Source organism: Protopterus annectens, chromosome 9.part0, assembly GCF_019279795.1.
Source record: "Protopterus annectens isolate FY-2018-M chromosome 9.part0, PAN1.0, whole genome shotgun sequence".
Taxonomy (NCBI): domain Eukaryota; kingdom Metazoa; phylum Chordata; order Ceratodontiformes; family Protopteridae; genus Protopterus; species Protopterus annectens.
The window spans coordinates 660,642,056-660,714,144 of NC_056743.1; the positions used below are offsets into that span (position 1 = coordinate 660,642,056).

Below are 72,089 nucleotides of genomic sequence, written 5' to 3' on the forward strand. Positions count from 1 at the left end.
ATGTGATTATTCATATAAGGGAGCACAGACAACTGAGTGATCCAGTGATATTGAAAGATAGATGGATACTTAATTCCTCCAACCATGCATTATCCTAAATCACATACATTTGTTGTTCTTGATAGAGATATATGGCACCAGAGTTTACAGCCTGTTTTGAACAGATTCAGTTACATTTTTGATAAATGTCATTTTCTGCCAGGAGTGATGGAACAAACGTAGGCGGCCATGGTAGTGCAGCGGTTAACGTTGCCACCTCACAGCAAGAGGCTCTCCGGTTCGATCCTTGGCTGGGGTGCCTTCTGTGCGGAGTTTGCATGTCCTCCCAGTGGTGGCTGGGTTTCCTCCAGGTGCTCCGGTTTCCTCCCACATCCCAAAGACATATTGTAGGTGGATTGGATACACTAAATTAGCCCTAGGTGTGAGTGTGTGTGTGTGTGTGTGTGTGTGTGTGTGTGTGTGTGTGTGTGTGTGTGTGTGTGTGTGTGTGTGCCTTCCATGGAAGGTTGGGTGCCGGGCTGACAACTTGACACTGTAAAACTCCACTGTCAGTCATGAGCGGACAGGTGATCCACTCTGGTGACCCCTAACCGGGAAAAAAGCTGAAAGAAGTAGTAGTAGCAGTGATGGAACAAACGTATCCATGTGTCAAGCAGCGTAGCACCATTGCCACACTCAGAGTAAACCGACATAACTGGACGGGCAGTCTGTAATTCTTCCCGAGGCTATCTTGAGCTGCCCGGCTCATGAAGGTAACTTCTGACTATGGTTTACTGGCTAGAGTTATATAATGGTCTTTAGACTGATTGCATCCAATCCTCCCAACCACATTTGGCCTCCCGAAGTTGCATAAGAGTATACAACAACCTCCGATGTGCCCCATTGTAGATGCCAGGGGGGTCTATCACATACCCCTCGGCTAACTATATTGATGTGAAATTGAATAAAATTGCGTCCAACAAACCACCAATTTGTAAGGATTCATGGGATTTTTAATAAATTTAAATGATATTGAATTCAGTGTGGAATATGTCTTTATTACAATAGACGTAAAGGATTTATATTCTGTAATTCCGCGCAATATAGGGGTGCAATGGTTATTTGATTTTTTGATTGAGAAGAGTTTTTCACAAGAAGCGGGTAATTTACTTGACCATCTTTTAGAAATTGTTTTAAACAATAATTGTATTGTGTTTGAGAAGGAGCATTATCTACAAAAAGAAGGGTGGCCCATGGGGTCAGCTTGTGGTGGTGTTTATGCTAATACTGTCAAGCTGCAGTGGGAGAAGACATATCTTATTAATTCAGAATTTTATCAATACTGCCAGTTTTATAAAAGATTTTTAGATGATTTGTTTGTTTTATGGAGAGGCCCTAAAATGTTAATTGCAAACTTTTTTAGAGTATTTAAACTAAGGAGTTTTTTAAATTTTCTTCTTGTGCGAATGAGCATGACATTTCTTTTTTAGACATCCAACTAATTAAGGATTTTGTAAAGGGCAGTTTTGTAACCAATTTTTTTGAAAGGACACTTATTCAAACAGCTTTTTGCATTTTTTCAGCACTTACCCACTACACCAGAAGAAAGCTGTCATAAAAGGTCAATTTGTGAGAGCAGCTAGGATGGTCTCTACATCTGATTTATTTTTAGAGCAGTGTGACACCTCAAAAAAGCATGTTCCAGAAGCGAGGTTATCCACACAACTTCATATATGACATTATGTTTGGAAGTTGTAAATAAAAGGGAGAGAGGTTGTTTTAAACCTCTGTTTAGAGGAGAGATTGAATTTGAAAATAGGGTAAACAGAACAATTGATGCAAATGGTAGAGTGGATACAGATATACTGCCTACCGCCTAAGAACATAGTATGCAGGCAAGTAATGAATTTACATGTTCATTTATAACTACTTTTGGTATAAACACTAAATAAGTAAAATATATCTAGCAAAAAAAAAATGGCAGATACCGCAGCAAGACAAAGAAATAAGAGATGTAGTGGATCAAGGATTGGTCATTGTATATAGGAGGGGTATGAATTTGAAGGACATACTAGAAAGGGCACCACACTTTCAATCCACAGGATTTATGAAAAAGTGTGGGTGTTATTATTGTTCTTTCATTCTTGAAATTAAGGTTTTGATTAATGGTTTTACATTCAAACCAAAAGATACATTTTATTGCACCTCTGAAAAAGTAGTGTATTGTGCCCAGTGTAGAGCATGTGTATGTTTCTACATAGGTAAGATGGAGAAGAAGTTAAAAAAATGTATTTATGAACATTTGGGAGTTATAAGATTAAATGAAACTACTGCTTTAACAAAGCACTGTCTGGAGTATACAGAACATTCCTTTAAGTTTTTTTTTTGTACTGGCTGTAGTAAAGATAGGGGAAGGGGTAGACCATGGACTATCATTTTGAGGAGAATGGAATTAGCCTGGAAGTTGCGCCTAAGGGCTAACTATTGGCCAGATCGGAATAACTAACTTTCTGTAACTAGTATTTCATGGCTAAAAGAACAAAAAAGCTAGTTTTAACATTTTAAAAATGTGTTGTGTAGAATGAGTTCAATAGAATGGCAAGCTGTTCAAAAAATTCCCCTAGCTATCTATGCAGTACATGTATAAGTGTTTGCAATACTCTTCCATTTACCACTGTTTACAGTCTTTTACCTGTTGCTTGAATGATACGCTTTTAGGATCCCCACAAAAATGAATGGGATACAGTGGGTATAAGACAAGGAAATGATTGTAATTGTAATGAAAACCGCGCCATGTATTTTGTTGCATATTAGAGATTTTGAATTCTGAGATACAACAAACTCTGTCGGATAGTTCCACTCCAATCCACCAACATTAAATCTTTCAGAGCTTTAACTAAACAACAAAAATGGTCAAAGCTTCAAACAGAAAATAAAAACAAAAAAAGAAAGCTGTTTTGGGAGATTTAGACATCTATAACCCCCTCCCACCACCACCACCATTCACTTATTTAGCTGTGTTAACTCAACAGTCACACAACCACAAAGAAAAAGAAAAAAGAAAAAAAGAAAAGCCCAAAACCTTTGAGCTGCTGCCATTGCAGAGACCGACACTGCAGCACCAGTGATGTCTGTGAACAATGAGAGACAGACACTGCAGCACCAGTGATGTCTGTGAACAATGAGAGACAGACACTGCGGCACCAGTGATGTCTGTGAACAATGAGAGACAGACACTGCAGCACCAGTGATGTCTGTGAACAATGAGAGACAGACACTGCAGCACCAGTGATGTCTGTGAACAATGAGAGACAGACACTGCAGCACCAGTGATGTCTGTGAACAATGAGAGACAGACAATGCAGCACCAGTGATGTCTGTGAACAATGAGAGACAGACACTGCAGCACCAGTGATATCTGTGAACAATGAGAGGCAGACACTGCAGCACCAGTGATGTCTGTGAACAATGAGAGACAGACACTGCGGCACCAGTGATGTCTGTGAACAATGAGAGACAGACACTGTGGCACCAGTGATTTCTGTGAACAATGACAGACAGACACTGCAGCACCAGTGATGTCTGTGAACAATGAGAGACAGACACTGTGGCACCAATGATTTCTGTGAACAATGAGAGACAGACACTGTGGCACCAGTGATTTCTGTGGACAATAAGAGACAGACATTGTGGCACCAGTGATTTCTGTGGACAATAAGAGACAGACACTGTGGCACCAGTGATTTCTGTGGACAATAAGAGACAGACACTGTGGCATCAGTGATTTCTGTGGACAATGGAGATTGTAATTCTGGATATCAGTCAAACCTTATAGTTGACCAACAGACAGGGAGCCTGTCAGGCTATATTACTAAAAGCTACTTTTTTATTGCAGTTGAAATAACAATTTCATAAGGACAAATTGCTGACATATGAAATAAGTAAGATTTATTTAACACGATATTCCTTTGACAACATTTTGTAGTCATATGTTTAAAGGCATGACATGACCTCCAGTGGCATTTTGATGTGCATCTGCTCTGTGTACGTATGGCTTATAAAAAGTAAAGTTGCACCTTTTCTATCTACTTTGTAGTTCAGAAAGATGTTTGGGGTCACTGCCAGCTTAACTGTCACCCATTCTAAGGTGCTTGACTCAGTCACACCATAACCAGACAGAACTAGTGGAGCTTACCACACAAGAAGACAAAGATATAAGCAAAGACTAACCCATCTGAAGTTTGCTGATCAAGAAATCTTGGACAGGAACATATTAAAGGCATTGGTAACTTTGCATGGCACACAGATAGGGGCCCGGTGTCTTCTGCCTTGGGGATAGTTCAGCAGTTCCTCAACGTACTCTTGGCACCTGAGGATCAGTACATGTATTTTCCAGTGTCATGTCATGGAAAAGTCATTACCATGTGTACCTTGTATGGAAGGACACACTTTTCTGAGGTGCCTGGTGCAAGAGATTATACCCATGTTGCACAACACAGGGGGACTGGTAATGAAACAGGAAGGATTGCCAGTTCATCAACTGCCAACCAGTGTGTGATGCATGGGGGTATATCACCAAGGTATCAGTCTAGCATCCTGGCAGCACCCATAATTTCCATATTTGACGCACAAGCTCACTGTATCACCTCTTCTAGCATTGTAGAATTCCTCATGGTTACTCAGTTGATAAGTGGAAAGTAATATAATAAGGTAATATAATGTTACTTACTATAATTATTTAAATTGTCAAGACCAAACGTTCGAAATTTCAAGTGTTCAAAGATTGACTTTCAATGGTGCCATACGATGCAGATAGGGAGAATTTCCCTTTTCTGCACTCAAGTGCAGTCTCAGAGTTGGTATATTTAAGTAGGGGGGTGTGGGGGTGCAGGGGGGCACACTGTTAAGGTGTGTTTTTCTTGTTTCATTTTTTTTTAATTTAATATTCAAACATCCAAATGTCGAACATTTGGTCTCGACCATGTAACGTTCAACATTTTGGATGTTCGAATATTTAACATAGACCCATTATTTCTGTATCTCTAGAGTAGAATTGCTAGTATTGAGTAATAATTCTCTCGTTTTATCTTATTTATCCCTTCCCTGTTTTAATTCTAGATGATACAGACTATGCACTCAATGTAGGTTAATGACACCAGTCCGTAGCTCTCAGAGAGCTTTTGAGGATCACTTTAACACTACATTTTCCCAGATACTTATAGTCAATGAGCAAGTGGTAGGTTTGTGGAAAGCCTATTTCCATTACCTGGACAAGTCATGTCCATCGGTGAGGGAGAATGATTGGGGTGGTGGCTAAATCTGACATTTCCTCATCCTCCTTTTTGTGCATATCTGTTATCAATTTGTCTGCCCCCTCCAAGCTCAGCCCACCACAGTTTTCCTGTCTGTCTTTTCTTTTTTTTATATCATGAAAAAATACTTAACTTTTCAGCCTCCTCTTCTACACTCTCTTTCTCCAAATATCACTGCTAAAAAAAAATTAAAAATTGGGGTTTATCCCCACAGAAACTTAGTGTCTCTCTTTTTTCAACTTCCTCCAGCAAAATCCTCTTAACGTGTTCCTTTTCTTTTTCCCTTATTTTCTCTCTACCCCATTTCTGGCTTTCCTATCTTCCCCTTTCCAACCTTATATAAAAGCCATGATAGGTTGCTCAAGTAAGGACACCCTTTTCAGTGAATAGAAGAAACATTAAAGCAGTTTGAGTGAGTTGCAGGCCAGCGATACCCAGTTCAGTTCAGCAGGGGTTCTCATGAAAATTAGAGAATTTTGTGCAGGTTCACACCTGCAGCCACACGCACCAGATAATTTGTGGCTGCACACACACATGCGTGGACCCTACATATATGTATATTAATAATGACATGTACAGCTACGTACACTGGCTTATATTCATTTAATGCCACTTTAGAATGTACAAAACCTCTGTGGCCATACAAAATGTTTGGATATGACTGATCTTTCCATGTAAGAGGCTGGATCCTCCCCTGTGAGGCTGGCTTCATTATTTGAGAAATGCTGATGCAGGATTAAACTATAATTAGAGAAGTAAAAAGAATCTGCCTTTATACACAAAGTATACAAAAAATGAGAGCATAGTCTAGGGAAAGAAGAGAGATACTACATGCAACTAGTTGGATGAGGAAGGAAAGGAAACAAAAGGATGTCAGCATTTTTGAGCTGACCAGAGTACAAAAGAAACAATACTGATAGAGACAGAGAAACAGATACTGAGGAAGGAGAAGTCAAATGAAAGAAGAGGGGAAGGAAGTTGGCAGAATATTGGCGGAGCAGCAAAATATATCAATCATCTTTACTTACTATGCAAATGAAGCATTTTGGGTTTCCATGGGGCATGAACCTCTGCTATAGTAGCGGTAGTATCTGTACAATGAAAAGTGTATAACAGTTAGTTTAGACTAATAGCTAAAGAAGTCAATATAACACTATAAATAATGATGTACAGTTAATTACTCTACCACATGTTAATGTATACTGTAATACTACAAGGTACCATTTGAATGAAACAATAATTTAATAATAATAATAAGCCAAACTTAATTCAGGTTAAATATTTCTGGATTAACAACTCTTTTTTGTCACCTTTTCTTTTTACAGACTTTGGTGAGTCTTACTTTTATAAAGGAAAAACATAATCCTCAATATAATAATATAAAATTCTGACATTTTATAGTGCTGTATTTATTACTGTACTACTGCTAATGATTTGACTTCTTTTGCACTTAAATATACTACACTATAGTACATTAATTAAAACTAACAGTAATGTGTGACTTAATTCTGCTAAACAATGTTGTGAGCTTGTCAGGCATGGAGCTGCAAACAATACCATCAGAGAACATAACATTATATATATATATATATGTACATATACACACACACACACACACACACACATGCACACATAAATATAATTTTTGTCAACAAGGCAAAATGTTATCTGCAAGAAATTTAACTACTAAAGGTTGATAAGACAAATGTCAATAGTCAAGTGCATATGTGCTCCCCTCATCCCCTGCTAATTATACATGATATCTGAAATTGAACAATCACTGGGGAAACGGAATATTTCCCCACTGAGGGACTGTTCCTCTATAACACCTGTCTGCCATCTGCCTATATTGACAAACTGTGGTCAATTTTGCTGTGTCAACCATATTCAAGAGTCCTATATATACATCTATCTACTTATACAAACACACATACAAACCTGAGACCTAAATGTCTGTAGGTGTGCTGATGATTTATTTCCTGACAACTCAGCTGGGCCAATATATTGTCTAAACCTTCCTGCAGACATATGCCCGCTTCTCTCACTTACACACATACAGTATTTACAAATTTATCCATCACAGGCATTTGTTTCATGTTTGGTGGTGGGCATGGAGCTTATAGCACCAGAATAGCTTGCATATTTTCCTATTTCATGCAGACATTTTTATGATAAGACTCTTTTTACATGTCAAGAATGTCTGTGTTATAAACTGTATTCATGATTTGCACAAGTTATTTCATTGAGGTGTACTGTAATACTCTTAAGGCTAGTGCTACCTCTTTTGGCAACTGTCTTCACCTATTTATCTTGCTTCTCACTTTCTTGACATATCTCTTCTCTCCTCCTCTGTCATTTCTGCTGCCTGGTATGTCTACTTTGCTCTTCCTGGCTGATCTTTTGAATGGTTTTGTTCTTTTTAGATGTTTATTATATAGTTTTCATCCTGCTTTTCTGTTTTTACCAACTATATTATTCCAAGCGTGCTTCCCACAGCTAGGGAATACAGCTGGCAACAATGTGAATGTAGTGAACTGCCATCTACCCATGGCATGAAGGTCTCCAGAATACAATGGTCTCTGAAGTGTAGGGCACAGGCACTTTGGGGAGTATAAGATTCCCTTTACCCTTACACTATGGTTTGCCATTTTTCAGTAAGCTATTGCTGTTATTGTGAGGATTCCTGTTTTTCATTTTTTTTTCTAGCACAACATTTCACATACCTAAGGCATGCTTGGCATCTGTTGACATTTTGCTGATGTTTTATCAGAACTGACTTTACAGTTTTCCTTTCCTGTAAAAAGACTGTTTTCAAACTTAGCACCTGTAGGGATTTTTTTTTAGATGTCTGGATGTAGGTGTTGATTATTATGGCACTTGTAAAGCTGATAAAATGTGATTATTCATGTAGATATTAGGTCTTTTTTGTCTACACAGCCACTAAACAGATTTACTTCATTTCGATAACTCATCTTCCGATCACCATGCTAATCATTAACATCAGAACTGGGAAGCACAATCTGATCAGCTGCCACATATTTTACTGAATGGCTGATTTGCTCGTTCTTCTTCTGACTCTACCAACACTGACAACTTTTACAGTGGAAGCACATATGTCCTAATTGCTGGTTCTTCCCAAAGACCACTACATCTCCTAACCCTGCCACCACTACCACTTGCCATATCACATTTGTATGGGAGAACTTGCCTCGGACCAGAATTTTTCAACTATTACAGGCACTGACATGCACTATTTCAGCATTAAATCATGATTTCTCAGATGAGGACTGCACAGTTATTTATATTCTGTAATGCATTCAGAATGCTCTCATCAAGGTCCGAATGGAGAGATGAAAAGTCAGCAAGCAAAAGAGAGCAGTACTGCTGAAACTGAATTCATCCTCAAGTCTTGGTGAGTATCCTCACAAGGTGGACCCTGATTTCACAAAATTTCACCAAGGCAACACTGATATATAGACTGGATTTTCATAGCATGTATCACGGACAGAAAAAATACGTAAACATTACTACAATGGGGCCAGGCCAGGCCTAGGGGAAGAATGGTCCCCTGTTGTAGAAAGAAGTAGCAGTCCACAAAAATCACAAAAACTGATATGCCAATGAAGAGCCATAAAGACGATAAAGTGGACTTTTGAGGATAAGAAAAAAAATATATATTGTCACTATTTTGCAAAAATACTAGAATTTCCAGACAAAGATATACAAAATGATTAAGAGAGAAATTAGAGGAAATAAAAATACTTCTTCAAGAAAAGCTGTCAGAAGCTTTAAATGAAAATTTGTGTTCATTAATACAATAGATTTGTGAATAACAGTATATAGATCGAAAATATCACAATGATGGAATTTAGAAACGAAGATTAGTAAAGTAGAAGCTAAACAATAGAAGTTGAAGTTGAGGAGTGCCTGCAAAGTGAAAAATTTGGTGTAGAAGGTCTAACACAGATTACATTACAGCAGGATGGAGTGAGTGCCAAAGTAGGGAGAAACAGGAAGCTCAGGAAACATCTGAAGAAGAAATATGGACATGGGAAAGAAAAAGAGATGTAATATGGTGTAATATTTATGCAAAGGAGAAAGCAAAACTAACCAACACAAAAAGAGCAGCACCAAAGATATTTGAAGAGAAATACAGTCGAAGGAATCTGAATATGGAAAACTTTGCAATACAAAAAAAAATAAGAAGGCAAAGAGGAAAAGTAGAAAAGGAGATTAGTAATGGAGAAGTTAAAGAAATAGAAACTGAGGTTATTGAGTACCTGCAAAGAAGGATTTAGTGTAGAAAATCCAATTCAGAAAGCACCACAACAGAGTAGAGTAATGGATATTCAAATTAAGGGGAAACCAGTGGAACAGGAAGCCAATTGATCAGCTACCATATGAAAATAATTTTGAGCCTTCCACAGGAAACCAGTACAGACATTCACTTCAAACTAGACAATAAGGGAAGGAACAGGAAACCGAGTTCCCATATGACAGAGCAACAGACGGCACAGGATGAAATTGAAGAGAAGGTGCCACAGGAAGATGGTATAGAATCTTCTATAGAATGCCCACAGGAAATGGAAAACAAGGGATGTGCCCTCGGTTTGCAAGAAAATGAGCTAAGAGAAGAGTTGCTTGATTTACTAGAGACAGACAGATATATTAAGATCAATGAAAGAAAAAGACTGCAGAAGGTTAATAAAACCCAAATGTCAGAAGTCTGATAAAATGAATGCAGTAATTAGGACTGTTCATAGAGATCCATGCGATATAACAGAAGTAAACAGGATATATTACTGTGCAGCTAAATTAATAACCGATAAAGTTCTACCACAAGGACACAGGGTAGTGAGGGAAAGGAAGGGGAGAAATCGAATACGATCATGCAAGTATCGAACAGACAAAACTATAAAGCAACTAAGATGAGAAGTGTCACTATTAGAAGAGTATAGAAGATGGAACAGCTCAACAAAAATACTCAAAGATAGATGTGATAAAAACAAAGCACATTATTAGAAAAGACCATGCACTATTGCAAGTAACAAACTAAAAATTTCAGCACAGGCAGAAAAACTTAGAAGATACGAAGATAAATATAAAGGAAAACTATAAAAATAGAAGTTATGTCCTTACCATAACGTTCCATGTGGAGTGTTCATCTCGCCTTTGTTCTTACACATGGGTTCGGAGCCGATCCTCGGCTCCGTGCCGGCCTCTTGCAAGCTCTGCATCGAGAAGAAGCTCGAGACAATCTAATACCCACAATCCCCCTCTGCCTTTACCTCAGATCTAGTTTGCAAGCAAACCAATCTACATAAAAGCACATTCATGCTTACACACATAAACATATCTAAACAGACACATATAAACATATATGTGTATACCAACTATGTACACAGAATAATAACAGTAGCAAAAAATGCTTCTGGCCAGGCATCAAAGAACGTTCTTCCCAAGGGTGGGAGGGTGGGACTGTAAGAACAAAGGCGAGATGAACACTCCACATGGAACGTTATGGTAAGGACATAACTTCTATATGTGATAGTGTTCAATCTCGCCGTTTGTTCTTACACATGGGTAGCGTCCCTAGCTCCTTGATCCTGAGGAACTCACGGAGGGCGTTCTTGAGCACAGTGGAACCAAAGGTTGCCCTGTCCCTAGAAACCTTGTCTACTTTATAATGAGAAATAAATGTATGTGGCTTAGACCAGGTAGCAGCCGCTGAAATAGCATCCAGAGGTAGGCGAGCTGCATGAGCCAAAGACGTAGATATCGACCTTGTGGAATGTCCTTTGGGTTTGTGTAAAAGGGGTTGATTTGCAGAATCGTAGACATAGATTATACAATCCGTTAACCATTTAGAAAGAGTTCTTTTGGTAACTGCAAGTCCTTTCCTGCTATCAGCAAAAGCCACAAAGAGTTGATCTGTTTTCCTGTGATCTTTTGTTCTATCCAAATAAAACCTTAGCTGTCTGTGAACATCCAATTTGTGTAACATATACTCCAATTTGTTGGAGTGGTTTTTGAAGAAAGTGGGTAATTCAATGGACTGATTAATATTGTTAATGGAACACACTTTAGGGAGGAAGGATGAATTGGTTCGAAGAGAAACTCTGTCAGAGTGAAAGATCAAATAAGGGTGCTTGATGGAGAGAGCCTGAAGTTCAGACACTCGTCTAGCAGAAGTAATGGCTACCAGAAAGAGAGTTTTCCAGGACAAAAATTTTAATGGGCAAGAAGAGGCAGGTTCAAAAGGGGGCAACATTAATTTAGATAGCAACAAGTTTAGACTCCAAGGTGGCGTAGGAGATCTGACCGGTGGTCTAATATGAAAAACTCCTTTTAAAAAGGCTTTACAAAGTCTGTGAGCCATAATAGGAGCTCCACATTCTTCCACATGGAAATTCGAAATGGCAGCCAATTGAACTCTTAGAGTAGCAGGAGAAGCACCCTGATGAAATAAGTCTGTTAAGAACTCTAATATCTTATTCAAAGGAGCTATAAAGGGATCCACATGGTGTGTATTCGCCCAGAATACAAACCGTTTCCATTTGCTAGTATATGTCTTTGTAGTGGAAGCTTTATGCGAAGCCACTAATATATCCTGGACTGCTGGTGACAAAAGATCAGACCTGGCTAAGTTGGGAATTGGAGCAGCCAAGCTGCTAGATGGAGTGACAGGAGCGCGGGATGGGGAACCCCTGACGAGTGAGTCAATAGATCTGGCTCTGGGTCCAGAATCCAGGGTCCCCGACTGCAGTGTATTTTTAGAAAGGGAAACCAAATTTGACGAGGCCAGAATGGAGCAATGAGGATTATCGTCCTTTGTAGGTTCCTGGCTTTCTGGAGAAACTTCGATATCAGAGGAAATGGGGGAAATGCATATAGGAGTCCCGGGGGCCAATCGTAAACCAGTGCATCCCTGGGGACTTCCCTGGAGGGTAATAGGGCAAAGTAGCTCCTGCATTTGGCATTCATTGGAGACGCAAACAGGTCGCAGGAAGGCTGGCCCCACGTGCGAAAAATCCTTTTCGCCACTGACTGTTTTAGAGACCACTCGTGCGGTAACAAAATTGCTCTGCTCAGCCTGTCGGCTATGACGTTGGATGACCCGGGATGTGCGTTGCTATTAGAAAGCGACCCGTGGACTCCGCCCACTGCCAAATTCTCATGGCCTCTCTGCATAGTTGATAGGACTTGGTTCCCCTTGTTTGTTTATGTACCAGACTACCGACATGTTGTCCGTCTGAACTGCAATAGTCCCTAGAGGAAGAAGGGGAGCAAAGTGTTGCAACGCTAGAAACACTGCCCTCAACTCTAGTACATTGATGTGCAGATTGTACTCCAAATTGGTCCATTCGCCTTGGACTGTCTGTCCCTGAAAGATGCCCCCCCACCCTATCAGGGAAGCGTCCGTGGTCACCGTAACTGTGGGCGTGGGTAACACAAATGGCCTCCCCTGGGAAAGGTTGCACGTTTGAAGCCACCAGTTTAGATCTGTTTTGCAAGTCTTTGTTATAAGAATCTCGTGTGTTAGAGGTAGTTGTTGAAATGACCATTGAGCAAACAGTAGCCATTGTAGGACTCTCATGTGCAGCCTTCCCAGGGGAATTGCAATAAGGGAGGCTGACATGAGGCCCAACACCTTCAGTACCAGTTTTGCAGGAGATTTCCTTGACAAGAGTAGAAGACGTATGTGAGTCTGCAGTGATAATATCCTTTCTGGGGGAAGCCTCAGAATTAATTGACGTGTGTTTAACTCTGCTCCTATGAACAAGATATTTTGTGATGGCTGAAGTAAGGATTTTCCGAAATTTACGGAGATCCCTAGGTGAACACACAGTTGAAGAACATAGTCTCTGGCCTGCAGTAGTTGGCCGGGTGGTGGCGAAAGGAGCCAGTCGTCCAGATCTGGAAACACCTGGAATCCCTGGCGTCTCAAGTGAGACGCTACCACTGCCATACATTTGGTGAAGACCCTGGGGCTGAGGTCAGACCAAAGGGCAGGGCTCGAAATTGAAAGTGACTGGCTCCCAGCCGGGCATAAATGATCTCTGGATGCCCTGGCCATTTTGATGTGGTAGTATGCATCCTCTAGATCTATTGAGCACATCCACTCGTCCTTCTGTAAGAATGGAAGGATCGATTGAAGCGTGACCATTGAACTTTTCTTTCTTGATGAAAGTATTGAGGTAGCTTAGGTCTAGAATGGGCCTCCAGTCCCCTGTTTTCTTTGGAACTAAAAAGAACCTTGAGTAAGTCCCGAATCCTTGCTGGTCCGCTGGGACTGGCTGGATGACTCTTTTCTAGCAGCTTTGAAATTTCTAAAGCTGCTGGCTCGCAGATGGGGCGGTACATCTGGGAGTCTTTTCTTTGGAATGGGATAGGATAGGAAGGGTATGGAGTAACCTCTGGTAACTCGCTTTTACCCACTTGTCTGTAGTTATATCTTGCCAGGCCTGAGGGTATAAAGCTAGCGACCCCGACTGCCTCCAGAGCAGGACAGTCGGGCCTCCTCTCAGGAGTGCTGGAAAGGTTTACCAGGAGTGTTTCCCTGTCACCTTGATGTTGCGGACCCCTCTGCCGCCAGAGCAGCGTCTTCCACCTCTGCCCCTCCTCTGCCTCTAGAGGGGCATCACCCTGTGTGCCTGAGAAAGACCCTTGGGGTTTTGAAACCACATTTTCCCACCAGCGTTGCCCTTTGGGGTACGGTCTGGTTGGGGTGGAAAAACGGACTCCGACAGCAGACAGAGTCTTTCCCTCTTGTTCACACCGGGTAAGGGTCTCCTTTACCTTGGGGCCAAAAAGAGTGGCACCGTCAAATGGGGCGTTTGTAAAGGAAGACTTGAAGGCTTCCAAAGGAGCATAGCGCATCCAGGATTGTCTACGAAGAGCAATCGCTGAAGCTGCTGCCCTACTCGAACCTTCGGCTGCGTAAGAAATCAGCCTCATGGACGAGTTAACAATCGATGTTAGGGTATTAAGTTGCGCTGTCACTTTCTCTGAGACAGCTGCATCTGTAGTACCCTGGAGGGTATCTCCCAACTCTTTGACTAGATCCCTCTGCAGACGTGTAAAATGGGTCAAATAGTTCAGGGACCGCATGGAAAAAGCCGCTGAACTAAAAATGCGCTTCCCATATCTATCCATCGTCCTAGAGTCTTTATTAGGCGGATGGACAGACGAAGAAGACTCTGACATCTCCTTTTTCGTGGCTGCAGCCACCACCATAGCGTCTACTGGAACTCCTTTTGTAAAGTAGGACTTATCTTGAGGTGCTGTGATGTACTTGTTCGGTTTTCTTGGAACAGGTTCCACTGTGTCAGGAGTCTCCCACGCCCTTCGAGCAATAAGTTCCATCAGTTCGTCGAAGGGCGGAGTGACCCAGGAGGAGGAAGGGCGAGCACCAAATGCCTTCAGCAGAACTGACTCATCCTCAGAAGGGGGAAGGGACTGCCAGTCACCTCTCTGTTTCAGGATCTCCAAAATGTCTGAAAAGAGACATCTTCTGAAGGTGACTTAGGGGACCCCTCTGACTCATCTAAGTCAGTATCAGATGTCAAGGATTCCTGTGGAGAATCCAAGTGTCTCCTCTTACACAGTCTCTTCCTAGGGACTTCCTCGTGGGGAGCATCCGAAGAAGCCTCGGAGGAAGAGGGGACACCCTCCAGGGGTGGCTGAGACACTGGTGCCCGACGCTTGGATGTGGCCGTGGGTGCAGATGAAGACAAAGGCCCTTTATGGGGAGGAGAAGCTGCTTCCACTGATGTGGTTGTCTGGGTAGACAACACCTTCCTCATCAGGTCGAACGCTCCCGGGTCCCGCATCGAAGAGTCCCCGGCTCCGAAGAAATGGGAAGAATCCCCGACACGGGCACCGAAGGCATCGACCCCGAGGATGGAGCCAAATCGATCCGTGCCGAGGCCCCGAGGGGGAGAGTCGGAACCGACACGTCGGTTCGACTCTCGGCCCCGGAACCAAGAACAGACCGTCGGCTCCGGGACTCCGGTACCGGGTCCGGAGTCGAGGTGAGGAACAGACCGAGAAAAAGACGGTTCTGGACCCGAGGGCTCCACAATCAGCAGATCAGCCTCTTCCGGCTCCAAAGACTGAATCGGTCTCGGAGGAGGAATGGATGGAGATACAGGAAGGCCTTCAAGTTTCGACACCAACTGGGTGGAAACCGAAATAAGTTTAGAGAGGGCCGAATGCTCCAACAACTTCTGCACCACGCGATCCACATCGATATCCGAAAGTTTGGAGGAAGAACGGGTCGAAGGAACCGAAGACGGAGCCGACCTCAATATGGCCGAAGGAGGGAGCTCCATCACGGTTCCAAGACTCGAGGCTCAGGAACCGACACCAGTTGAACACTCAGCCCCGAAGTCTGTGGAACCGGTGATCTAACCTTTGAAGAAGAGCTCGAAGCCGATGACTTAGGCTCCGACGTCTTCGATTCCTTAGAGGACTTCGATGCCTGGTCAGAAGCATCCAAAGCCTCTTGGAAAGCTGGTTTCAGTAGACCTCTGTCCATCAGTTTCCTGCGCCTATCTGTCATGACCCTCCCACTAAAAGAGTGACAGATGGAGCAATCCTCTTGTAAGTGGAGAGGGCCAAGGCAGTAGACACAGGAACTGTGGTTGTCAGTGACCGACATTTTTTGGCCACACTGACAACGTTTGAAACCAGACTTTGCTTTCTCCGACATAGTAGAACAATATATAACTACAGAAAAACACAGTCAATCCGAGTAAATTGTCTCAATATGGTAGATGTGAAGGGAGTAGGCCCCGATACAAAAATACCGAAAATCAGGTTAACGGTACCAAGGAATTACGGAACCACAACACAATCACACTTGTTAATACAGATAATATCAACTAGAATATAAATCTTAATAAAATACAACCAAAAAAGTTATATCTTATCTTAGAAACTCTCGAGCTAGCTCCCAACGATGCGTATGCAGCAGCGGCAAACTAGATCTGAGGTAAAGGCAGAGGGGGATTGTGGGTATTAGATTGTCTCGAGCTTCTTCTCGATGCAGAGCTTGCAAGAGGCCGGCACGGAGCCGAGGATCGGCTCCGAACCCATGTGTAAGAACAAACGGCGAGATTGAACACTATCACATTAAGCAATTTATTGATGGCCCAAAAAGGTTTTATAGATAAATGGTAAATAAGGTAAAAGGAATTGAAAGACTACCATAAAAAGAAGAAATAGATACATTTTGTAGAAGTTATCTATGAAGATCCTGTGGAATATAACAAAAATGCTAAATGGATAGAAGTTAAAGAAAGAATGAGAGGTTTAAAGGTAGAGGATATGAAATGGGATGAAGTAACAGAGATTGAAACAAAGTTTACAAAAGCTTCTAATTGGAAAATCCCAGACCCAGATTCAGTACCTAACTTTTGGCTGAAAGTATTAACATCTTTTCACAAAGATTTAGCCATGAGTAAGAATTATTTATATGTGCACCCCGAACAGACACCAACCAAGTTAACAACAGGAAAAACAATGCTCCTATTTAAGAGTGAACCTGCAAGCTATGCTAAAAATTATAGACTAATAACTCGCCTTCCAATGACATATAAAGTATACATGGGAATTGATACCAACCGAGTTTATAGTCATTTAGAAGAAAATGCAATTATGGCAGTAGAACAAAAAGGCAATAAAAGAAAGTCATATGGAACAAAGAATAATTTGTTGTTAAATAAAGTCATAGTGGAAGAATCTAGGTAAGGCATGAACTGACTACAAAAAAGCATTTGATAGCATCCCACATCCATGGATAAAAGCGTGCTTAAAATGTATAAGGTACATCCTACACTAATTGACTACATTACAGACCATGAAACAGTGGCAGACCACTTTGCAATTAAGCTATGATTAAGGACTAATCCAGGGATAAACATTCAAAGAGGGATATTCCACGGTGACTCTTTGTCACCACTGCTATGCTGCCTTGCCCTTAACCCACTAAGCTGTTGACTTAACACTTAGACCATGGCTTTAATCTAGCTCCTAGAAAACAACAAAGTGTAAAGACTTATCTTCCCAAAAAACTAAAATGCTGTTATTTTCACCAACACGTAGGTTCATGGTTCATGGTTCATAGTTTAAGCTAACTGCCCTTGCGAGCCATTTTAAGCCTAGCCAATTATCCCTTGTGAGACTCAAACCCTGCACCTTGTGTTTGTAAGGCAAACACCTTAGCCATTAAGCCACCCTCCCAACCCAAAGGTCTACCGCTTTCACCTTTACCATAAAATCAAATGATGGCACAATAATCTCCCCTGACCCATCTACAAAACTATTAGGTGTCATCATAGACAATAATCTAAAATTTGACCTACATGTTAACCAAACTATCAAAACCATCAATAAAAAACTAGGGTCACTTTACAGAATAAAAGCCTTCCTAACCCCTCCAGCTAAAATTGCCATAGCTCGCTCTCACCTTCTTTCAACCCTTCTGTATGCATCCCCTCTACTCTCGAATTTAAACAAGACTGTCCTTAACAAACTCTCAATTTGTTACAACCACATTGCCAGGTTTGCCACTGGGCTGCCTTTTAGGACACATCATTGCATCAATCTAAATCAGCTTGGGTGGCTTGAACTACCCAGCCTAATCCAGTATAACCAACTGATTATGGCCTATAAAATCCTCTATAATCCGGACAATACTCCTGCACTTAAAAATATTATCACCCCCTATAACAATCCTAGACCGCTTCGATCCTCTGACAAACTACTAATTCAAACTAGCAAAATTAATAACACAGCCAGTGATTCTCTCTTTGCAAACTCTGTAAGTAGATCCTGGAACTCTCTTCCAGCTGATATTACCTTACTTTCCACCTTAGGTCAATTTAAAACTAGACTCAAACAACATTTGTCACTTAACTGGCTATGTCAATTTATCAAGCCTGGCTAACTCTCTCTAGAATGTGTAAAAATCTGTTAACCAGTTTACTGTGTAATTTAATGTAATCCCGACTTGTGCTCAAGATTAACTGTAACCTGTGGAACTAACTTGCTTACTTATGTAATCTCTGTAAATAGTCTGTTTGTAATATGTAATGCTGGTATTACGTAATGCTGTATCTGCTTACCCTTGGAGCTTTTCTCCCCGGGCCTCCACTGAAAATGGACATGCATCCAGTCGGACTATCCCGGTCAACAAATGTAAAATGAATAAATAAAATAAATTTTCTTTGTTGATGATTTAAACCGGTATAGCTAATCAGATGAGGAACTGAAAGCACAACTGCAAGTTGTCAGAACTTTTTCAGATGATATAAGAATGTCATTTGGTCTTGATAAATGTGCAAAAACCACATTTACAGAAGGGAAACTACAACACCAGGAAAACATCAGTTTGGGGCAAGAATGTGATATAAAAGTACTTGAGCAAGGAGGAGTATTTAAATATTTGGGAACTGATGAAGGATCAACAATATAACATGAACAAATGCAAATAAAACTTAGTAAGGAATACTTCAGAAGACTTAAATTAATCCTGAAAACAGCATTGACATCTAGGAACAAAATCCAAGCTATAAACCAATTTGCTCTTCCTGTCCTAGCTTACAGTTTTGGAGTTATTGACTGGCCACAAAATGTATCAGATTGATTAGATAGAAAAACAAGAAGGATGCTTCATGCTCACCAAATGATTTATAAAAATCAGTGCATAGCAAGATTATATATTCACCATTCTGAAGGAGGGATGGGCCTCTACGAAATTGATTGCATGTATAGATCTGCAATCATGGGACTCCACACATAGCTGCTGACCTCACAAGACCCAAACATAGTGAAAGTTTTGAAACATAAGGAGAATAAATCTAAGATGACTTCTCTGCTTAATCTAGCAGAAGCATATCAACATCAAGCAGGAATGGAAATCAAACCAGAAGTAGATTAAAATCAGGCAGCAACTGAATGTGCCAAAAAACAAAAGAAAGAATATAAGGTGAAGGATCAGATGAGAAGGCAAGAAATGTGTAAAATGCATAAATATAGTTGCAAGTATAGAAAACTTCTGGAAGCACCTCATGTTGATCAGGAATGAACACAAGAATGGTTAAGGAGAGGCAAATTCAAACCAAGAGATGAAAGGCTAATATTGGTGGCCCAAGATAGTGGGCTGTGTACACATTGGTTTACAAAGTACATTGAACATGCAGGCAAAACAGACAAATGTAGGTTTTGTAAGCCGAATTGGAAACAGCTGCACACCTCGTTGCAGGTTGCAACATACTAATGGCAGAAGGACTGTATACTGCAAGGCATAATAATGTGGCAATACTGTTGCACTGGGGATTGTGCAAACATTATGGTACTGAAGTCGCTGGAAAACACTGGAAACACGAGCCACAAAGCATCATAGAAAATGATGGTCTACATCACATGGGATCATTCATTACCAAAAGTTCAAAAGATAGCTGCTAGAAAACCAGATATAGTGGTCTAGGAAAAGATGGCAAAAGTAGCATTGATCATTGAAATTGACACACCCGGTGACTACAGTGTCCTGTGTACAGAGAGACACAATGTCATAAAATATCAGGATTTGCAGGCAGAAACGAGAACAATGTGGAAGAAAGCTAGCCAGACAGTTCCAATAGTAGTAGGAGCAACAGGTCTTGTAAAAAAGAGTCTACAATCATATTTACATGTTACAAATACATGTAACTCCGTACGAAGTGCAGAAGGAGTCATTACTGGGCACATTGCGGGTGCTGCGAAGAACACTACTGGCTGACATCAAAGAGTGAAACAATATTAATTTCATGAACTTTAATTGTACTTTGACTTAGGAATGGGGTCCATTGCCATCATGGTATTAGAAACCCAAAAGACTTGGAGAAATTAAAACAGTGATGACTGCACAGTTATTTGTATTCTGTGATGTGTTCGGACTGGTCTCATAGGTATTTATTAGATATCCAGTGGTTGACATTTATCTTATTTATCTACCATGACTAATATCATTCTTATTTCAAGTAGTCATTCTTAAGCCTATTCCCATTTTTTTGCCTATATATCTCCATATAGCTGTACTTAGTTGAGAAATTCACCTTGTGATCTCTGGGCTGTCTGTTAACATCATCAATGCACATTTGCATGCAAGATGATAACTACCACTCTTTAAAGGCTGGCCTTCTTTGTTCTCCTCTCTACCTGAATTCCCATCTACTACACAAATGCTGCAATATGCACAGCCATATCCCCAACCTGTTACATATCCAAACAGTACATATGATCACTGCATTACAACTAATCAAAACCATTAAGCCCACTTTTGACATGCCAGTTTCAACATCAATAAAGCTTTTTCCCTAAAGTATAAGTGTTTTACTATACCTTTAAACATTACCTCACACGTCATTTCTTAATAAAGTGGCAGAAACTCTTAAACATTTGCTTTAGAATACAAAAACAAATAGCTGTATCTTTAGTCAAAAGTACCTACCATGTGTGATGACTGTCCTCTCTGCTATTTTCAGATCCTTTACACAAAAGTTCTCTTTCCTCTTAGAGTATACTACCTTATTTTTCCCCTCTTTAATTTCACTCAACAGCAATAATATCTTAAAGACAATGTTGTGTCTTTCGGCTTTTATGTATCAAAAATATTTCAAAATAACAACACTTTCTAACTTCCTGCTTTGGCTGCCTAGCTTCCAGAACTTATTTAATTTTTCCAGTTTCTATATAGACCATTTAGTCAATAATCTTCCCTTTACTACACGATTTTTAATTAATCCTTCTAGACTGTAAATTAAACTATCTTTATTTATTACGTCTACATCTCTAGCACACTGATTCCAATCAACTGTGTCAACTGCATGCATCTACTTATATACACAAACTGATTATCCTAATTTCAACACTGCAAATCTCACCAAAGCCAGTTTTATTTGCATTAACAATGATTTTGATCTTATTTTTCATATCTCCTGAAAACACTCCAATTATTCACAACATTTAACCTTCTAGCTTCTTAATACCTCAATATTAAAAAAAAACATTAATATAGACTTCAGTTCTATCTTTCCTGCTAAAATGCAACCACAATAGACCAAATGGCCGACATTTTTATTCAGACCCACATTTCTTAACCTCTCCAGATAATATTAAAGCCATCCTTGGACCCCTACAAGCTTTAGCAGAAAAAACTACTCCAACATTTAAATAATGCAGACATCCTTAAAAATAAATGAATAATTTCTAAAAAATGTTTGTCTAGTTGAAAGGTAGTAATAAACCAAAATCATCTCCTGAAAAACGTGGAATTTAAGGAAAGCAAGGATTTTTTTAACAAGTGGCATTGAATCTTTTTTGCCATTTGATTCCTTATATACCAAGAGTTTTTCAGTCACCTCCTTTCAAGTTCAGTGTAACAAAATCAGTAAGAAAAATACTTTAAAATCCTTACAAATAAGGAATGTAAGTAAAGGGTATTTGTTTACACTTCATTATGGCATTAATGTGCTCAGAAATATTCTGGTTTTAATGTCTGTCTGTCTTTCCAGGTATTTCTGTTAAGAACTTCCTGAAATTGGATTCGGTTAAATTAAGGGATGACTGTTTGTATATGGATTGTTGGGTACATCATGTGACTGCTTTTTTTACTTTTAATATTTTCAACTTTTGTTCTGAAGAAATCAGTGACTTATCATGAAAATGTGATACTTTTTTGATTTAAACTATAAACAAGACCCACTGGAACAATTCCTGCATATGCATTACATAGATGTTGTTGCAATAGCTTTTTTTCTGGTATAAACATAATAAACATCCTTCTATTCCAACTTCACAGGCACAATTATATTCTCACAGCAGTCCAACACAAAGAATAGATGGAGAAACATTCATCCTATCCAGGCATTCCTGGAACTTATAAATTATTACCTAAGCCAAATTTCTGTCCATGACCTAACAAATGGCTAGCAGACTGCAATCATCTTCAGATGATACCCGAACTTACACAAGATCAAATCTAAAAACTGTCAACCCTTTCCAAGTCAATTTTCTAGGCAAATTCCTTGACATTTCAGTCATGCTACCATGTCTGATTACTTTTTCATCACATTCCAAATTAAAAATCTTTAAACTATCCAAAAGCAATAAAAAATTCCTTCAGAAAAAATCTATACTAAACTTCCAAAAGTCCTACCATGTTCTCTCAAAATCCCTGTAGAGCTGCTTATACTATTAAATTCATGCCACTCACACAGTAGAGCAAAGTATTCTAGTCCAACTACACAAAGCAAAGCAAACCAAAACAGGTGGCTGACTAATGTACTAAATCAACTATTAAAATGCAGGGATGAAGCCTGGGCCATATGGGAAATAAACAGCTCTATAGATTACAGAAATAGATTTATATTACTACCTAGTCTGGTTAAGGATTTCATTGGAAGACATGAAGCCAGTTTCCTCCACAAAAACAGCAGTCATCCTAAAAATCCCTCCAAAACGAACTAATCAATTCAGAAGCTGATTATTTAAAAAAAAAAAAACATCCACATCTAAATCTTAAGGTCTCATTTCATGCAAACACCTTCTCATTGAATTTAATTAATTATATCTAGTTCTCACACCTCCCCCCAGTCCTGTGGAATTCATTGCATCATTTTATTTCAAGAAAATCAAATCTAAGGCTAGTAAAATTTGCCTAACAAAACACAATTGGCCTCCCCAATGGATGCAGACAATTTATGTGCCTGGCTTATTAAGGCCTGTTCTGAGTATATCATTACCAGCTAAAACATGTTTAAAAATTGCCCATATGTCAAAGCTCATTCCCTAACATTCTGGGAAAATACAGTTATTAGTTCCATTCAGATACCAACCCCATTAGTCTTCTGGAAATAATACATTTAAAATCATACAGGTTATTACCAGATATTGGAATATCCATCAAACTGCAAGTTTGATTACAGAAAAGGAAAAACAATTGTATAGACTTTTATATGGTAAAAAATATACAACCTTATACTTATAAGTGGTCTCATCAATACACTATGAAATGTGGCTCATTCTGATGCAGTAACTTTTCTCACTGCATGAATCTATAGCACTAAATGTTTTCTCTCTGATAATAATACTAAAACAATTGAAATCAGACACCTAATAAATAGGTACCACCTCTTGGATGATATATATTCTGGCATGTGATTGCAGGTCTTTATACACTGGATAGATTTCAAGACCACTAAAACAATACATTTCATTACATTTAAGTGGCATCAACTGCAATAGGGAGTGTAACCCTTTTTTTAAAACATATGAGAACTCATAGTAATGCAACATAACCAATCACTGGAATCGATACTTTACTGAGGATATAAAGGAACTTTATTCGGTTGCCTTACTTGGTGGCCTGTAACATCTTGAACCAAATGAGACAGTTTGATTTTAGTGCTGACTATTTTCAGAATTGGTGTTATTACTTATTAAAGTATGAAGACACTTTGTGGAAAATATATATTTCAGTGTTTGTTTTAATTTTGCAGGATATGCAGATAATACCTATATATATATATATATATATATATATATATATATATATATATATATATACACACACACACACATATATGGCACATTAATTATGATTACTTTAAAGTTGACTGCCTGTTTTGTTGGCAACACATTGGTTAAAACAAAAAAGAAAAAAAAAGAGATGGTAACCAATTGTGTGAGTTGCTACACTACCAGATCTGGAGTTGGGGAGTTTGCAGTATTGTCCAATTTTGGTAGTTGGAATATATAATTAGCAGGGAGAGTGGGAGGTACAGGGTGAAAACATCATTTTCTTCTTGTTGCATGTTCCAACCAACTGTTTTTTTATGTCAACATTACCAGCATCAGCATGTGCATCTTTCAGCTATATTAAGTGTGTATATATATATATATATATATATATATATATATATATATATATATAAAAGGGTTCTCTTTACGGTATTGAAATGCATACAGTTGAACATCTGCTCTGGTGGATTGGATTGATGCTTAATAGATCAATCTATGTAACTATTTGATCTTGTGCATTTCCTTTAGTTTAGAAGTGTCTAAGTGACTTTTTCTGTTAGATTCACTTAAAATTTTGTTTTAGCAGTGTAAGTCAGTGTTTTCTTTAGAAGTCATTTACATTTTTCTGTTTTTTTTTTTTTTTTTTTTTGTAGTGCAGGCAAATCTTTCCTTTAGATTCATTTAGATTAATTTTAGATTCCAGTGCTGTTGGTGTTCTGTGGAAGATGAAACACAGTCGGTTATGGGACATAGAATTTTTCCTCTCTACTGTGAAATCCTGGCACTGATATAGTGATGGAGTGGGAGTGTGTGGTGGGGGTTTGCCCCTACTAAGACACTGTTGAGATATATATATATATATATATATATATATATATGTCTACTTGATATGATCGACATTTCACAATGTCAAAACCCATATGGCCGAGACCATCTGATCGACATTTGAAATGTCGAACATACAAGTAGACCAAATAAAAAAGAAAAAGCTAACCTGAAAGATGCTAACATGGGAACTATGCCCCTTGCACCCCCCCTGTGGGAGGCTCTGCCCCCACCCCCCAGTAAATTTAATATACCAACTTAGAGATCGTATTACAGTGAAGAAATGGAAATCTTTCCATTCTGCACTGTTCGGAGATGTCGGTTCCCCATGGTCGACATTTCAAATGTCGATCATATTGTCTCGATCATATGGGTTTCGACATTGTGAAATGTTGACCATGTGAAGGAGACCCATATATATATATATATATATATATATATATATATATATATATATATATTTATAGTCTTCAATAATAATCAATCTTGCACTGCTATGGATATTGTAAAATATAGGAATGAGATATACAAGTGTAAAAAAATAAAAATTAAATGGCTAACTAACTAAATACATGGATAGAGGTGCTGATACTTAAACCCACATATTTTATTACATACATTAATCTAGTTTGAGGCTGCTTGTTAATTAAAAATTTAATTTCATTAAATAAAAGGAACATGTTGAATTAGGTAAGCCATTGAGAAGGCAAGTTGGATAAGAACATACAATTTCATTCTTGCTTGTTTTGTGCACAAATGCAAGAAAAGATTTTTTTCCAGTAAGTTTTATTTATTTCATCAACACAAAAAAGGAACTATTTATATTGTTCTATAAATAGCATATAAGACATATATTAGATAACTCTTATTGACTTGACATGTATCATACATTTTCTTAATCACATTTAATTGACTATTTCATCTATACTTTCCGAAAAGCAATTTCAGTTTTTCCAATATTTAAAGTTTGTTTTTTTATGTTTATTTTATTTTATTTTTTTTACCAATAGCTCTGAGTTTACTAGAACATATTTGCTTATGCTTATGGACTTACAACAGTTGCTTCTTATAGCTGAGGTGACAGAGGATATTGTGATGCATTTATACAGCCAAAAAAGGGAGTATTAGCCAATAAGAGTGACTCAAAGTATACATCTATCAGCTTATAAGGTCTTAAACAAATCCTGGACATCTTTCCAGTGTAATTAATCATTCTCATGTTGAAAGAGTATATGTTACTACTCAGTTTTCAATATTTTCTTACAACATCCACCAAGCTGCTTTACTTGTTTTTCATATTGTTAATTCTACAAAGTGTAAGATATATCTCTGTATATATTATAATTTGAACAATTTCCAGAAAATATGAGTTGTTAGTCCAACAGATTTGAAGGTCAAGTCTTATTATCTACTTATTTTAGGCCACATGGCTTAATGTAATTCCAGTACCTATAATTTATATTTACTTTTATTCTAAAATTAATGTATGTAATTTAGGCAATGAAGACTTTATGTATCCATTTCCATTAATAAACATGGAAAAATGCTCCAAAAGTTTTTGATACCTTTTTTCAATTTATGTCATTAAAGTTTTACTTTCCACAATTTTTAATCTCATACTGTAAATCAAAACCAAGTTTGTGTGTTCTAGTTCATAGTTAGACATAATCCCAGTTGTTATAATATCTGCACCATTTAAATATCTTGACCAGGCTATGAGAGTATTATGTTTTAATTCTAACTTTGTATTATATTACTTTCAATAAATAGCCATATGTAGGCAACTGGAAATATAGATGCAACTCACTTTTAACATTGGAATACTTACAAATATAATTTCTAAATGTGTTTAGTAATATATTACTATAGTATGAATTTATTAATCTGTTGCAGAGACCATTTTTTATAATCCATAAAAATGTATTGTTTATAATGTCTAAAGAGAGAAAAACAGATTTTAATGTTCAATAAGTACTTAAAGCAGCATGCATTAATTTCCACTGAGTTTCATAATGACTAATTAGTACCTGGCAGAACTTTAAATACTAGGACAACTAGTTGGTCCCTTATTCTGTATTTTAATATGATTTACATATTTTTTTAGTGTCTTTATGGATACTATAGAATGTTTACTATATTATTTATTTTTAATTATTTATTTTCAACGTATTAAGGCATTTGAGTGAATAATATATAATATTTTGGTACTAATGTCATTTTGATAAGCATTAGACCATCTTCAATGGAAAAACATATTCCATTAATATGTAATATTTTTACGTTCATCAACTAAGTTGTTACAGTTTTTTTTTTTCTATAATAGAATCTACATTGTCTATGATTCATAAGTATCTAACACAAGATTTTATTGATCCAAGTCTATAATTATTTAATTTTGAATAATTAAAAGTCTCTCTTATCATTGTTAATTTCTTTTTTAGAATTTTTTAAAAGAATTTAGCTGAGACATGTATCACTTTAAATAAGTAGTTTATATCTCCAACTGGCAATAGAATATCATCATGAAATATTTGTATTCTGGAATGATATAATTCATTTATATTAAAGTTTTCAATTGTAGTATTACCAATAATATAATTTGCAAATGATTCTATTACTAGTACAAATAACAGTGGGAAAGAGAGCAACCTTGTTTTGTTTTATTATTTTAAAACCAACTGACAAAAAGGATCCAATTTTAATATATGCTTTCAAACGTTTATATGAATTCTCTAATAGAATACATTTTTAAGGAAGTCCATATGGGTATAAAGAATTAAATATATATGTTTAATAAACTGAATAAAATGTCCTTTCCAAACTTATAATTGCCAGTGTAGCATGTTCATAGTCATAGTTCTTTTAATATTGGCCTTTGTTTGCTAATATATTGTAAAATCAATTTGATATTTATTTATCAGGCAGTTAATTATTTTAATCTGTCTGAAGTAATGCCTTTTCACTCTGAAGGTGTGTTGCTACGTATTTGTCTGTAGGTTAGTACTCTAAACACAGCTAGATATCTGGTATTCAGCAAAAAGCGTATAGTTTCACAAATTTATGGGACACACAGAGTTTCTGCAGGCAGAAATACAATCTTATTTAGACCCACTGACAGAAGATTGTACAAAAGCTTGTGGAGAAGTGAGGGAGGTAAAGCCTTGATAGTAACTCTGTGCCATGAGAGATGACCATCTTAGCCATCATTCTGATTCAGCCCATTATATCACTGGAGGACAATGCCTTGAGATATGGATGGTAGGTAGACATTTCATCTGCACTGATATATCATATACATCTTTATCGTCCAATACATTGCTTACTGTATAAAAAAAAAATCTTACCAGCATGGGCAGTCTGGTGCTGTTTTGGGCTTCCCTTTATGTCAGAAGGAAAATATTCTGTGTTTCCTAGGAAAAGAAACAGACTTGGATTTATGCAGCTATTTAGCATGGTATATTCAAAAAATGTACAGTAAGATAAAAGAAATAATCTAATAGTAGAAATTAGTAATGACTGATTGTTGGAGGAGGGATAGTCCACAAAAGCCACCTGAACATAAATTCATACCTTGTGAGCTCTTACGCATTCTCTTTATTTCTGCCCTACTCACTTTCTCCCACACCATCCATATTTAAGTATTACAATAAGTATTCCTCATGTTAAATATATTTATAAGATAAAAGAACATACTTTTATTATGGTTAAAATTCATAAGCATTATGCATCATAAAGAAGGGCTAGCTAGAATAACATATAAAAACTCTTTGTGATTTATTAAAACCTGGTAAACAATAGGAAAGACAAAGTTAAATTTTACCCCACTCCTGATAATGTGGAAGATCAACCCCTTACAATGGGGAAGATAATAAAGTTAATTTCATCCCACTCCTGACAACAGGAAAGATAATAAAATTAAATTCACCCCACTTGTGACACTGGGGAAAATAATAGTTAAATTTCATCCCACTCCTGATCACATGATACATATAAATGCACTGGAGTAGTGGTTGGTCCCAATGGTGTAACCTGCAGGAGTCTGACTGCATACAATTTGATAATGCTATGTTTGGAAGTGTAGTGATTCTGCCTTCCCTGCTGACATTTTGTTTAGCATACAGATCTGAAAATAAATAAATAAAATACTCTCCTTCACATAGTAGCAAAAAAACATTCTGGCAACACAGCTCCATACAGTGCAGCCAAGCCTGCTACAATACTTGTTCTACCATCAACACAATGATGCTTGCAAGCTCAGACAGCAACAACCCCTCTGATTATAGTACAGTTGATATGATCCTTGCTTCACTGTCATGCCTACATAGTGAAATATTTTTATGAATCACTCCTAGTCAAGGCTATGGAGCAGAGTGCATCAGGAAAATGCAGTTTAGGTAGCTAGAATGTGCCTAAGTATTCATTGTGATTACTTTGCAACATATTATATACCTTATTAAACTGCCTTCATGAACTTCCCTTCTGTAACATTTGTCAGCATTGTAAGGTTAGTGTAGACAATATCATCATGGTATAACTCTCTCCTTTTTTAAATGTCTTTTTGGGTCTTTAGACTCATGTGACTATCAAGTCTTTTTGGCTAGAGGCACTAGGTACAGAAACAGAGACTCAGAGACTGAAGTAACTCACCCATGCTTCTGAACAATGAGGATTTAGCCATCCCTCCCACTGATAGTTTAGAAGCATGGACACTTCACTAGGGTAATATTAAAGACCTGAAAATCTAGTTGTAATGTAAAATGCTGCTTGGCAAGTGAATTATGTTATTTGGACTTCTACCCTGAGTGTTTTATCACATGGCTTCTGACGGGTAGCATCAGTGCTGCAGACTAGGTTACCCCTCAACCCCCACCTGCTCCAAGATAAGTCAGTTTCACTTTCTCATTCCCAACTCCTCTCACAGGTGGTTCTTCCAGTGTATAGGTCAGGTATTGGGTCATGGGTAAAGGCTTCTATGCTGTGGAGGTGGCCTGATATAGGACTTGCAAAAAATGATTCCCTATAAAGTATACAAAATAAAAATAAATCAAACTACAACCGAAAACAAAAGAAAAATGTACCTGGCATGTCACTCAGCTACTTCAAAACACAAACAACTCGTTTTTTTTAATTTCAGTATTTGCTGTAAATGGCAAAACCTCCTGTGCCTTCCACATAGTAGGGCACTGCCTCCTATATCCCATTACTTATTATAAACAGCTTTGAAGTTTCTGCAGCTCAGTGTATATGATAAATCCCCCTGTATCAATCTCCCTTAATAAAATGTAGCTTAGGGGATGGAATAAATTCCCCCATATCAATCCCCTTAATAAATATACCCACAGGAGTACATTACTCAGGTGAGCACTATCTCTTTGAATTTTTGATTTTCTGCAAGCAGGCTGAAAATTCAACCTTAGGTGTCTGAAAGTTGAATTTATTCCCTACCACAATATGTCTACTGGTGAGAAAACTGAATGAATTTTTGGCTATTTTGGTCATTCATAAAACTTGCTTTTGACTAACTGACCTGCTTTTCAGGCAGTTTTATATATTGCATACTTTACCACCATATAAATGTCATACTACCACAGATGCAAACTTCCAGATGACTTTCTTCTTTTTTAAGCCCATCTAAGCTCATAACTGTTGTACTACTCATATACATTACTGAGCTGTACAATATGTCTCAACTAGGTCATGCTATGTATCAGCTATGTTTTCTTTTATACTGCTTTTAACTTTGTCCATTTATGAGAAAAATTTGTTGCATAGTGTCGAAACCTGACTCAAGTTGCCTAGGCTTGTATCAGAATAATGTGAACATACTACACATAATGGCCTGGATTGTGGATGTTTCTTTGTGCTGTGTTTCCTTACGTGCCCATTGCTCATTGCTGAGAAGCATGAGTCGAGAAGGGTCTGTGACTTCTAACCATGGACGTATTGTAATAACTGTATACCAGCTACATACTCGACCATATCTTACCATAGTTATCAAATGAACATTTGCATATTTTTGAAACATTAAAGTGTCAGTTAAGTAAAGGAGGTAAAATAAATATATGTTTTTAGTTTATGTTGATGAAAATAATCCCTGCACCCAAGATGAATGTAGTTTGACATGAATATAGTTATATCTAACATGGTGGTTACTAGGTAATCGCAGACCACCCCAGAGGTGTCCTAAGGCCCAGTGCCACAGCCAGAGGGACTCATTGTACATGGAAGATATGATATTCCCCAGTAATGTCCACTCTGATGGGTATTAATATATCTGCAAAACAGGATGTGTTATTTCACTTCTTTTCTATGTTCATTTTTATTATAAATAATCTTAATTGTATTTTCCCCATGTATACCTGCATTTTTTGCTGTGCTAAAGAATGTCTGACAAGTAAGGAGCTATCAAAGTAAGTGTTCCATATGGTGCATGCTTTGCTGAGTACAGCACAATCCTTCTTTTCTTTTGTTTTTTAAGAGTGAAACTGGTCTTGTATCCTCACTCAGCAGTGGTTGCTTTGACTGTTACCAGTATGCACTTCAGTATTAATAACAATTTAGCACATGCAATTATAACCTGAATGAAAGATTCATATAAATGCACAGCACTAGGAAGCTGCCGTTGTCATAAGGATCCCGGAAACAAGAGGAGTAATCTCAAATATGGACATTGAAAGAACTACCAAAGATAGGCGAAAAGCAAGTCTGAAATGTTTACTTCCCTTGCTCAGACAGGCTTTTTTGTTACTATAAATGCACTTTTAATTCAAAGTCATGCATCTGGAGTGTTTCTCCCCAGGCCTTTGCTGAAAATTTGCTTTGTTCCATGTCGGACCTTCCTGGTAAACAAAATTTAAATAAATAAATAAATACAAATATAATTTGCTTATTTATTATGTTACATGTAATCAGTCTGTGCTATATCACTGCTTATGTTATGCAGTAATAATAAAATAGTACTGATGTCTTCACAGCTAGATATTGCAATTTTAATTGTAAGAGGCAACTGTCTCATCAAACCCTGCATGTTAATTAATGTAAGTAACTCTGTTATTGTTGCGGCAAAAGGTTTTAGTTACAAATCTGCCTTAAAAATTTAAATTACAGTTTTGTCAGGCTTTAGATTTAGTACTATAAGTATAAACTCTTGTTTTGCAGTTTATCCTTGTATATTAATGCACCACTTTGAAAGTCTACCTCAACATTGAGTGTTTTTTTTTTTTTTACAATCTTATTTTTAAAAGGTAAATAAATGTTCTTGTTTGGGGTTTTCGGATAGATACTTTGTCTAACTTTTGTTTAATAGTGCCTTTATAGACATGCCACTCTATAATGGTACACTAGATTTTGATGTTGTCAACTTACTTAGGAACAGGTGAAATTGGAGTCACTGCATTATTTTTAAAATTATTTGAGAAGGTCAACAATTATGTTGCAGTTGTGTAATTATGCTTGGTTCTTGCATATGTACAACTTTTTTTCGTAAATACTTGTAAATATTAAGTCTAATTTTTATGAAATGGAACAATTACATTCACGTGCATGGAGTCCAATTCATGACTATATTGAACATCATCAGTAATCCAAGAGGGACTTTTCATAATATTAGAAATATTAGTTACAGAACATTCCATGATAGATATTAGTAATACCATGAGTAATGCAGTGGGATGAGAGTGAAGGGGGGTGAATCCCAGAAAAGCACAGAATCTCTGGAAAGGCCAGTTACTGTAACTCTGCTTGTAGCTTTATAGTGTAAAGCGTAATTGAGTGTGGTCAGCATTACATATAGCCAAGACATGAGAGTGGGTTTGCTATATGATGTTAAGGTTAATTGCCCTCCGGTTATTATTATTTTGGACAGCAGTGTGGACTGAAAGATGACAGCACCTGACCGAGCATGTGACAATGGTGCAGAAAACTTGCAGCCTTACACCATGCCTCAAGTTTCATTTCATAATTCTTTCAGGAGGAATCATTTTTGATGATGTATGTGAGTGGTATTTTGCACTGAACTGCAAAAACAAGTACTGCATGATTCAGGAGGTGGGAAGTCACATATGGTATACTGAAAACTGGTGTGGAAATATTGAGAAATGGTAAAGTTTTCCAGCCAGACTTTGAAATTATGTTTTTGTGCAAAATGTTGCAATGCCTTATAGCTAGCATCTAAAAGCTGCTTAGGTGTGTGTGTGCATGGGGCCCACCACTGAATGTCTAAAATGCCTGCATATCTGTCATCCATCATTCTTTTGAGGCTGTTATAATTCATGGCACTTCTTCCAGTTATTTCATTATGTGACTGTCTATTAATCAAATACTCGATTACAAATACATGTATTCCTTCTGCTGTAAGGTGCTCATAATTAACATATGGCTAAAGCAAACATAATTCAGCTGAATAAGCCCCTGATTAACAGAATCAAATTTGCATGTTGTTCTTAGCCTTAGTCATGCCACAGTGAGGCAGCAGGTAGTTATTTATTTATTTATTGATTGTAGCAATCCTTTCTTACAGCATTTGTTCTCTAGTTTTTTTCTTAAACTGGATGCCTATTGTGTTCATTCTAAATGCCCTGCTTGCCTGTCTATATAGATTTTTTTGGTGTGCTTCTAAATTGTGTGTGTGTGTGTGTGTATATATATATATATATATATATATATATATATATATATATACATACACACACACACACACACACACACACACACACACACATATATATATATATATATATATATATACATACATACACACACACATACACACACTCATATATATATATATATATATATATATATATATATATATATATATATATACACACACACACACACACATTCATATATGTATATTGGGCCATGTGCATGTGTGTGTGTTTGTGTGGGCATCTGTATCAATTCTGCAGCAGTCCTGAATCCTTTACAAGAATGAGTCTCTAACTTAGGCCAAATGAATTCTAGGAAAGAATCTGGGACCCCTATTGCCTTAAATGGGACAAAGTAGGTATAGGAAAATAAGTTAGCAAAATGAGTCATAAGTAACCATAGCGGGACAAACACTAACACAGACACTTTAGTTTAATATCCCTGTTTATTTTTGTTTGCATTTTACTCCCATAATTCTTTTGCCACTGTATTCTTGAAACTAATTATTTTAAATTCCTAATTTGCCTTAGATATTGCAGAGAAATCACTTAGTATTTAAGTGTAGCAGTACTTTACTCAGCCTTATAAACTCAAAATGTCAGTTTTGTTAGACTTCTTGATTGTACACAAAAGAAATCTGCAGAAAAGAATGTAAAGCTGAAGAAATGAGGTTAAAAGTGGAAATGTGTAAGGATATAGTACTACTCATGTTGTGCTTTGTTACAAAAAAAGAGAAGAAAACTATTATACAGATGATTAAAAGTATATGAGTCACTCAGCAAATAGAGCAGGAAGTTTAAATATAAATCATTTTGGCTGTTTGACTTCCTGTTCCTTTTGTTTGAGTTTTTGTCTCTAACAATAATCAGGAAATAAGAGAGAGAAACAAAAGTGAAAAAGACATTGAGTTCATCATACAGAAGCCTGATTTGCAAAACTATGTTTTTGATAATCATGTTAATACTGTACCAGTTTTGAGGATTGCTGATTTAGATATTATTAGAATGTTATTAAACTTTCAAATCAAGGTGATCCTCGAGGTCAAAGGACAGAGATGGAAGTGAAACTAATATGAATTATGTGAATCTATATTCATCTGCATGTTACGTGGAAGTAAAAGATATGTTTCACTCCTCACTAAAATACATATTTTATGCTGCTGTGTCTTTCGCCACAGCGGAACTCCGATCCGCTAATGATTGGCAGTAGATTTTTACGTGCCGAGTTGCCATCTCTGATGCACCAACCTTCAATGAAGGTATGCCCATTCATGCATGTCTCCACACAGAAGACGCTTTAGCTGAGAATCGAACAGGACAACGTCTTACTGTGAGGCGACAACGCTATAATGTTTGTAAATGATTAACACAGATTTATTTAAAAGCATACACATTTCTCCGCCTGATAAAACATTTCTATAGTTTGTTAACCATAAAAGCAAAATTGAAAATAGCATGTTTATGGTTTACAGTTTTGTATATTGTAAGTGAATATTAATTCAGGTATAAAAAAATCCATTAGAAAGCAGAGATATGAAATAAATTGCTACTAATTTTAAGTCTGGGATCCAGTTAGCATGAAATTGCTACTAATTTTAAGTCTAGGATCTAGTTAGGATAAGGTCCATTTGGAAGGGTAAGTGCTGAGTACCTGAATGACTGCAAGAGTGAAGTGGATGAACTGGGAATAGATGTTTGGCTGCTCTGAGGAACTGGGGTTAGATGTTTGGCTGCTCTGAGGAACTGGGGTTAGATGTTTGGCTGCTCTCAGGAACTGGGGTTAGATGTTTGGCTGCTCTCAGGAACTAGGGTTACATGTTTGGCTGCTCTCAGGAACTAGGGTTACATGTTTGGCTGCTACTAAGTGATGCTTCAAAATGATGTACCTGACTGTGTGTGTGTATGTTGTGTGTGTGTGTGAGTGTGAGTGTGTGAGTGTGTGTGCACACGTACATGTGTGTTGCCTGTTAAAGAATTGTCTTAAATACCTGTGTATATCTTTAATAGTCTTGCATATAATGCTTTCCTAGAACAAGCTTCATCAAACTCTTATACAAATTCAGCATTGAACTTCATATTCTGCACATTCTCTTAAAACATTTTTTATTCTGCAAAGGTAACTTGCAAGTGTGGTTATTTTTAACACTGTTAACTTGTGAATACATTGTTTCTGAAATAGGTCCATTTTGATCAGTACACCTACCCATCTAGTTAGCAATAACTAAATAAATAATGTTTGGTTGAAAATCTGCTCTTGTATCTAAACTCTGAAGCCTCCAATAAGTGCCTCAGAAACATGTCTAATTTATCTTTTGGTACTACTCCAGTAGTCTTAAACCAAAATCTACCCCTAGCACTTGGGACTGTTATTTTTTTTATTTAAAACACAGTACAGTTATGTAAAGTTTCTGTGCTGGGCATATGTTTTACCCTTCTTCAGTTTGTAAAAATTAATCTTAGTTGGCCTGTTTTAACCATATTTAACAATGCAAAACATTCCTTCTTTTTTGTAACAGAGAATGAACATTCATAAATGATAACAGGTCTCAACACAAACCAGTTCTGGATGGATATTCCTATTTTCAAAAATGATTTACACCTTCACATGATGTTCTGAATAATTGTATCCATTCTCGAGATGCTTTCCTCTTTTCAAGTTTGATTTTTACATTCTCAAACTTTTCTGAATTCACCCAGTTTTGAAGATGTTTTAGCACACGGGAAATTAGACCACCTGACCAGCATATTAGTGACAACAATAATGCAATGGCACGGCAACTCTTTTTCAGAAATAAAAATAAATGACTTTGCAAGGTAGATTTTTGCAATAACATTCATTAAAGACTACAGATTTTATGTTGTGTTTTTGATAACACATTTATATTTATACACAGGTTTTATCACTCACACTTTTTAATCTTGTGTTTGGGTAATATCCTACATTCCCAGTTGGAATAAGTAGAGTTTTGTGTTATTCGGTTTGCACATTTTATGCTAATTAAGTTCCTAGCTTTTTGTCTAGATGTACCTACTTTTCAAGAGCTTTTTTTACCTATTTTTATGGGCCACAGGTTGACAGGTATTCAAATGACCTATCTCAGGCATAATCCTACTGATCTAATGTAAGCTCACTTGTGATATAGAAGTTTCAGTGTACTCTTTCTCTGCTGTTTGGAAGTCCAGTTAGCTATAAGAAAATATTGGTTGTATACCTGTATGCTTAAAGAACGTTATGGTACAAAATAGCTGCTTGACTTTACTTTACAGGTCTTGACTGAGAAGGGCCATCAGGTCAGGCTATCAACCAGATAATTAATCAATAGATCAATCAATGACTCTTTTTGTTAATCCAAAAAATTGAAATGTATATCATTTTGTAGGTTAAGGAAAAGTTGTGGTTGTAAATATGCAGATAACATTGTGTGAACATTTACTCACCACTAGATGTGTATGACGACGACTCTGGTTGTCTCACATAAGATGCTGTATTATCTAAATCAAAGCAGATGACAATATTAACAATTCTGTAGCACTAACACTGTTCTATGTACCAGATTCATGAATATAAAAGGAGAAAAGGAAGTAAATGTCAAGCAATATGACTTTTATCTATTTATATATCCATGAAATAATATAAATAAATTTTAATTCATTTAATAATGCACTTGCACATGTTATTGATAGGCAGAAACAGTATAAGCAGCTGTTGCAGAATGCAAAGTTTCAAAAGTAGAATATTCTTTATAAGATGAAATTGCCAGGAGGACTAACTTTTAAAACTTTTAAAAGAAGAGAAAAATAAATACAAAATATTTGTAAATTATTTTATCCTACAACCAAAGTATATAGACCATACACACTCCAGCCCTACAAAAGTATGTATCTATGTATTCATGCTTCTGTTTTTTGGTTCTACTGCTGTCTTGAATCCAAGTACTCAGTCATCTTGTCACCATGTAGACTGAGATTCGCCCTCAAACTTGAATATCAGTTCAGGAAGCAGTTGGTAAGGGATTAGGGGGTGGGATTGTACATTACGGCAATGATTGGAAAGGAAATTTAAATTCTGGGTGCAGCAGGGGAGTTTTTGGATTAAGGAGTTGAAGGGAAGTTTTAGATTTAGGGAGCAGGAAGGGATTTTTACATTTAGGGAGTGGGTTGGGAGATTTAGGGTTAAGGAGCATGAAGGGAGTTTTGGGGTAATGGAGTGAAAATGAGTTTTATGGATAGGGAGTAGGAAGGCAGTCTTAAGTTTAGAGAACAGAAAGAGAGTCTTAGGTTTGGGGTGCTGAATTAGAGTTTTAGGGTTTAAAAGCCATCAGGGAGCTCATATTTTGGAGGGGGGTAAGAGACTGAGGACATGGATTAGGAAATGGTTAAGAGTTTTAGGGTTAGAGTTCTGGCTCTGGTAGGCCTAAACAGTTTTATAGCATCGGGTATTGGGAGGCTAAACAGTTATGATATATTAGTCTAGTGGGAGTTAGAGCACTTACATTTTTAAGCAAGTGCCTGCAAGCAAGAGCACTTGTAGTAGAACCTATTTTTAATTTATTTAAGGATATAAAATGCTTAATCCTGAACATTGTACATTTAATGAATAAATACAATTAATGTTAGCAATTCAATAAAACAAGCCATATGAAACACTGCAGAAGAAAACAATTAAGTATTGTTAAAGTAATCAAATTTAATGGAGAAATGGATAGTGACTCAAATGCAAAAAAAAAAAAATACTAAATACTTAAACAAAACTGCTATGGTTATCAGTTGAATTAATACTTAAGCAGAACTGTTATGGCTAGGAAATCTTTTTTTTTTAATAATATTTCACTGACTACAGTGTTATAATTATTGCCATAATTACTTGATTTACTGGCCATTTTTCCAGTTGCTGAGGTTGCTATTACTATGGTAAAATGTACTAGACAGCCAAACTATCTAGTGGGATTTTACAGTGATTGCATGATAACATTGAATTGAACACAAAATGCCCAGTAGGTTATATTGTATCACGTGTGTGTGTTCATGTCCAGGTATAAGATAACTGGTTTTACCTAACAAAAGAGAGAGCACTACCATATTAGAAGCAAACTGTGATAAACACAAACAAGAAATGGTGGAAACCATCTGTGATAGGAAGACCTCCAGAGATCCTGCTGTACCAGTTACTAGAAAAACTTCAATACAAAGAGCCTCAGCTTTGTTTATCTGCTGACAACTGCTTTTTACCCAAGATTGTTTGCATACTAAGGTGTCTTGGAAATATCTGACTTAAAAATGGTCTTTTTTCCAACTGAAAATAAAGTATTTCAAATTATCATGCTGACCCACGTTGGATCACATACCCATATGATTCCCATATAATTATTTGTCCAAACACCAGATGTACTCAACCAAGCAGTGAGACAGTTATGGAAAATGCTTCCAGTTCTGCAGTATAAACAAGTCTACATCAAAGTACTTTTCCTTGTGGCAATTGTTGCTCCTGTGTTAATGTTGTGAGGTCTTTTCCCTTTTTTAATGGCATCTGTTTTGATGTTTTAGATAGATTTAACTGTAATTCTGAGGGCATTATTTATATTTTGAGATGCCCCTGTGATTTGTTTTACATTGGGGAAAGCAAATAAAAATGTAAAACTAGTTTACAGGAACATATTAGATATATTAAACATGGTAAAGTGGAGAGCCCTATTGCCCAATATTTTAAATCTTTCCATAACTCTGACTTTTCTGTTTTACAGGCTTCTGTTTTGGAGAAAGTTAGTAATGTTTTTGTTTTTTTTTACTGATGAAACGTTTAAAAATAAATTATTATATAAAGAATCTATATATTTTAAAATCTGGTACTCTGCCCCCTGGTGGTCTGAATAAGGAAATTAAATGGAATGTTTTACTTCAGTTTGTTTGTCTGATTGGATAATTATGTAATTGATTGTTTAGTTTTTTTGTATTTACATGATTGGTTTCAAGTGTTTGTTACTCCTGGAAGGCTTTTTAGATGAGGTGCTAGAGTGTTGTTTTGTATTTAATAAATTTGTGTCTGTTTTGCTGACCTTGTGGTCTGGCTTCATGCCCACTGAGTGGTGCACAGCTACAGTTATCCCATTCCACAAGGGGGAGCCACCTTGGATCCTGGGAACTACTGCCCCATCAGTCTGATGAGCCTGATCTGCAAGGCCATGGAAAGTATTATCATGGAACTTATAAACAAAGACATTGGCAACCTTCAAACACTGGACCCACCCAGTTTGGTTTCATGAAGAGCCGATCTTGTCTCCTGAACCTGATTGACTTCTTTGAATCAGTCTTCAGAGCTGTGGACAAGGGTAAGGCAGTCCACACAGCCTATCTGGTACTCACCAAGGCCTTCGACATCATCTCCCACTCTGGAATCATAGATAAACTTACTAAGCTGGGCATTAATCCCTACATCACTCGATGGGTTGCCAACTGGCTTACTGACAGAACCCACACTGTAAAAGTAGCCGACTCCAAATCCATCTCCAGACAAGTGACAAGTGGAGTACCTTAGGGTTCAGTCCTGGGACTGCTCTTGTTTGGCATCTACTTCTCTGAAGTACAACCAACATTAAGGGACTCTGGCTAACAAAGTTTGCAGATGACTGCAAACTGGGAGCCATTAATGAATCCCAAAATGATGTGGATATTCTACAAAAGGGCCTTACAGAAACAGATGGTTGGTGCCAGAGCCATGGGCTCAAGCTCAATGCCAAGAAATTTATAGTTATTATCTTCAGGAAAAAACATGTACCCGTGAAATACCACATAGGTGGCAGTACACTAAACACTGAAAGCGTGATAAGAGACTTAGGGACACAGGTGAACAGTGGTCTCACCTTCGATAACCACATTGCCTCAACAGTCAGGAAATCCTTCTATGTACCTTATCACTAAGGGCTTTTCATCCAGAAAAAAGGAGGTCATTGTCCCACTGTACTCATCCCTCATTAGACACATTATAGAATACAATGCCCCATTTGGTATGTACCTCTCAAGACATCTGCAACAATTGGAAAGGCCACAGAAATACCTCACTAAAAGAATCACAGGCCTAAAGCAGATGCCCTATGCTGACCATCTAAAAAAAACCTCCAGCTATACTCTCTGGCATATCGTCTACTCAGAAGTGATCTCTGCTTAACATACAAGGCCATGTCAAACCCAGAGCTCTTGGACATACTACACTTAAAGAAATCCAAATCCTTCAGAGCCACATGCTCCAGGAATCTAAACCTTGTCATCACAATGAACAAGACATGCTGGAGGGATAGGTTTCTGAACCAGAGACTCCCCAGACTCTGAAATAGACTACCCATACATATCAAGCAGAGCACCTCTTTGGCCCTCTTCAAAAGGAACCTTGAAAATTGGATGGGAGATAGGAAATTCATCCCGGGGCTCAAGTCAGTCACCCTGCTAGACAGGGGTCCATGGAAGTAAATATTGTGGGAAGAAATAGCCAGGGAGTTGTTATGGCTATGCTTGTATAGGCCCTAGGGCCGATAGCCTAGTACCAATCTATGAACCTATTCTATTTTATTTTTTTGTGATCAGTATTAATTGCTCTTAATGCCAGTGAACAGTCCTCCTTTGTTTAACTCAGATATTTAGAGAAGAAATCACTGATCATAGTCAAAGAACGCTTGATAGTTTTATTATAACTGGGAATGAAGGTAATAATGAACGTTTGGATGTAACTGGCAATATGAGAACTGTGCCTGCTCTTTGGGACAGAAGCATAACAAGAGAACAAGAGAATGGATAATCCATTCAATAATGTTGGTCAGCATTCTATTGTGTTACCAAAGGAGTCTCATACTTAGTTGAATAAACTTGAGAATTACTATTTAAAGAAACGGCCATTCACCTGGGTTTGCTTGGTTTAAAACTTTATGTGGAACTGGACATCACTCCCAGAGGCTTAAGAGCCTTTACATCTCCCTCATCTCCTTTTGATTTGACTGATGAGAAGAATAGGAAGTTTCAATGGAAGTGGTTAGCAGTGGCACATCACCGTGCTGAATAATGGATCAATATACTCATTGAAAGAGATGGGGTCAAATAACGTAAATTGAAGACTGAGGTGAATGCAGTCTGTGTTGAACTGAGTACTTATTTATCTCCTTCCTTTATCGATCAGTATTTATGTGACACTAATGAGAAATTGAAACAGTATAAACTGGATTTGGTTAATAAAAAATGGTTAAATTAAGAAGAGACCTCCAGGATTATGAACATAATCATGCCTTCTTGTGGAAGATCACTCAGAAGGCAGGTTCCCCGGGTTTACGTCATCGTAAGATAAAAGGAAGTGTTAGAAGCAAGATGGTTTCTTTTGCTTCTTCATATAGTATGGCTGCTTCCAGTGATGTGGATAGTGACAGTCACTCTTATCCTCCACTACCACCTGTACAGGATCCTTTTGGACATAATTGAAATTAAGTTTCAGAAGCCCAGGGCTAATCTAAGGATGGACGAAATTTACACAGTGGGAAAAAACGAAAATGGAATAATTATGAGACCGGCAGCATGACAGCAGCAAGGGATGGACAATTTCAGCACAAAAAGAGTAAACGGTATTAATGACTTTGTTTCTTTGGTTATAAATATTTCTGTTTTTTCTCTATCTGATTCTCAATTGTTAGTTCTGAATTGTGGACTTAAGTTTGTACCTACAGTGCTTCCACATTTGCACATTTTAAAATGTGATATTTTTAAACTAGTTCATAAATTACACTTAATGTACACTTAAGTATGTTCAGTAACGTTGATGCTTCTTGTGTTAATGTGCTAGATGAAAGTTTTAATGAGAGTAAGGAGAGTTTCTATTTATGTATTTCTGACCCGGGGACAGTACAGTTATCAGTGGTTATTGTCTGCTGAATATGGATAGTATCAAAAAGAAGTCTACATATTTACCACCTTTTAAACCTGAAGTTATTCAACAGTTTTCTGGCATGCTGAATTTTAGGGTTGAAAAAGCTTACAGTTGTTTTAATAGGAATAGATGTAAGTTGTCTTTTAACATATCTAAAAATGTATGGAAAGATTTACAGTGGTTAAGTAAACAAAAAAAAATGATCATCAAACCATCTGATAAAGGCAATACAATTGTGATTATGGATGCTAGACATTATTTAAGAATGTGTATAGATCATTTGGACAATAGGGAAGTTTATGATCAAGTTAGTTTTGATGCATTCAGGTTAGCCATTAGTGACTTACTGTTTAAAGGGTGGTGTTTGGGTTATTTTACTAAGGGAGACAGTGAGGAAAAATTTAATGCAGAACATTTTAAATTGGGTTAATTTTACTGTTTCCCTAAAATTCATAAAGATACCCATAACCCCCGGGACGTCCTATAGTCTCAGCTTGTTGAAGATATTTTTCGTATAATATTGGTCTTTTTTTACATGAATATTTTTATCAATATGTTAATAAACTTCCACCACATATTAAGGATAGTAGTGAGTTTTTGAACAAACTATTGAATTTTGAATGGACTGATAATATGAATTTTATAACACTTGTTATTAAAAGTCTTTACACTAATATTAAGCATAGTTTTGGTATGGATGCTGTACAATACTTTTTGGGGGATTCATCATTGTCTTGTTATATTCTGAATTTACTTTATTTTTGTTTAATGCACACTACACAACTATTTTACTTTTAATGATAATATTTATCATCAGTTGCAGGGAACAGCAATGGAGACATCTTTTGGCCATATGTACGCTAATTTGTCTATGAGTCTATTTGAGGCTGAATATATCTATAGGCATCATTTTTTCAAAAATGTTGTGGTAAAGTATTACCGTTTTATTGATGATTTGATTTTTATTTGTAAGAGGGGTAGTGAATGTGTATTAATGTTTTATGAATTTTTAAATTATAATCATTTTGGTTTCTTTTTTGAGGGCCTCCAATGCCATACAGATGTTTCTTTTTGGATATTAATTTATTTGTAGTAATGGTTTTCTAAGGACATCAGTTCATCAGAAATTTGTTGATGGGGGACAGTTTTTACATGGTACTAGTTGCCATCCCCCCACCTACTGTCCTCTCTACCATATGGTGAATTTGTTAGACTTAAGAGACTGTGTAATAATGCTGAGGACTGGGGACAGCAGATTCTTAGAACTTCTGAAATGTTTATTTCTAGGGGTTATAATTTTTTTTGGTTGAATCAGCTCTTAATATGGTGAACCCAGGATACATCAGCTATTGAAAGTTTGCATAATTTCTCTTGTTTATGGGTTGGATGGTTGAGTTAAGTGTAGTAATAAGAACATTAATGTTACTAATGCCAGAACTAAGAAAAATTTATATTTTTGACTACTTTTTCTTGTTTTAGTGATGAGGTTGTTTCTTTAGTTAAATATTATTGGGGTTATGTACTGAAAAGTAAAGAGCTATCTGCGTTGTTGTATAATCAACCTAGTATTTCATATAGAAGGGGTAGAAGCCTTAAGGATTTTTTGGTTCGCAGTTCTTTTGATCTACCTGAGGCATTGTTAACTACTTCTTTGACTGACAAGGTTACTTTTTCTTGTGGTAATTGCTCCTCCTGTGTTAATGTTGTGAGGTCTTTTCCCTTTATTAATGGCATCAGTTTTGATGCTTTAGATAGATTAAATAGTAATTCTGAGGGCATTATTTATATTTTGAGACCCCCCTGTGATTTGTTTTACATTGGGGAAAGCAATCAAAAATGTTAAACTAGATTACAGGAACATATTAGATAGATTAAACATGGTAAATTGAAGAGCCCTACTGCTCATTTTAAATCTTTCCATAACTCTGACTTTTCTGTTTTAGAGGCTTCTATTTTGGAGAAAGTTAGTAATGTTTTTTTTTTATTAGTGATAAAACATTTAAAAATAAATTATTATATCCATGTATATTTTAAAATGTGGTATTCTGTCCCCAGTGGTCTGAATCAGGAAATTAATTTTTTTATTTTTTTTATTTATCATTTGTTGACCGGGAAAGTCCGACTAGGTTCCACAGAGCCTGTTTTCAGCGGAGGCCCGGGGAGAAATGCTCCAGATGCATGTCTTTGGAATGTGGGAGGAAACCGGAGTACCCGGAGAAAACCCACGCGAACACAGGGAGAACATGCAAACTCCACACAGAAGGCACCTCAGCCGAGAATCGAACCGGTGAACCTCTTGCTGTGAGGTGACAATGTTAACCGCTGTACCACTGTGCCGCCCAGTGTTTTACTTCACTTGTTTGGCTGATTGTATAATTATGTAATTGATTGTTTAGTTTTTTGTATTTATAAGAATGGTTTGCATTTATATGAATGGTTTTAAGTGTTTGCTATTCCTGGAAGGCTTTTTAGCCAAGGCACTAGAGTGTTGTTTTGTATTTAATAAATATGGGTCTGTTTTGCTGACCTTGTGATTTATTCTAAACAAGTCTGTCAAACAAATTTCTAGACAAATAACTTCAGGTAGTCTGTTGGTCTACTGGATTGCTCACTTAAACTGTTTCCTACAGTATTTTTATTTTTTTTTTGCTATTACAGCTGTTAACCATGCTGATTCCCATCAGTGGCTACCATGGTGCTAATATAATGTTCAGCCAGCTCTGTGTGTGTTTCCATGAGCAATATGCTGTGTACAGTTCTTCTCTAACAATTTATATTCATTATCTGCTTAAGCAAATCACATATCTCCTATTTCTGCAAAATAGTAAAGCTCAGTCACACTTGGCAAGTAGAGAGATCATTCCAATGAGCTATAATGCCCCCTCCCACTCCATCTGTCATGATTAGAATTTCAGTAACAAGGCATAATGTCCCAACAGATGTACAAGTCACCTGCAAGTAGTAGTTTGGCCATACCGTATGCCGTATTTCTTTTGTTCCTGCTGTGGTTTTCCAGGCCATTGATTTCCTATACCAAAGTGTAAGAAAACTCAGTGCATTTAACTGTTTTTTTTCATTATATTACAGCACACTCCACACAACTAAAATTAACATCTTATGAAGCAGCTATAATGATGTGTCAGTGACTCGATAGATAACACACTTGCCTTTAGTTCAGGGGGCTCCATTCCCCTACCATGGGAATAGCATAAGGAGGGTGAAACACACCGGAATGTGCCATCTTTCAGATGAACCATTAAACTGATGCTCCCTTCTGCCTGCATTGTTGGTAGCTCAGGAGGATGTGAATGATCTCATGGCATTTATCAAAAAAAAAGTAGGAGAAGTTCCCCAATGTCTTATACAAACTTCCCCTAATCACTATGAATACCACCTCAGGTCTCCCCTTAAAAGAGGCCGTTGGCCTAGTAGAACTAACCCAATCAACAAAGTGCAAATAAAATAAAAAAATTAAAAAATCTGTATTAAAAACAAGTAGACTGTCATGGAGGTGATCCAGAGGATTAAATAAAAAGTAACCTTATTAATTAATCTGGGACAAGAAAAAAAAAACTGTAGCAGGTGCCCTCTAAATGAACATTATGATTATGAATATGTGAGATTATTATATTCTTAGTAATTTGAAAGGATAACTGCTATAGGATTCATTACATAAATGCTAACACCAGAGAAATTTATCACCATGTGCCTGATATTTCCAATGTGCCGTGAGCCCTTAAATTCCTGCCACATTTTACCAGTCCAATCTAACAGCTTTTTCCTTTTCTACTACTGGTTAGGAATTAGAAGTTCTGTCACAACATAGCAGGTATGGTTGAAAGCATCAACTGTTTTGGTATTTTGCACACACACACACACACACACACACACACACACACACACACACACACACACACACACACACACACACACCCATATGCATAAACAGAATCATTTGCTCATGTGCGCATACACACCATTCATCTATTTTTTTCTGAGAAACAGTAGTTTTTCAACTCTTTCTAGATCATCGTCCAAATGGCTTGGTGTGGCTTTTCAGAGGTACTTACCTGATATCTCTGGATGCACCATACTAGATGTGTTATTTGCCTAAAGAACAAACAAAAAAGAGGTCTATGTAACAATGTGCTAGAGATTTGACTTTTCCAATATCTTGTTGAAAGATGTGCTACACAAATGAACAATAAAACATCTAACAGTTTAATGTATCTGCTAATGATCAGGAATGACCTACCTTATTAAAATGTTGAGATTCTTTTGCTAATCAGAACCTAGAAAAGATCTAGAAGCTTGCTATAAAACTACTGCTGACTTTTTAAGTGAGTATGTTCTTACTAAATACAGTATTTATTGGAATGATTAGTAATGCAAACAAGTGAGATCACAACAACCAATCTGCCAATAGGTCGGATTCCAGTGCAGGTTTTATACATTTTTGTGATACTGACTAGAGATTGCTTATTTTTAACTGGGTGGTGTATGGATCCAGTGTCAAAGTTCTCCTGTATGGTGACATGTTCTGGAAGCTCTCTAAAGAGAGAAAACAATTTTGGTTTACTGTGCGTCACTTTATGTTATTTCAGGACTGACAATGGAACTTTTGTACACATAATTTGTATTAAACCACTACAAAACACTATAACAGACAATTCTGTATAATGTGCTCTAAAATGTGAAAAATGACACACTTATGAATTGTATCAGAAATTACAAGATTATATATAAAAGGAGTCCATCTAACACCTTTATATTTCTGGGTGTAGCCAGGCATATACAATGTATATCATGATGTGCTCTTTTAAAAATAATGTATACTTCTTGTGTAATAAGATGTGTCATATTTTTTTAAAGATTGAATATGTATCATGACTTGTGATTACGTATATTAACTGCTTTTTTTAGAGTAGTTGACCAATTGTGTTTTTTGGTTAAGACGTTTTGTTAGAAATAAAAATGTATATCTGGAAATATGCACCTTATGGGAACTTCACTTTTGGGGGAGGGGGATATTTTCTATAAATTAGCATACCATTCAAAAATATTGTGTCTATGACACTGCTATTCCTAACATGCACTTTAGTGATGCAGGAAATATAACAAACAAGTACATATGCAACTCCTTATCTTAATCGAAAGTAACTAGACTTGTACAGATAGACATGTGCAAATAGATTCAACTATATAGTTGAAGAAAACATTCCCTTTAGAGTTTTGGGACAGAAAACAGTGAGGAATACTTTGTTGAATGGATTGAGCAGTACAGATAACAGATTTCCCACTGTGTGGAAATTTTAAGACTTTTCAAAAATTGTGAAAGTCATTTAAAGTATACTTCTATCGATTTCATAAACTTTACAAGATGCCCATGGAAGGATGCAGTTTATGAAGACCTGTCAAATGATTAGTGTAAAATGCTGATCAGCCACTGAATTGCGTAATGTGAAATTAATAATGTGCAAAGTCTATGCCATGCTATATCTCACAAGTTTATAATTCGTTAGGCATGCTGCATTATTTTAATGCAAATATTCTGTCATGAGAAGCTTTGTCCCTTATCCCTGAGCACGGAGTGCTGGCAGACTTGCAAACATTAGAATTTCAGAGTTGCAGCTTATTATACCTAAAACCATTTGCAGCGTGTGTGGAAACTGATGCAATATTCTCTGTTCCAGAATACTTTGTGTGGGTAACATGTAAGATTTACAGGTGTCACACCTTTGTGATCTGCTGGTATGGCTTTGGCATTAGTGAATGTTTTGTACACCCTCAGAACAAATAATGATCTCAGTGAAACAAATACTACTTAATGAAGTTGACAGAATGCATTTTAAGACTATTTGTGTTAAATTATTCAATGCCTAAAGCGATTAGAGAAACCCACCTGTCAAATTCCACACATTTGGAGATATGGCATGCATTGTTTCTCTAAACGTCTTCTGTATTTTCTTTCACTGAGGATATTTTAAAGCATAACTGCACATAACTCCATTATATTCTGAAGTCTACAAATATTATAAACATCAGTGTATTTGGTTATATTAGGTTTGTCCATACAATCTTAGCTTTGATCATGTGTTACACATTTCAGAGAAAACAAGATGAGAGGTGTGATGTGTGTGACTCTTGCTATAACATAACCATTTTTAATTTAAAAGGCTAGGGGTTCTAATCTAGTGCTGGAACCTAAAATGCTAGCAGCACAGTGCAGTAATAATGAATGATGTACTGATGGAACGGGACAGACTTCACACAGATGATAAGCGCCATCTTCTCACTTTAGAGTCAGAATGCCCTGCTGACTGTCTAACTAGAAACCAAAATCACCTTGTCTGATATTATGTAACTCTCTCTGACATTCTGAAGAATAATTCACTACCCGCAAAAACAAACCATTCACTACTAACTTTAGAAAATGTGTGCAGTATGAGGAAAATTAATGCAGCTGCACTGATGTTCACTAAAGTGCTAACTGAAACAATTTAAGTAAAGCACATAATATGCATAATATTAATAATATAATATTAATATGCACAGCATGTTAAATGCGGTGGTGGTGCTGCGGTAGCGTTGTCGCCTCACAGTAAGATGTTGTCCTGCTCGATTCTCACATGCGTGAATGGACGTACCTTCGTTGAAGGTTGTGTGTCAGGGCCGGCAACTCGGCACATAAAAATCTACTACCAATCATTAGTGGACCGGAGTTCTGCTGTGGCGACCCCTAAACGGGAAAAGCCGAAAGACACAATAACATAATATGCACAACATAGAATAAATATTATGCAGTTATGACTTTCTTCAGAAATCTAGTTGTGATATGGAGCAAGATTCTATTTTTTTAGCTCAATATAGTGCAAATATGCTGTCCAGCTAAAAGTTTACTTGAGATGACAAAAAAGAAAACAAGAAACAATGGTATTAGTTTAAATAGAAGTAAAATATATTTCCAAATCTTTCTCTGTTTAGGGAGTCTAATGGTGCACATGGAGATAAGGATGCTGCTTCTGAAAACAGCAAAGTAGAACAGCATTTTCTATTTCCTAGCTTAGTTAATAAAACTCTCAAGCTATGTTGAAACATATATTTGCAGGCAACAAATAGTAGGGACTTTTTCCTTCAGAATTTTTTTTTTTTTTTTTTTTGCAAACATCATTTGTTCTGAGTGCATAAAGCAAAATAAGGAATAAGGGAAAAGATGTCTGTTCCGCATTAGAATGCATCTAGTTCTCTCCTAAGCAGTTATGTCTGTCTGTCTTTTCAAAGCTACAGCGCAAGCAGAAATAAAACATGCATGTCTGACACCACAAAATGCGTAAGGAAACATCATTTGTTCTGAGTGCATAAAGCAAAATAAGGAATAAGGGAAAAGATGTCTGTTCCGCATTAGAATGCATCTAGTTCTCTCCTAAGCAGTTATGTCTGTCTGTCTTTTCAAAGCTACAGCGCAAGCAGAAATAAAACATGCATGTCTGACACCACAAAATGCGTAAGGAAACTTTTATGATTGTAAAGGTCAAAACTGGCCTAAACATTTATTTCTTACAGATTTGTGGTCTAGAAAGTGAAACCTCAGTCTTTTAATGAACGAACATGAAACTCTAGTTGTAGTAGCCAGGGGAAATTGTGAAAGAAGAAGAGCTTTTTTAGGGCAAAGTGTAATTTCAAACTTACATAATTAAGTTTAGAGGAATGAAAAATTGATGGTCTCAGCACTGGTACTGCTGCTTGCAGCATCACTTATCCCTCCATCTTCTGATGAACACATTATCCTGTGAAGCCATTGGCTGTTACAGCAGGTAACAGGCATAAGACACAGACACTAAATAGAGTGCCAGTTCATTGCAGGAAGCATACAAACTCACACCTATAAGCAGGATGAAGATTCACAAGTTGACACTTTCGACAAGTCTTTGGAATATTGGAGGAAACTAGAGCCTTGATTAACAGCAAAACAATCAAACATCTGAAAACCTTTGAAATTTTATATACCCGAATCTTTGACTTGCATGCGTACAGTAATTAACTGCTAACATGGTTAATAAAGGCGCCATCTTAATAAGGGTAACAGCAGACAAGCAGCCAGAGATCTGCCAATCATGATCCAATGATTGGACCATAAAAAAATAGTGTAGTAACAAATTACTTAATATTCAACCTCTAGTTCACTGCTTATAAAATACAGAATCAAGAGCACAGCAAGGCATGTGCCCTATATGTCATGATATAAAACTTCTAGAACAAATTATTTCCTACAAAGTGCTAGAACTGTTACCCACATTTTATTTCATTAAACTATATATTTTGTTAAAGGCATTTTTTCCAGTGTTTCCAAAGTATTCAGAATGCCTGGATGGCATGATTATATATATATATATATATATATATATATATATATATATACACACACCACATACAAGTGAAAACACTCAAAGCTAACTGCACAAACTGGAGATGGTTGAAAAAATGGAAGTCAGTGCAGCAATATGCATGCACTGAGGAACAGCTATGGTGCATTTGATCTTTTAATTTTTTGAAAATGAAAAAAAAAACATGTCTTTTTTCCATGGGAACAAGCTCCCTGCTAATTATATATACTAACTCTGAGATAGGAAAAAAGATGGGATAAGGGCAAATTTCCAAACCCCTGTATTTATTTCATCTCACACACCTGGCAATCAACTGCCTAGCTGACCATACATAATCAGCTAGACAACAGCTGACGTAACATCTACTCAGTATAATCACTAGCACCCATATACGCACACATAATATTTTAATTTTTTAATTATTAAATTCCAGGGATGGGGGCTGGCTACATTTGGGGTTACAATGCATTCTGAAAATTGGTCTACTAGTTAGTGCGGAGTTAAAAAAAATCCAGGGTAAATTCTTACACAGAATGGTTAGAAGGCAGGTAGTTTTTACTATATTAATCATACTAAGTTCCTATCTTGAATAAGCAGAAACATACTGGCTGACAGGTTCAGTGCAAACTTCTCCCCCCCCTCCCCCCCAAAAGGAGAGATATCTATACCAGAGGACTGTAGCCCCCCAAACATCTCCAACGCCCAGGTGAGAACTGCTCTCTCCAAAGCAAAAAACACAGCATCCATGGGACCGGATGGTGTCCCCGGCTGTGTGCTCCATGAACTCAATGAGGAATTAAGCCCGCAGTTAGGACAGCTGTTTAATCTTAGCCTCACCTCAGGATACGTACCCAAGGAGTGGCGCACGGCGACTGTGGTCCCACTTCACAAGGGCGGTGCCTCCACCGACCCTGGAAATTACCATCCCATTAGCTTGACAAGCCTTATCTGCAAAGCCATGGAGAGGATCATAATGGAACTCATAAATAAAGACATAGGGAACTTGCAGACTTTGGATCCAACCCAGTTTGGCTTTGTCAAAGGCAGATCATGCCTTTTAAACTTGGTTGACTTTTTCGAGACAGTCACCAAGGCCATTGATGAGGGAAAGGCAGTCCATACAGCCTACCTTGACCTGGCAAAGGCCTTCGACACAATACCCCACTCAGGTATCATCAAAAACCTCATCAGCTTGAATGTAAACCCATACATCACAAGATGGGTTGCAAACTGGCTAAGTGACAGAACCCACAGGGTCAGAGTTGCTGGAGCCATGTCAGACTCAAAGCCTGTCACAAGTGGTGTCCCACAGGGCTCAGTCCTGGGTCCACTCTTGTTCGGCATCTACTTTTCTGAAGTACAAGCAAACACAGGAGGGTTACGGCTGACAAAGTTTGCAGATGACTGCAAACTGGGCGCCATAGTCGAAAACACATCTGACACAGATATCCTTCAGAAGGGCCTCACAGAAACGGATAACTGGTGCCAGAGCCATGGCCTAAAGTTAAATGCCAAGAAATGCATAGTCATACCCTTCGGGAAAAACAAGGTTACCCCTAGCTACCATATAGGTGGCAATCCACTGAGCACAGAAGAAGTCATCAGGGATCTGGGGACCCAGGTTGACAGTAGCCTTCGCTTGACACTCATGTTGCTAAAGTAGTTAGGAAAACCTTCTACATTGCCCACCTGATCATGAAGGGATTCACATCTAGATCAAGGGAGGTCATCGCCTCTGTACTCATCACTCATTAGACCTATGATTGAGTACAATGCCCCATTCGGAATGTATCTGACCAGACACCTGCAGCAGCTGGAAAGGCCCCAAAGGTTCCTCACCAAAAGGATAAAGGGTCTCAAAAATATGTCTTATGCTGCCCGACTGAAAGAACTCCAGCTCTATTCAGTCTCATACCGCTTGCTCAGAGGTGACCTGTGCCTGACATATAAGGCCATGTCAAACCCTGATTTGATGAATATGCTTCACCTCAAAAAATCTAGATCCCTCAGAACCACAAGGGCGGGAGACTTAAACCTTGACATGGTTATTAATAGAACATGCTGGAGGGACAGATTCATCACCCAGAGACTCCCTATGCTGTGGAACAAAATCCCGGTACATGTGAGGCAGAGCACCTCGCTGGCCTTGTTCAAGAGGAATCTTGACCAATGGATGGGGGATCGCAGATATACCCCAGGGATTACTTCAGTGTCACTGCTTGACAGAGGCACAGCAAAATAATAGGCATAGTTTTATTCAAACTAAAGGGGTGGCGAAAGCCAAATAACTATGGGCTAGGCTTATAAATGCCCTTGGGCAGATAGCCTAGTATGAACCTATGAACCTATGAACCTATGAACCTATGAACCTATGAGAACGATATTACCCACAGACAGAATTTTATGAAAATTTGATGAGTGGGTGGACCACAATACCTCTTTTAGTGAGACACATTGGGTCTATAGTCTCAATTGTGGAACTGTGAAAAAAAAAAGTGAATAAAACACAGATAAAGCTATATTAATGCTTGCTGGCATGTTCCTCTGTATTGAACATATCCCCATAAGCAGCACCACCTTATTTTAACATCAATACCTGAGGAGTGTAACATTCCTTCTTACACTGCACTGGAGAATCAGCATCAGAATATGAATTTAAACACTTGCTATGAGGAAAAACTCAGGGCTCTGGAAAAAAGTGCAGTTTTCTAAACAATTTTTCATTAGATATGTCTTCTTTATACTGTTGCAAGTAACAGCCTCTTGAGGAAGAATATTTCACTTATTTGCCACGTTTTTATGAAATAGAGCCTCAGCCCTGCCTTAAATTACTCTGTTCACGGTTTCTGTTTATATTCTCATCATCATTTCCTTATTTTTCCTGTAATATACAACACATTTCGACTGCTGCTTTACACTTCCGAATCTAGACACCTGCAGACCGAACAGATTGTACATCTGCAGTACATCTTTTGTGTCACTTACAACCATTTCTTTTACTGTGATGGCTACTTTGATTACTCAAGTTCTGATGTACTTAAATGATTTTTGAGCTATGGCTATAAGAACTGCACTCACTACTCCAGGTGTAGTGCAACATAAGCCCTGTACATACATATATATATATATATATATATATATATATATATATATATATATAGGTATATACGAGTTGGTGAGTTTGATTAAAACACAAAGCATCATATAATCAGTGATTACCATTAATTGTAACCAAAATCAGTGAAAAAAGTAATTAAAAAAATGTAAACTAGTAGGTTACATTTGTGATTACAAAAAGAAAAAGAAAAAACAACTTTTACGTGTGTCCTTCTATCCCCAACATCCCAGAATTTAAATATACTAAATACAGGGTTTCCCAGACACAAAAAAAAAATGAAAAGGCCCAGGAGTTACGATGTAACAGTTGATATAATAAACTTTGACTGTTACATAATTGGACCAACTGTACCACCGACAAAAAATATCAGCATTTCAGCATGCAATGAAATGCATGCAACAATAACTCACATAACAATCATGCACACACACACACACACACACACACACACACACACACACACACACACACACACACACACGTGCATACATGTATGAATCATTTTCTCCATGTCTACAGAACACAACTCCATACCTATGATTCTATGCCTTAGATTTAATGCAATTCTGACTGAAATCTGTTCTCTTCTAGTTTTCAGGGTACCTTAATTTCTGCTCTGTGTTCCACATGTCTCTGGATCTGGTCATTTCTGGACATGCAACGGCAGTATCTTGTACAGCACTTTCATGTGACCAGTCTTTAGACACTGTACATAGAACATATGGTAGTAAGCACCCATTACAGTGCAGAAGTAAACAAAAAAGTTTCATACATTCAGATGACAGTTCCCTAGGAGCACAGTGTATTACAAAAGGTATGCTTCATTTCTATGCTAAGTGAATAACTTCTAATGGTGTTACTCCCTGTTACACTTTGTAAAGAGGGATAGTGCCCCTTAACTCCCCAAAACAGCAGCATTTTATAGGGGACATAGAGATGTAGTTGGTGGTTTTGACCCACTATGCAAAGCATAACAGTGAGTGAAGCTAATATATGCTAACATGGTATTGTGGTATGCTTTTACTTAAGCAGTGTTACCAAAACAGTAATGTAACTTCACATCACATGACCTTTATACTATACTATACTATTCTGTCACGCATTTAATTACATGGATATTCATTTATTGCCCTACATCCTAACCAGGAAATGTTCCGTAGTGAATGGTCAAATTGTTATGTTATCACAAACAAACTGACTTCCTTGAATTAAAGGAACCTTTCCACAGGGCGCTGCTATATGAATCAACCTGAGAGGATACTAAATAATCATAATACTTTCCATCAGTACAACTGTCTTGCAGTACCTGGAGCATGCTGATTATACTCTAAAATAAGGAAAATAACAGAAGATAAGGACTGGGTCTCTCTAATTATAACCAATTTGTTATGTATTCACAACACGGATGTAAAGAATCCCTGAGAATGGAGTGAAGTGAAACTGTAAATTGATCTCCATGTCAATAACACATAATGAATAGTTACAATTGGAGGAGTCCAATCATAGTTTTTTATAGTACACTGACTTTCAGCTTCTTCAGTACATAAATAGTTACACAGAAATAAAACACCATAACTTAGGCAGCAGCCAGAAGCTAAATGTATCTGAAAAAGATTAACAGCTTTAAAAGTTCTTAAACACTTTAGCCTACCATTTTGAAGTATGTTTAGTTAAGGGGGGGGGGGGGGCAGCAAGATATGTTTTACAGCTTTAAATTTCTATTTCAATTTCACAGTGTTGTTCCATGGATGACAAAGGGTTTACTCTAGCAGAACAACTAGAGTACACCACCTTAAAATGGTGCATTAACACAACTTGTTATGTACCTCTTTGATATCAGAGGGGATCAAGACAGAGTTGTTTTTATTTCCCCCAGTGCATGCAGTGCAGTGATTTTGCTCCCAAAATGAAAAAAGATAAACCTGTTACAAACTACTATACAGCAAGACTCAAGTATAATAAAACTTTCAAAGGTGTGTAACAATTGGTACACAGAAGTTCGGTGGTACAGCGGTAGTGTTGTTACCTCACAGCAAGAGGTTCTCCCGTTCGATTCTCGGCATGGCTTGGGAGTGCCTTCTGTGTGGAGTCTGCATGTCCTCCCCGCAGTTGGGTAGCATTCGAAAGACATGCGTGTGTAAATGGGCGTGCCTTTGTTGAAGGTTGGGCATTGAGCTGGCACCTCAGTGTTTCGTAAAAATCTACTGCCAATCATTAGCGGACCGGAGTTCCGCTGTGGTGACCCCTTACCGGATAAAAGCCGAAAGACAAACAAACAGTCTATAAGTAACCTATTTAAATTAGGGCAGCATTTAAAAAATGCCCCCAACTTTTTCTTTACTTGATGTCTATGCAGCAGCCCTAGCTAAGTGCTTTACTGACCTTCCAAGCCAGTAAAAAAAAAAAATTGCATTTTTTTTGTAACTGATAGTACATGGAGTAGATAAAACTCCATGCACTACAAAGAGTTATAATCAGAGCTCACAATCATAACTCTTTATTAGGTGTTCTCAACATGGATGACAGGATTCACCTCTCAGGCTTCCCTTTCAAGGTGAAATTTTTGCAATCGTGTCTCAAACACATAATAACATGGTTATGACTGGAGACCCAATCAAAACCCTTTGTGTTATGCTCCTTATGCCACAGTATTATATAAGTTTTGTTACACACCTTTCAGAGCTAATATATTTAAGACTCACACTAGATTATGTGTAGCACCCTCCGTTGAACAGCTCTGGGAGGTGTTTACACTTTCAAAACATGTAAAACAACTGATGCTGCCACACAAAAACACAGACAAGTGTTTAAAGGTTTTATATAATGGCTAGTCCATCAGGGGTCTACTTAGCTTCTCGTTGCTGCTCATGTAATGGCACCAACTGTTTTATGCCTTTAAAAGCTTCAAACAATGTTGTTCTCCAACCCTTTTTCCTGTAACTAGTACCACATTAGAGCAGCTGAAGCTTTGTGTTTTACAAAGAATTATAAGGTTTCTCTGATCATAATTATTTAGGTGTTCATGATGCTGATTTCATGGTTCACCTCTCGAGCTTTGCTTCTCACTGCTGTGGAGATGAATCTCTTGATATCCATGTCTCAAACACATAACATATTGATTATGATGAGAAAGCAGATAATACTCTATATTGTATCCTAACTCCTAGCCTTCCCCCACAGATCCTGAGATGGACATGGAAAAGTGAATAATAAATATGAATCTGCTGTTTTCTTTAGGGTATATGTTTTCTTACTGAATTAAGGTTGCACTGAGTTTGTAATTTCATCTCTTTTTAACTTCAGCAGAAGGTGTGGGTTGTTATGTAAAAATATCTTCTTGAAGTGGTTGACATCAGACATCTGCAAACTGTTGTGTGCGGCTGGAAAGATTCCAAGTGGGTACTGTACTATGAATATTTTACACTCCCTCTGCCCTTGTGGCTGCTTCCCTAGCTGTTTCAAAGTAGAATTTCAATGTGCACATAGTAAATGTTCTAACCACATTAGACAGCGACTTTTTTGCGACTGATGACTGTTGTTTTCATTATCGCTGCAGTTAAAACAAAGTGTTTCATCTTTTGATGATAGGGAATTTCTGATTTACTTATGCTTGATCATAGCAACCATTCAGAACGTACACAAAATCCAGCTTTTTGTATTACTCTCCTTTGTTTTGTGCCATCACCTCCTTATCCGTTTTCCCATATTATGCTTATGACTGGAATAAATGATTATGTACAGCCGTATCGCAAGGAAAATAGCGGCCAGTAAATGATCAGCTAACCTCTACATTGACATTAGCAGTGTAACTTCCACTGTCCATAATGAGGTACAGGTCACGTTGCTAATGGAAATCTGAGGTGTGTGCAGCAGATATCATTCCACGAGATGGAGTCAGAGAAACACAGACATGGTAATACATGTCCATGTGCGTGTGTGTCTGTGTGTGTGTGTGCTAGAGCCAGGATGTAAAAGGAATTATCAGAGGCAGATGAGTAGTGGGGCAACAGATTTGTCCTCCATTTAACTTGCACAAGAAAGGGTAAGACAGATATGGTGAAGATGATTAGTGGAGGGAGAGACATAACATAGAACAGGAAGTAAGCAGAACTGCCATATAACTGCTTTTTCTCCATCTACACAAGGATGTCAAGGAGGTTAACAGTCTGAGCCAAAAAGGTGGGTTGTTGGGTGAAATATAAACAGATGTAGGATCAGATCATTAAAGGCATGGAGAAGAAAACAGATAAGCTGAAAGAAGAAAATATATCTGATCTAGAAGCCTTTCCATCTAAAATATTGAAGTATATAGCAGGAGTACTACGGAATCCTCTTACAACAATACATACAAACTATTAGGTTAGGTATTATACAGCAGAAGACTGATACAAGGCTACAGTAGTCTCATTATATGGAGGGGGGGGAAGTGAATAGATATCTGGAACAACCCTGGAAAGTACAGACCTGTCAGCCTAGCCTTGACAGCAGACAAAGCAAATTTTCAGGGGAAATCTATGAGCATTTTTACAGTACCACAAGCTCTAGGAAATTAATCATCTTTAAGGGTTCACCAGTCTAATTTGACTCAGGGTTCGGCCAGATCAAGGCAAAAGTGAATAAGTGCATCCGAATAGATGAAGTCTATCCACAGTTATCTAGGACTTGTGATTCAGCATCACAGAGGAAGTCTACTAAGTATGAAGAGTTTAAGGAATTATTTCATCCTGCCAGATGTAGTCTACCTCAGTGTAACTAGTGATTTTAATTCTGTGCTAGAGAGACAGTTGCTGATTAAAAAACTTGCTAGAATTTGGTAAGGGGAATGATTACATGGGTATAGATGCAGATGAAAGGAACAATACAGAAGGTAGTGGGGATGGCTAGGTGTATGTCACAGGGGTCAGGACTGAGCCTGAGAGTAGGTTTGATATAATGGTAAGGTTTTCACCTTACAGACATAAGGTTCAGGGTTTGATTCTTACCTCAGGTTATTGTCTATGCTGAAAATGACCCTTCAGAGTAGTTAGCCTAGTATTCAGCCATGAATGTGTTTAAATCATATATAATAATAATAATAATAATAATAATAATAATAATATAACAGCATCAACTTCCTTGCATGAGATATGAATACAAGGGACAGCAATAGCCTAAGGAGGTATGATTTGGCACTGACATATGCAAAGTGTTGCATAGAGATTGCAACAATTCAGACTTGAACTACAGGCTGGTGAAGAACTTGTTTAGAGCTGTAATGAGAAGAATCTATCAGGTGACAGTGGCAGTGGCATCTGTGCTAACAAACAATCAGATATGATGTGACACAGGCTGTAACTAAGGCCAATAGGATGCATTTATGTGGTGTAATAGAGAGAGGATATGAGGATGATAATATTCTCCTGTTCTGTTGAGTAGAGTTTGGGCCTCGGCTAGAGCATTATTATAATTTCTATGTACTCTACAGGGAAAGGGATACAGTAATTTTGGAAAGGATACAAAGAAAGCCAACAGGTGTAATCAAGGGAGGGGAAGGACAAGACTATAGGGTTAAGATAAAAGGTACTGGGTCCCTTCACTCCAGAGATTAGGAGGGATGGTTGACAAAATGTGTGGTAGAAAGTTGCAGAACTTTTGGAGAAAGACAGTGGTCGGTAAAACGATATAGATTAATTTATAAGGAACCAACTTCAATGTAAATTTGACATAGCTCTGCCTCAGAAACACAGTGCTGGATATATGGAATGAGTTTCCAAAATAGAGTTTTTACTCAAATACTTTTAATAATGATCGAGACAAATCTGGAAGTGGAAAAGGGGAGGGGCATTAAAACAACAACAGCTAGCAGCAAATTACAGGTACCTGGAAAACTGTTTTCATTGTGCCAACAGTAGCATTTCCATAAGTATGACTAGATTAGATTCACAAAAACAAAAAATTATGTCACATCTCTGGAATATTGGCATTTTAAATTATCATGTCTGTTTGCTTGATTTATTCTGGCAACCAATATATGGAGTCATTACTCTGAGAAGGATATTATAAAGATATAATGTGCTCAGAGCTGGAACTTGGCATACTGGTTAAGGTGTTTACCTCAAAGATGCAAAAAGCAGGCTTTTATTTTATGAGGTTAGGGGTTGGTATAATGTTTAAGGTATTTACCTCACAGGCACAGAGTACAGGGCTAGATTTTCACATTTGAAAGGATTATTGGCTAAGATTTAAATAGCCCACCAGGGCAGGTAGCGTAATACTTACCAATGAATCTATGAAACTAGAGCACTGCAATTAAGCTCCAAAACTTGGAAAAAAGATAAACTTGTCAAATGTTTACATAGCCTGAGTCCTGATCTTAACAGTACTTAGGTGTACCTATCAAAATATGTGGCCTCACACTAGGGACTCACATCAGACAGTGCAGCAGAAGATGAAACAGCTTTTAAAACCTGATAACGTTTCACACTGTCACATTTACAAACACAAACTGTGGTAGAGCAAACTGTTTAGCAGCTTTTAAAAGCTGTTTTATCTTCTGCCATAAGAGCACTTTGCTTCTGCATGCTGCATCTCTTAACTGTCCCTAATTTGGCAGAACATCCCGGAGTCTGCCTTGTATTTTTCCTGTTTCTCAGTAAATTTTTGTTTGTCTGGTTTCTCTTTGAAGTTTCCTGCCTCATTAGCTCACTACATATCATTTGATCACTAATAATTGACAGCTGCAGTTAATAATGTCAAGTTTCATACCTCTTATTCTTCAGAAAATGCATGCTGATGCAAAACCTGTTATTCTATTAACATTTTAAGTGAATTAGAGCAATATTTATTTTGTTTAGCTCCCATTATTTTTGGATTTGTTCAGAATTCTTAAAAGTAAAGAAGCTGAGAGGTATGCTTCCGGACATTTGACTGCCAGAAGTGCTTAATTGGCTTTTAAGCCCAGTAAAATTTGTCAATACCTTGGCTTTCTTTAATTTTTTTCTGTAACTATTAGTACATGCAGCAGATATAGTTCCATGCACTACAAAGAATTATGACTGGGGCTCTATCATAGGCCATTTATTGTGTTTTAATAACAATGGTGCCAAGATACACATTTTGTTCTTCTCCCTTTAAGGTGAATTTCTTGACAATCCTAAATCAAAAACATAAAAAGCTGGTAATGTTCTGGGACCTGACCATAATCCTCCATATAAAGAATGTCGCCAGGGTCGCTGATCGGAACACTTGATATGGTGATATAAAAATAGCATGAATCATGTTTAAAAATAAAAATATTTCAATTGCCAAAAGTAAGACAGAAGCATGTTTGATTGTTATATCATTACATCTATTTGGCTGCATGCAAAGAACTGCATAAAGGCAGAAAATACATCAGGCCTACAGTCTTGAGAGCTTTATCTGGTTAAATCAATCAGATAAGAGAAGTCATTAGGGCCATAAATAATTCTGTGTATTAGCTCATGTCATCCAATAGGTGATTCAATCAGGTTATTTCAATGTAGCTCTATGGCTCAGCTAAGATCTGGGGTCATATCACTTATTTAGACAGACTCTGGCCTGGAAAGAGATTCTTTTACAGGGATCAGAATCCTAGAGGAACGTTTATAAGCCTGCCATTATCTTAAAGCCTCTTCAAAGATCAGGACACCCAGGTGGTGACAATCAAGCATTAGTTTAGAAATATTGTTATTGTTTTTGTCAATTCTGCAAATATAAAAGTGCTTTAGAAGCTACAGACAATAATGTTTTAATGCAACTGAAATCTGCTAGATCCTGTTGAAAAACATGCTATTAATATGACAGAATACTTAAAAACCTAAAACAGTTACATGCATCCTAGCTGTATTTCCTAGGTTATCTATGTATTGCTCTTCTTGCTGTGTAATATTATATAAACATATCAGCACATAATGTAATTTCCATTAAAATTCTTTTTCACATTTTCTGCCTCATTAGCTCACTTCATATATGAAGCCAAAATCATCTGTTTTAAGATCACGCTCTGGAGTGTTGGTTAGTTTTGTGTAGACCGCCACTAAAAATCCACGGCATCTAAACCTGTAAGGCAATTTGTCCTAAACAACACTTCTGTGAAGTCACAGGAATATATCTGTTAAGTGCTCCCCTGTCCACCTTTTGCAGGGATGACCCAGCTGTACACCCACCCAAATATAAATAAAATCACCTCTTAAGTTGTTTCATCTTGCAGAAAGGATGTGCACTGAATTAGGTGAAAATACTACATGATGAGTCTGCGGACAATTACATGCCTAGCCAAAGACAAGAGAGTAACCAAAGGTAAAAATGAAACCCTCCACTTTGTGTCTGTGAGGTACACATCTTAGCCATTATGCCAACCCCAAACCTTTCAATAACTGTACTGATATTTATGAAACTATAATAATCCCCTTTAATGCATTATTTAAAAATAACTTAAAGAATAATTGCTTTAATAATAAACTGCTGATATATTTGGTTTATGAGGTTTCAGATTCCTAAGAACTTCAGAGAACCTTGCATTTCAATGGCCATAGAAATATATGCACACTTTTAAAGAACACAGGCCCAAACCATGGACTTAATTACATTTTTTTGGTTATATAGTGAAACTAATGTCTACAAGAAATTATTACAACATCTTGAGAGATTGTTATATTTCAAAAGCTTTCTAAAGCAAACAACATTTGGTATTACATTTTCTACTGTAAAACTAAATTCTTCACTTTGCATACATTAGCGAGTATCACAGTCAGTTATTTCAGACTTTTGGGACAGTCACTGTAGCTAGTACTGGAGCTGTCCTTTGTACCTTAAGTCATAAGATTTCTTATTGCTTATTGTACTAAATGTTCTTTAATTACAGTTTGATATTGAAATCAAAATATGTGCTAATAAATGTACTGCATTCTTTAAATTTTTGTTTGAAATGTTAATGTTTTGTTATAACTTTAGAAATAGTAAATTTTGTTTGTTTTAACTTAGTGAATTGATATCTTGTTTTGCTTGACTATTCATCATCATCATCTTTTTTTTCTGCATATTTGTACATGGGGTTGTGGGGTTCGTATCATCTGTCACAATTTTTTTTTAATTCATAGTCACTCTTCTACCTTCTTCAACAGCGAAGCCCATCTATTGCCATCTTATGTCATGCAGTCCATCTGTTTGTTGGCTATATGTCCTAACATCACAACTGCAGGTATACAGAGTCTTCTTGTAGTGCCACATTATTTGCATACAACGTATTTGTTGATCTGTTCCCTCTGAACTGTTTACTGATGTAGTTCATCACCAGAATGAACAGGCCTGAGCTTAGAGCTGAACTCTGTAGTACCTACACCTACTGGAAACCTCACTATTAATCTAAACACAGTTTCTAAGTCTTACAGTCTCCCCAGATATACTTTACCATATCATCTACCACTTTCCTACGCATGACAGAACTACTGTATCTTGTTGTCCGTGACCTTCTCAACTACTGGGGCCACTTTGACCTCCACCCTGATGTGTTTATTTCTAAAGCTGCTGCACACTGTATATCCTACAACCCATCTCAAGGCACTTCATCTCCATCAGTTGCTCTGCCGTCACTAAACAGGTTCCTGTGTCATGCAGGATGACATGCTGTACTACTATTTTATACAACGTACTTTTTGGCATGCGGTCACACATCACCACGAATGACACTTTGTTTCATTTCAGTGCAACACCTTGATTCTACTGTAGATGTACTCATTCAGACTTCCGTTCTCCTCAGCTACACCTACCAGGTACTTGAACCTGTTCCACTATTTTTCCCTGTACCTCAGTGTTCAGTTTCTTCTGAATTTACCCATTTTCTGTATTGACCCTTGTCTTGTTTGAACTCAGTTTCATCCCATGTACCTTCAGGTTTCCTTTTCAGTTGCAAATCATATGGTGAAGTTCCTTTCCAGAGTCTTCTTGTAGTGCCACATTATTTGCATACAACGTATTTGTTGATCTGTTCCCTCTGAACTGTTTACTGATGTAGTTCATCACCAGAATGAACAGGCCTGAGCTTAGAGCTGAACTCTTGAGTACCTACACCTACTGGAAACCTCACTATTAATCTAAACCCAGTTTCTAAGTATGTTATTGGGGCCTTGTACATAGCATGCACTAATCTTACTAATGTTTATGGGATTTTGAATCACTGCAAAATTGTCCAGTTCAGCTTTTTGGAACCTTGTCATATACTTTTTCCAGGTCAAGGAATGTCTGTGTCTTTCTCTGACTTCATTTTCCTTAGTGCACTTTGAACTTATAGAGGGGGGTTCTTCTTTCACTTTCATCGTAGGCTGTTTATGCAGCAGTATCATTTCTGAAGGACTTTCTTCATTCTGAACCTTCCAGAAGCACTCCTTTCATTTACTCCTGATGTCCTCTGAACTGGTGAGCAGACAGTTATGGGCATCCATTATGAATGGCACCTGTAAACTATCTTCTTTATCATTCTGTCATTGCCTTGCATTGCTATTAGTATGATATTTATATGTTTTTAAATTAGTATATTTTTCATCTTGATATTAATATTTATTTTTAGTATATACCTAGTTTTTTTATTAACTTTTATGTAATACTTCCTTGTTTAAAGGCAAGATTATGTGAGATAGGTGTCCAGCTGTATTTGTGTGTGTGTGTGTGTGTGTGTGTGTGTGTGTGTGTGTGTGTGTGTGTGTGTGTGTGTGTGTGTGTGTGTGTGTCAGAGAGAGACAGAGCATATATATATGTATGTATGTGTATCAAACAAGGGCAGTATGCATTGAGGAAAAATAAAAAACTAGAAACTGTGTGATACCCTGTAAATTGTTTATACACAAGGCTCTGTGTTTCTGTACTTAAACATATCTAATTGTTTTATTTAGACACTCTCTCTCTTTCTTTCTGTCCTAATGTCTCTCTCTCTCTCAAGACTTTTTTAATTGCCTGTTTAGGTTTGAATTTTAGCCACTACGGATGTCTAAGCCCTGATGGCGCCATCAGTTTGCTCTGTATTCCCCTAGCTTTGTCTATCATTTGTGTTACCCATGCAATGATCTTTAGATGGTGGAGAACCTCCCACTTCAGGAGAGAAAGCCAGTTGTCTATGAGATATGGCTTGTTCACATTAAAGAGAGTGGGAGAAAGTCAGAGCCATTTGTACTGCAAGTCAGGCTCATTTTGACTTAGGTTCACAGATACTCAGTAAGCTATAGATCTGTGAGTATCTTAAGAAGCCTAGTCTTATATTCCCAGTGGTAGTTTTTAGCCCTTATATTTTGCATACAAATAATGCAGAGATAGGGAAAAAATGGATATGTTGAGACATTTATTTGTTGTCCCTGTCCAGGTGGAACACGGGTGATAAGCCAAGAATAACTTTGGAGTTTCCCCCCTTTCATCCAAATTACATTTGAACAGAGCAAAGAGAAGTATTCTGTTTATGTGGAGTGAAACACGTTCCACAGAGGAGATAATCTCTGTGATACATACCTGTTCCTCCAGCATGTTCTGTTTATATTGCAAACAAGACTGAGATCCCTTGAGCAGGTGTTCATGCTACCATAAGACTTGCAAATTCATATTAGTTCTGTCAGGACTGAGTCTACTAAGGTTCTATAAGTAGGGTCGGGTCCTTCTCTTAGTAGCCTATATGATACTAAGAGGAGGGACAAGGTTTTGAGATGGTTTGTATAGGTTTTGTCATTCAGGACCTTAATCTGTTAGTGATTCCTGTCCCAGAGACTTCCCATACTCTGGAACAAACTACCTATCTATATCAAACAAAGCTCCTCATTAGCACTCTTCAAGAAATATCTTGATGATTTGATGGGAGATAAGAAATTCACCCCAGGGATCACTTCTGTGGCTCTGCTTGACAGGGGCACAGGAAAATAATTTTCTTGGTTGGCAAAAGCCAGGGTACCGTTTGGCTAGGCTTATAAAGGCCCTAAGGCCGATAGCCTAGTACCTACCTATGAACCTATGAAAAAGTGTTGTAGTTGCTTGAATCACCCATGATCACCAGAGGAGGATAATCAGGCAGCAGCTAACCCTTCTTTCCAACATATCTTAGTGGGCCTCAAGCCACTCAGAAATATATTTTAATGACACTGGTGCTTGGGACATAATCTGAATCCAGGTAACAGTTGTCTTAGACAGAAACCCTAATTCTGTGACCTTGTTTCATAACCATGTTCTCAATTATTATTTCATTTGTCTGATATCTAAAGATATTCTTTTCATTTTGTTGGTACGTTCATCTATCTTACCATGACTTTGTTGGTTATCTGTATCCCAGTTTATGGAATTTTTTTAAATGGCATGTAGTTTTTCCTTTTCGTAGTTGAATTACTTATTCTGAAAAAACATAGAATTCTTAATTATTTGACCTTTACACACTTTTACTGTGGTGGTGGTGCTGCGGTAGCGTTGTCGCCTCACAGTTAAACATTGCACGTTCGATTCTCAGTTAGAGCGTCTTCTGTGTGTCGACATGCATGAATGGGCGTTCCTTTGTTGAAGGTTGTGCATTAGGCCTGGCAAGCCAGCACGTAAAAATCTACTGTCAATCATTAGCGGACTGGAGTTCCGCTGTGGCGACCCCTAACCGAGAAAAGCCAAAAGAAGACCTTTACACACTTTTAAAGGCATTGTGAGTAATTATCATGATGAAAATTTAGCTTACACCTATTTTTGTCAAAATAATAAATCTAACATCTTTAAAGAGAATGCTTAAATAAAAGTAAACATATTGCATACAAATATATGCGGATATTCCTCATTGGCAAAGCAGCCTTCTGAAGTCAGCACTATGAGAATATCAAAAAATCAGTTTGAAATCGATGAGTTATTTAATTTCTTAAAAGTTACAAAAATTACTTATTTTAATAAATTCAGTGTATCCATATCTTTCCCTTACATTTACTTGATAAAAGGAGGAGACAGTAAGTAAATCTAGTATGTTTAAGCACATTTCCTATTCTACCTATCCTCCATCCATCTGTTATCATTACCACATTTTTAATTGCCCCTTGCCATCCTGAGTATTCACATAAAGCTCCTCTATGACACCCATTCTTGTAGTCAGTTTCATGAATCTATAACCCTTTTAGTGAAGAAATACTTTGGAAGATCCATAAAGTAGTTAGCTCATGCAATTTGCTGCCTGTGTTCCTCCTTTCCCCCATGTATTTTTTGATGATGACCACTTTGTATCTTCATGACATGATCTTGTACATAGCCATTGTACACTTTAAAGTGTTTTGCTTTTTAAAAGGATATAATCAGATCTCCGATTCCTGGTCCAAAATTAGGAACAAAAGCAATCAATCTCACATTATCCTGATTAGACCTACTCTGTATAGGATACTAAATAAGAAAGTGCATTGAAAATCACCAGCAAAGATGAGTTCTGCTCTAAAAAAAACAAAAACAACAACAAAAAAAAAAATGACAGATACTTCCAGGATATTTTCTGACATTTATACATTTCTGCCTATTCTTACAGATGGAACACAGACTTGACTTATAACATCTCCAAGATCTTTCTTCTACAGAACAATCACTCTTAGCTTGCCTTCCTTTGCATGATTAGCAGAAGTTAGAAGCTGCCTCCTCTAACTTAAGAAACCAGCATATTAGGTTTAGTTGTGTAGTTGTTGACTCCTATAAAAAATGTTGAAAGATGTATGTTGTAGAACTCAGTTTCAATATTTCCTAACATTCTGGACTCTATGTGCCACAGTTCTTTTCCAAGAATGCTCATAAAAATAATGCTGAGGTTTACACACTGCATATGCAAGGGTATACCCTTGAAAATGACAAGTATAGAAAAGGCAAGAGAAGACAGTAATAACTACAGTTACATAGTTCATAGATGTTTACTAGGCTAATGACCACAAGGGCCTTTTTAGGCCTAGCCATGCATCCCAAATCTCTGACAAGTTCTGATACCCATGATAAGTGAAAGCATGGGCCTGGAAGATTAACAATTTACAGAGACATAGGTGCCAAACCATGGATGAATTTCTGGTTTCCCATCCAATTGTCCAAGTTGCCCCTGAATTGGGTTAGGGATGAACTCTGCTTCACCTAGATGGGGAGCCTGTTCCACAGATGGGGTAAGTCTCTGAGATATATACCTATCTCTCCAGCAGGTTCTATTTATATCACAGGCAAGGTTTAAGTCTTTAGAATGGGTAATTGTGGTACTGTTTGTTTTGTGAATATGCAGGAGGTCCATCAGAGTGGGGTATGACAATGCCCTGTATGCCAGGCATGTTGGTGTGCTCTCAGCAGCTTTAAACCATGTCTCAGTGACCACACAAATGTCTGCATTCTCTAAGGTAAAGAGAGCTTCTAGGAAGTGAAGTTTTTTGTTTAGACTCCTAGCATTGAGCAGTAAAACCTTTACTGTACTCTGGCTTTAGTTTTCATCTCCTTTACATTTTGTGAAGGACTTTTGCTAATTTTGGAGGTATGATATTTAGCAAGAGAAGCTTGCAAGGTTAAGCAGAGAAGACCTGATAATGTTTTTCCTGCTAAAAATAAATAACTATATGCATACATACATACATAAGTAAAATGTGTGTTTTCAGGAAAGCATTTGATGGGGAGATATGCTCTGGTGGTAGAATTAATATCTGTGTAGGTATGCAGACGATGGACACACAAAGCCTGGCGGTAGATATTTTATTGTAGGACTGCAGGAAGAACCACACAGTCATATGCATATTTCTACATATGCTGATCTTGTATGCACACATTTCCAAGTACTGTGCACTTTATTCTTTTAATAAAACTCCCCAGCACTTCACTGACAAGTGCCATCGGTGTCATAAAATATGCATCTCATCTACTACAATTGAAAGTGATAGGAAATGAGTCTCATGGTGCAACTTAAATAGGATATATAAGACTTGCAGTGACCTTAAATTACACTCTAATTAAGTACGGGAACATTAAGAGAAGTGCCTGCTGTGCTGGATAAATGTAAAGCCTTCTGCTCTAACTTGTATCACAACCAGGTGTGCAACCTGCTGAATAGCTGACAGTTAACTAGGTAACCAGTTAAAGGTCCTTAGATTATTCTAAATGGAGGTATAGCTGCCTACTGTGTTGTACCTGGTTTAAAAAAAATCATCTTTTGTGTAATAGTGAATGTTTTCACTTGTTTGTTCATTGACTGTATTATAAATGGGATACTGTGATAGACTGTTAAACTGCTCTAGTTCTATGTTTTTGTTTTTGGCATGGGGGCAGGCAGTACATGACTAACGGTACTTCAACAGGCAAAGTGTTCAAGTGCTGTACAACAAGGATAGCAAAGCAAAGTAAGCTTTGAATAACAGTGTACTGACCTTAAGGCAGTGCCATCCATCTTATGTCTGCTATCACGTTCAGTCGGAAGTAAATCCTTAAATAGTCCTCATCTAGCTTTGATTTAGTCTAGGAACCACTTTGCTGGCCTTTTCCAGAGTACTTGAAGAATCCCTACAGTCAATCCTAGAGCTTTGTTTCTTGAAATGGGGAACAGCAAATTAGCAAAATTCTCAACAGTTTGTATTAAAAAGCTTCTGTTAGAAATTAACACTAAAGGGTCTTCGGTCTTGTTTAACTGTCTCTGTGTTATGATCCTACTCAGTGTAGATGAGGTTTAAGTTTCTGGAACATACTTAAAGTCTGCTAATTGATAGTCACCTCTTACATGTTGTATATGGACTGCAACTGTTGCTGGACTAACATTACACTCTCTTACCTGAAGGATCTGCTAAAGTTCCTAGGTTGCTCTTCCACCCATTTCATTTGCGCAAGTCATTTTGTTAGGATTAATGATGAAAATTATTAACATGAGTGGATTTAGCACTAATATCTATATAAGTTTCTGTCTAAACTCAACAGGGGCAAACAAAAAACATGTCAGCAATTAGCTCTTGACACTGATTTAGTACTTCACTTGTGAACATATTTGACACAGGGTAATGACTTCTAGCTTGCTAAGGATACCCTTATGTGAAAGTGCATTAAAGACACAAAGTCTAGGAAAATGCACAAGTGCTGCATCCCCTAATCACACAGTAAACTGTAAGCCAAGGCTCTGAAATGAAGTAACACTGGGACACATCAGTTTAGTGACAGCATCTCATTGTTTTCAGGCACAGCTGCTTCTTTATTGTCCCTCACAAATATAACTAATGACATTTGTAACACTCATAATAATGTATTATTTTAGATTTTTGCACTCTCCCTGTTTGCATAACTGTATGTTTTTTTTCAGCAGACAAAGATTTTCCTTGCACATGAGTATAAAATAGTATTGCTGCTGATGAGCTAAGGCCAGCAGAGTGGTACATTTGTTAACATTACTATCTCACTGCACTCGCTCTTTGAGTTTGAATTTTGGCTGGGGTGCCTTCTGTGTGGAATATGCCTCTTTTCACCAAGTCTGTGAGTGTTTGCAAGGAGGGTCAATTTCACTCCACATTAAAAGTTGTGTGTAAGTGAAACGGAGATGCTCACATTGTCCTTAGATTGTATGAGCGAGTACACCTTTCCTAAAATGGATTGGCATCCCTTCCAGGATAGTTTCTTATCCAAGAGCCACTGTTCAATGGGACACATTGCAGCTTTCTCATGATCCTGACTTGAACTGGAAGGTATTGAACATGGATAGACTGTGCCATGCAATTTGTGGCTTAGTTCATTTTAAAGGAGCTTAGTAATGGGCCTATGGTAATCTTCTGAATACAGTTGTCTATGTAATAAAGGAATTATGTCCAGCTAAAGAAATGCTGTTTTTAAATGCTTATGCACATAGACGTTTTCTTTTTTTTCCTTATAGGTGCAGAAGAAAACTCTCTGCTGTAGCACTGCTGCTAACATCTTTCCAAAGCTACACAGCACAGTACTCATATACTGCAATCTGTAGTAGAGGTTCTAGGTATTACACCTTTCTTCATGCTCTATCACTGGAAAATATATCTGTCTCCAAATCTAGGCTGTCTAACTCTACAGAAGCCAATAGGCAGTATGCAACTGACATGAATATGGCCTATGGCAAAACAGCCAAAACCCTGCTGCACATTCACAAACTTAATTTAATCAAGTCTAATTTCATTCTACCTCAAAGGAAAGGAGAAAACCTCTTAATGGTTTCCTTATGCACCATATTTTTTTAACATATTTGTACATCTAAGTGAGCCATATTTATTCAAGTAAACTAGCCCCCTCCAGGACTGCTTTGTAAACAAAAAAGGGCAATTAGTAGGCATTAAACATTTGCACTAACAATGAATATTTTGTTAGCCTTTACTAGGCTTCACCATCTTGGATCCAGCTGCATCTTGACTAATCTTCAAACAAACAGAGGAAAATGCTGTAGCAAATCTTCCAAAAAGAATAGTAACTGCATGACAGTGGCGATCAGCAGAGTGTTACAATACAAAGAATGCAAGTATGTGTGTGTGTGTGTGTGTGTGTGTGTGTGTGTGTGTGTGTGTGTGTGTGTGTGCGCATGCACATGTAAGCATGCGTGTGAGTGCATGTGCACATGTGTGTCTGTAAACACATGCTCTCAAATGTTAAACACACATACTCTGAATGAAAAATGTTGCACACTGTTTATACCACATAACCATACTTAATAAGTTAGTCATCAATGTCTTTCAGTTCTTGGACATCAATGAAACTAATTTCACTATTTTTACAAAATAGAAATCACTATGAAGTAATGTCAGCATAAAATGTACATTGTTTAATATGTTTCAACTGAAGTTAAATAGTTCACAAGAATATAAAAGCTAACATACATCGGCAGACCACAACTTGTGTGTATAACATTCACAGAAGAAAGTGTGCGCAAATAGATAAACTTACAGGTGTTAGGAAACACACACATACATTCACACGTTGATGCACATGCACACACACACACACACACACACACACACACACACACACACACACACAGACATGCACACAAATATGCATCTATCTACCTATAGCTGAATATAGATAGAAAGATAAACAGATAGATATAGATATATAAACAACCAAGTGCCCAAGATAAATGAAATATGTTCTAGATATTATTATTATTATAAATAAATCCATTAAGTTAGCCACAGTCTCCATTAAAAATGTTTTATGACCACTGATGTTTAGCACGTATTTATTTCTATATATTTTTCATTTTATTTTACTTGTGTGGTAAGTGAGTAAGCCAATTAAATACTAGGGCCCCTATGTGTATGTTCTGGGGGGGGGGGGTGACCTTTATGCTTATGCAAATTGTTCAGAGCCACTTGGTTTGTGAATGGAGACCCTATATCAAATAATACAATAACTGCGATTTAC

The 72,089-nt window shown here is 37.3% G+C and overlaps 1 long non-coding RNA gene across 1 annotated transcript; it reads right to left on the reverse strand.

The window, feature by feature from the left end:
- Positions 1–6,318: 6,318 nt before the first annotated feature.
- On the reverse strand, positions 6,319–36,825 carry LOC122810893. The gene is made up of 3 exons (XR_006366143.1): positions 36,770–36,825; positions 28,028–28,093; positions 6,319–6,382 (listed from the first exon to the last, which is right to left on the reverse strand). It is a non-coding gene; the product is annotated as an uncharacterized LOC122810893 (long non-coding RNA).
- Between the last annotated feature and the right edge of the window lie 35,264 nt (positions 36,826–72,089).